The sequence below is a fragment of the Bidens hawaiensis genome, unplaced genomic scaffold, assembly GCF_021521415.1.
Source record: "Bidens hawaiensis isolate Kalapana, Puna unplaced genomic scaffold, B.hawaiensis_p1.1 tig00027301_1, whole genome shotgun sequence".
Classification (NCBI taxonomy): Eukaryota; Viridiplantae; Streptophyta; class Magnoliopsida; order Asterales; family Asteraceae; genus Bidens; species Bidens hawaiensis.
Genome location: NW_027494408.1, coordinates 68,857 through 140,945, shown reverse-complemented (window position 1 = coordinate 140,945; position 72,089 = coordinate 68,857). Strand labels below are relative to the sequence as shown.

The following is a 72,089-nucleotide window of genomic DNA, read 5'->3' as shown; positions in this document are numbered from 1 at the left end:
TATTACTGCCACGTAGACAATGTGATTTAACTAACCTACCATTTAACAAGCGCTTTGTGACTTAACTACATTTAACTAATTTTGTTTAACTAATAATAATTTGTGAGTAGATGTTATTGAACGTGGACCCCAACTTTTAAGCCTCATGGGCATTACCTTAATGGAACCGGAGATGGAGGAACAAGATGGCGCCAGACTTGTTATGGTTTAACAAGCTGGTGAGTGGCGAGGTGGCCATGACACCTCCTATAACACTCAACCTTAGGACGTCTAGATGATGCGCTCAAACCACTATGGTTATTAGTTCTCTCAATTTAAACGTTTTTCTTTCTTTTTCCCTTAAAATAGACTTTACACGTACACCTTTCCCTTATTTCTTTGTTTATGTATCATTAATATATGCTTAACACATTTTGTATTTATGAATAACAAACAAAAATTCTTGTTAATATAACAAAATTTGTAAAAACTTTAAAAACTCAATATGGATCACACATTTGATTAAATGAGTATGGAATATGTGGCTGAGAATAAATCTGATTAAAAAATTAGTCAGGAGAGCCGATTCGGTGTGTAATACACATGTGACATGTGTAATAGCCGATTCGGTGTGTAATAAATACTTAATTTTTTTTACGTTACTTACACTTACGTAATACATATGTGTAAAAACAAATTAAAAAAATTGTTACGTTAAGTTCTTTCGAGTTCTTAAAACTCAAAGTGGTTCTCAAAAGAAATCAAACATATATACACACACACACACACAAAGAAACTAGAGATATTCAACCCCTATTTTGTGGCGAGAATATAGTGAGAACTTGATCGACATCATTCGGAATTTTGGTTCGTACAGTGTAGGTTCCTAGCCGGATTTACACAGGAGTATCTCGTAACACGAGGGTGCGGAATCCCCTACGTATACGATACGAGTGCTAAGACGATGAACACGTAAATCACACGCAACACACAAGTATATAAGAGAATACTAGTTATATTGCCAAGAGTAATAACCAAAAACCAAACACGTGACACAGAGTATCACACAAAAACCAGTCGTCTGAAAGTTATCTTGAATGAGCCGAAGTTAGTTAATATATAGCATGACAACTTCGCCTAACGGACTAGGCGAAGTTGTCCTAACTTCGCTCCTAACATCGCTCACTAACAAGTTCGCTAACAAAACAAGTTCAAACAAAACTAACAACTTAGACGATTACAGACACAAACTAAACAAGAGATAATGAACTACTAGCATCATGCACCAACAGACCCCCCTTAGCAGTAGCTTCATATCTCTAAACTTTCTCGTGTCTGGTAATCCAAAAATCACATACCCATCGTCTTCAAGCATGAATGCCCTGTCTCACACAGACAGAGACCACCCTCTAGTACTTCTTTGCTTCATCTTTCCACGCAGGAATATAGAAGATCTTCTTATCATTAAGTACCTGCAAATCAGCTTGAGACAAGTTAACCAAGTGCATTGGATCATACACTCTCAGGATCTCCTGTTCATCTTCATCTTCCATCACAGCTTCAGCAGTCTGGCAGTCAACAAACCACCACTTGAGATCCTTCAACACATCCTTGGGCAATAGCTTCATCGGAACCTCTTTCAAACATCGAATCGGCTTATATTTCATCACCATCCAGGGCTTACCATCAGTCCGCATACCCCGTTCCTTGTCTTCAACCAACATCCCTTTCTGAGGCTTCAACAACTCAAACTTTTTCTCCTTAATATTTTCCTTCCACACAATCTTCCCTACCCATCTTGCAAAATTATCATCACTCCTGTTTATCACTCTCAACCGAGCTAAATCTTTTACCTCACACTCAGGCAAGGTGTTGAGCGATCTCAATGCCTTCTTAAAGTACTGAATCCCATCATAACGCTTTATCACAAACAATCTCAACTGTTCATCATATAACCAACAAATGATACCTTTCTTTGACTCAGCGTAACCCTTGATATTGTAACTTTTCTTGAACATTGTCGGTACCACTGGCTTCTTAGTCTTGAAGAACCATTGAGCACAGCCTTCTTTCCATCTTGGCTACTCTTCCCACTCAGACTCACCCATCACGTTATCATCTTGACCCAACTTCATTTCATCAACACTTGGAATTTCATGCTCAACATCATCATCAACTATCTCTCCTTCCTCTAACTCACTTTCAATCTCAATCTGTTTCCCGATCTTTTCAATCTCACTAGCAGTCAACACATCATCAACTAACTCATCCTCATCATTACCCAAGTCATCCTCATCATCTACAACCACCACAGTCTCACCACCTGTACTGCCAGACGGACCAGCAGACTCCCCCTGAGATGTGAAAGTCCCAAGATTTTGTTCAGTTCTTGGCAACTCACCACCTGCATCTTTCGATGCATTGGGATCATCGTCTCTGTCTTGTCTCTTCTTTGTCCTCAACTCATCACCCTTGCAACTCGTCTCCCCCTGAGATGCTAAGAACTGTTTAAGAGCATCAAAGAGTTTACCGTGTTCAATGAGAAGTGATGATTGAATCTGATTCTCAGCCACAAGCCGCTGAATAGCTTGTGTCTGGATGAGATTAATCCATGACTGTTCAGCAACAACCCGTTCAAGAGCCGCAATCCGCTCAGAGTCAGACAGGGTAGCATCAAAGTTAAACCGCATATGAGAAATATCTTGAGCATACGACGGTGGAATTCCCAAACTCGTTGGAATATCAGAGGTAGGTTGAAAAGTAACCGTGGGTGGTATAGAAACAGGTAACCCAGCAGTCGCTACCAGCGTAGACTCAACAAATCTAGCAACCACCTCTGATGGAGTAAGGGTAGGAGGTGGTAAAGAAACAATCTCTGGTGCTGTAAACTGGAACGTAGTTGGAGGAATACCAAATGATGACGACGCGGTCACCAAAGGTACACTCGAGGTTACTGGCAATGTGGCAGCGGAAGAAGCAGGTAACATAGTCATACCTGATAATGATGGAGGAGTGAAATGGAAAACACTTGAACTTTCTCCAGCCCTGTCCCTCTTTGATCTACGAGCAACACGATACAGCTCATCTTCATAATCTGACTCACTATCATCAGAGTCCTTTCATTTACCATGAATTCTCTCTTGGGCAACCAGAACACGGTGTGCTTCCACTGCATCATCGGTGGAAGAATCGGATAGAGTTTCTTCTGAGTCTGCCACAGAAGCAATCGACGGTCCCACTGATGGACCAACCACAGAAACCTGTACACCAGAAACTGTCACATGTGAGACTTGAACCTCAGCTTCCGGATGAATTCTCTCCATATCAAAGAAGTCTTGCCCTCCAAAGGCAACTTCAAGATCTTCTTGTTCTTCTGGAGCAGAAACAGGGTCAACAATAGGTGCTTGTTGTACCATAGGTGGTTGAACGACAGGAGGTGGTGGTTGAACCACAGGAGGTGGTTGAGGGATATCAGCATGTTGTGGTGCCGGATCAAGAAATTCATCTTCTGGAGGAGCAACATAAGCAGGATTCACCAAATACCCAAACAATGCCGTGTGCCTAGGACGTAGCTCTTCCTTGCTACGTGTACTCGATGATCGACACTGAGCAAAAATTCTCTTAGAAACACTCTCCACATAAGAAATAGGACGTCGTTGTGGCAGATTGGGAGCTACATGATTTAGAATCATCTGTAAGAATCTCGGGTACATCAAAAATCTTTCCCTTGCCACTGCGCGTCGCTGACGATCGATCTCATAGAATATCATCTGACTGAAACTGTAAGGCTTGTTGTAAGTCAACGCAGTCATCGCCGATTGCATTGTCGCACCCATACCATCTGTACCAGCTTAACGACCAGACATGCACACAATCATCACGTGCATCAGAAATCTCCACTGATCTAACAGAAACCCCTTGACCTGAATACCCCATACGAATAAATGCACCATTTCGGAAAGTAGCCGAAAAGTTAGTAGGGTCGTCAGTAGTCTCAACCCCAAACTGTAAAGCTTCCCTGATCTGATTGGCTGAGAACTGTACCACTTGATTGTTAACAGTAGCACGCATCACAGGTGGGTCAACACGACAGTCATACTCAACGGTTCTCCAAAAGTCTTCAATATTTGGTAGCGAAATCTGAAGAGTTGTAGTAATGGCATGAAAAATACGTGAGCGAATGAGAAAACGTAACGATCTCACGGAAGTCATTAGTTCCACGACCATCCGGGTCCAAGGTGATATACATGTTGTGACCCGGAAAGAATTGTCTCTTATCACCTCCGCCTTCGTCACCACCGGTACCACCAGCACCAGCCACAGCAGCCATATCTGCAAAATAAACGAGCTAAGTCAGATCTGTATGGCAACAGGTTACAACTTCGCCCTGCATGATACAGGCGAAGTTATAGCTTTAGCGATGTTAAGTGACTGGCGAAGTTATATCAACTTCGCCGAAACCCGAACTTCGCCACATAAACGGCGCAAAAGTCACACCCAGTTATGGCTAAGAATGGTCGATCAGACAGTAGTAAGAAGAAAAGAGCAATGCTATTAGAGTGTCGAATAGCATATTATTACCAAAAGAGCCTTCAATCGAACCGACATAGTGTCTATAGGGTTTGATACAAAAATGACTTCAAAACTGATCATTGAGAAATCGATTAACAACATACAATATGAATTATGAGTTACAATGATCAGACGAACCTTGATAGCGATTTAAAACTGATAAGGACTTGATTTGATTCAATGTATAACTTCGCCGAGGGTTTACGAGTGAAAATTTTGACTTAGTTTGACCTCCGACGCTAGTTATATACTTTTGGAAAAACCCGAATGGCGAAGTTATGTTAACTTCCTTGTTTGGTTAACTTCGCCCTCTACCCAACTTCGCCCATGGTCAACCTATGGTCAACTTCGCCGAAAGTCAATTTAAATATAATAAAGAATAAACGATCAAAAACAAGTAACCAGGGAGATTAACGATGACAGTCCATAGGAAAAAATACATAACCGAATTTGAGTAAATAAATATACGGGATCAAATTTCAGTCTTGCAGAAACCCAGCATGTTTTTAGAAAAGATCCTAACAGGAATCATACTGATTAAGAGGCTGTCACACAGATCCATGTTCAGCGGTATTATGACATAGAGAAACAGGTTGTAGGCAGGTATAAAACTTAGTATGGTTTTCATTGCTTATGTGATACAGATTATGTTCAATTAAGCTCAAAATTTAGATGGACATCACATGAGAGATTGTGATGCCTCCTATCTATTCTCAAGGCGTATTTGGCTTTCCCCAGGTCACCCTGAGTTGACTTCGACCCGTAGTGTCTGATAAATCAATATTCACTTGTCGGCTTTCCGATTCGTCTTCCCGAACTTTCTTATACTTTGAAATATGCATTCTTGCCTCTTTCTTGATATCTGTAACCAGATAATCTTCATTAGGCTTAAGGATAATAACGAAATTTGTTTTTTTTATAACAATAATACAACTGCAAGACTAATACAACTGTAAGTCCCGAATCTGGATCACTGCAGATACATAACACTATCTTCGCGGGAATCAGAACACTTACGGGCTCGTGTATGACTGGGTAATCACTTTTCTACCTATCATTCTGAGAGATGTATATGGAGACATGCACAGCTCAAAATGACTCTCCATAGTAAATCGAGAAGATTTAGTTTGTATCACTTCTACTTTTACGCACCATAGAAAGCTACCATAACATACAATGACTGTTCTAGAGTCTTTTAGGCCTAATTACTTCACCGGTTAAGCACACAAAATCAGTTTATCTATCACTTTCCAAGGTTGGATCAATTTTCATTTTTAACACCAATATTAAAACTTCTTTCGAAGTTTTAGATTGAAAAATTATATCATTTCCCTAAAAACAAATTTTAAATTCAGACGTCCCGATCAAGTCAAAGTCTTTAGGTAAACGGCTATCCTGAAGATCCAGTGGATCAGCCGGACCGACCACATACGAATATGTGTCCCTCGGACTAAGTATGAAAGACTAATTTTAAGCGAAAGAATAAAAACCCATCATAAACCGCCCCGGTCACTTTCAGTCATCTGGCTAATGGTTATCCTTAAAATCTACACGTTGATGTAAGGACCAAACATATTCATGGAATATGTCCTTCAAACTTGAGCAACTGACATAATTTTAAGCGATAGTGATGTTTTTTTTAAACAAAAAGAAAACAAGGTTACTCGGGATTGATCATCCCATTTAGCTCAACGAGGTTTTGAAAACGGGATCGGTTAAACGCTTTTGTAAAAAGATCGGCAAAGTTATCCAGTGAATCAACCTTTTCAAGCATAATTAATTTCTTCTCAGCACAATCCCGTATAAAATGATGACGAATGTCAATATGTTTAGTTTTACTGTGTTTAACGGGATTGTTAGTTACTGAGATTGCGGCAGTGTTATCAATGCAAATAAGAGTTTGAGTGAAATTCAGACCATAATCGCGCATTTGCTGTTGTATCCATAAAACCTAGGAGCAGCAGTTGGATGCTGCCATGTATTTTGCTTCGCAGGTGGAAATGGCTACAGAGGTCTGCTTCTTGCACTGCCACGACACCAATCATCCTCCGAGAAATTGACATCCACCGGTTGTCGACTTCCTATTCTGATTGCATCCTCCATAGTCAGAGTCGGTGTATGCTACCAGATCCAGTTCTCCCCCTTTCGAGTACCAAAGTCCCAACTTAGGCTTTCCTTTAAGATACCGCAAGATTCTTTGCACTCTCTTCATGTGTGATTTCTTCGGGTTTGCCTGAAAACAAGCACAAAGACAAACTGCAAACATAATGTTAGGTCTAGACGCAGTTAGATACATTAAAAAACCTATGATTGCCGGATATTGAGTGGGATCCACATCTTCATCACTGTTGGAATCAGCACCCAGTTTGTGGTTGACGCAGATTGGAGTGTCAAACGGGGTACTATCATCCATCTTAAAGCGCTTTAGCACATCATGGACATACTTAGTTTGATGAATGAACATGCCATCTTTCTTCTTATCTGCCTGTATTCCCAAAAAGAAAGTTAATTCGCCTATGGCGCTCATCTCAAACCTTTTCTTCATAACTGCTTCAAACTCCTGACACATAGAAACTCTTGAGGCAGCAAAGATAATATCGTCCACATAAACCTGAACGAGTAGAAAATCACCCCCTTTCCGTTTTACAAACAAGGTACTGTCGATCTTCCCTCTCTTAAACCCATTCTCTAGTAAGTAATCTGACAAAGTTGCATACCAGGCTCGAGGTGCCTGATGTAGCCCATATAATGCTTTGCTCAGTTTATACACATGATCAGGAAAATCTGGGTCAGGGAAACCCGGAGGTTGTTCGACATATACCACCTCATCGACTTTTCCATTAAGAAACGCACTCTTCACATCCAACTGGAACACTTTCATCTCTTTGTGTGCAGCAAATGCCAGAAACAGTCGAATTGCCTCCAATCTTGCCACATGAGCAAACACTTCGTTGTAATCAATTTCTTCATGTTGATTAAACCCTTTGACTACCAATCTTGCCTTGTTGCGAATGATTACCCCCTTCTCATCTCTCTTACACTTGAATACCCACTTTGTACCGATAACGTTCACATCTTGTGGTTTTTCAACTAACTGCCATACTTCCATCTTTTCAAACTGTGCCAGTTCTTCCTGCATGGCTTCAACCCACGAGCTATCCTTCAGTGCCATTTGATAATTCTATGGTTCTATCTGACTGATGAAGCAGGCATACAAGCATTCATTTATAACACCAGTGTCTTTAATGCTTGCATACACACATGTGTTTTCATCCAAACTTCTTCTAGTATGTACACCATCAGAAGGATTACCGATCACATTTTCTAAATGATGATTATTGTGAATTTTGGTGGTTTGAACCGGACCGACTTCCAGATCATTCTCAAGATTTTAAGAGAGTTCATCAGAGTGATACTGAGTGTGAAATGGATTGTAAAATTCATCTTCATTCGAGACAGCTAGAGTTTCAACCGCACTTGACGAGGTTGGTTGATTTTAATTATATTGCGGACGTTGTACAATGGCTTCCTCTTCATCATACATCATATGTGTGGCCATTTTCTCATCTATGTCTGCAAAATCTAAGTAAGGCACATTAAAAGATTTGAATAGCTTATCATAGTCGAAAGCCTCTGCTGGTCCCATGCTAGGCCTTGGTGATTTGTAACTAGTAATGTTAGTGTTACAGACCACCTCAACCTTGCTGTTTGATAGATTAAAGACTCTTCTGTTGGGTGTCACAACAACATAGCCAACTAAGATACCTTCGTCAGCTTTCTCACCAAATTTAGAGTTAGTCTTTAATATCGAACATGGGGACCCGAAAGGTTCAAGACCTTTCAAATTTGGCTTTCTACCATGCATAAGTTCATAACAGGTTTTATTTAATCTTTTAACAGTTAAAACACGATTAAGGATATGACAGGCTGTAGCAACAGCCTCAGCCCAGAACACCACGGGAAGTTTAGCATCTGCCAGCATGGTCCTGGCGCCTTCGATTAGAGTTCTATTCTTCCTTTCAGCTACTCCATTTTGTTGCGGAGTATATGGGGCGTTGTACTGATGTTCTATCCCTTTCTGCAAACAAAACATCTCCATCAGATAGTTCTTGAACTCTGTACCATTATCACTTCTGATGTACTTAACCTTTCTCCCAACAATATTTTCCACCTTGGAAGTCAAGTTAATTACCAACTGAACTGTTTCATCTTTTGCCTTTAGAAAATAGACCCAAGAGTACCGCGAGTAATCATCAGTCACCACCAAACAGTAGGACGTTCCTCCTAGACTTTTTACATTCACGGGACCAACGAGATCCATGTGAAGCAAATCCAAGGTGCTGACAATTGAGTTAACCTTCTTGGAGTGATGTGGCTTCTTGTGTTGTTTTCATTACTTGCATGACACACATTGGTCTTCAAAATTGAAGTTCTTCAATGGAACCCCAAGTACCAGTCCATTCTTGACAATGTAGTTCATCTTACGAAGGTGAATATGACCCATTCGTCGGTGCCACAATTCTGACTCAGATTCTGTTGCTTTTGACAGAAGACATGATTCTTCCGTCCCCATGTCAGTTGACCGCATATCCATTACATATGTGTTCTTTTCTCTTGGAGCCTTCATCACGATCCAGGTCTCTGGTATCTTGAAACCAGGATAAAGTACGAGTGCCTCATCCTTAGTAAAATGAACGGTGTATTCTTTATCACAAATCTGTGAGACACTCAGCAGGTTGTGCTTCAACTCTTCCATAAAATTCACTTTTTCCAACTTTATTCTTCCATTTGTCACAGTCCCAATACCAGTAATTCTTTCTCCACTTTCTCCTGCAAAACTAACCCTTCCTCCTTGAACAGTCTTCCAATCACGTAACAATTTCTTGTTACCAGTCATGTGCCGAGAACAGCCACTGTCAACAACCCATATATTGTTTACAGCCCTGCTCGACTGTTCTTGCACAATTAAAGAAAAAGATTAAAAATCTGGGGACCCAAGACCTTCTGGTCTTGGGTTGATTAAACCTGTTATCCGGCATCCAGTACCTTGGTTGCCCAATGTTATTTTGAGGAGAGTTTCTATAAGTTCTGAAAGGAAAATTTCTAGATGACTGGCTATGAGGCCATCCAAACCTTCGTGAATTTCTAGCATTAATGGAATTATAATTGTTGGTTTGGTGATTCACTGGGAAAAAACGAGACTGGTTTCTTTGAAATCTTGGATTAGTCCAATGATTGAAATTTGATGTGTTAGCATTCTTACCAGCATCATATTTAGTACTCGTTTTATTCTCAGTTTCAGTTGGCCTCATATTTCTAGATTTCCTCTGTTTCAGAGGACAGTCACTGACAAAGTGTCCTATCCTGTTGCATCTAAAACAACTTCTGTTTGAACTATTCTTGTTGTTTTGAACATTCGTCTCAAAAGTTGTTGTAGATGATGAGGTTGTGTTACTAACAGTTTGCCTCACATACGATGGAACAAACGAATTTAGGGAAGATTTCTTTTCATCAAACTTATAGTCCTCCCTCGTTTTAGTAACACGACCTCTTCTTTTATCTCACCCGATTCAGACGATTTGTCCGAATTTGACGAGACAGAACTTGTGACATTAGAACTTGTCTGACTCGCCTCACTCTCATTAACTTTAGATTCTTTAGTAGAAACTTTGATTGGAACTGTCTGACTAATTTCAACATTCACGGATTGCTGATTACTAGGATTATAAGTATAGATATTATTATATGGTGGTGGGACTTCGGTGAATCCAATTCCCCCTTTGTTAACCGGGGAACGTTGAACACTTAGAATATGATCAAGCATCGCAGAAGAATTTCTAAATTGTTCAATTTTCCTGTTCAGTTCCACCACTTTTACCTGGTAATTAGCTATCTGTTTATCCTTTTCAGCTATTAGTTTGGTTTTTTCTTCTAAAACTTCATAGCTAAGATCAATCACTTGTATTTTTCAGCTATGGTGGCTTTAAGACTTCTGATGTCTTTTTCACTAGCTTTTATTTTTACCGAGTAGCTATTTTCTTTAGTTTTAGAATAGTGATGTTCTTCTTTTAAAATTTTAAATTCAGTATCCAAACTAACAAACTGATCAGTTAAAGCTTTCAATTGATCCGACAGTTTTTCACATTGTTCACAATGAGATTCAGAACATACCTCCGAGAGTTGATCGTTCACTTCTGTCATGTATGCTTGATCCTCCCCCGTCTCTTTGTCACATCTTCCAGTTTCGATATTTACCAGATTTGCCTGTTCGAACACCTCCTCAACTTGTATATTCCAGTTGTATCCACCGTTCTGCTGAGATACCATGGCTTTGTTTTCACTTCCACTTCCATTCTATTGAGCAGGCCTGTTCTGACTTCGTTCCACTCTCTCATTTGTACACTCTTTAGCAAAGTGACCATTTTGTTGACAGTTATAACAACGAACCTTTGACTTATCGAACCCCGGTCTTTCTCCAACAAACTTTCTACTAGTTTTCTTTATAAATCTCTTTACCCTTCTTACTATCATAGCCATCTGCCACTGCAGATCCATTTCTTCCAGATCATCAGCGTCGATCTGATCATAGTCCTCATCCAAAGTTGCAGGGTCGACTATTTTTCCTTTGATGTAATTCTCATAAGAGGCAATGAAAGAGACATAGAGAGCAAATTGTTGTTAAGCTGATTTCACACTCATCGGCATCTAGGGATGGCAATGGGTCGGGTTTGGTTCGGGCTTAGGTATTCCCAAACCCATACCCGGTTATTAAAGTCCATCCCAAACCCGTCCCAAACCCGCCGGGTTTTAATCGGGTAATTACCCGTCGGGTTTCGGGTTTCCTATCGGGTTTTGATAAAATACCCGTCAGGTATACACGACTCAAAACCCGCCGGGTTTTGACAAAATATAACTAATCGATTACAAAGATGTTTACCATAAAGATAAAATATCTCAAATAATTAACATAACCAAGTATCGACAAATAATTTATTTGGAATATAGTATATTTATAATATAATAATCTGTATCGGGTACATCGGGTATATAATCGGGTAAATGGGTTTATGTTATCGGGTAATCGGGTCGGGTAATAGGGTATATTAGAAATCCAAACCCGTCCCAAACCCGCGAAAAATTTTAAAACCAATCCTAAACCCGTTCCAAACCCTAATGGGTCGGGTATTACCCGTCCCATTTACGTCGGGTTTCGGGTTTTCCCATCGGGTTTGGGTTTCTTTGCCATCCCTATCGGCATCTGTGTGTAATTTTTACTAGGTGTACTGTTTGAGAAATTACCAGCTGAGGACTGAGATTTTGAGGAACTAGTTCCACCCGCTACAAAACATACGTCACCATCCATATTTAGTACAACATGACCATCTTAAGTGGAGTTTGGGTCCCCCCTTGAGTAGTAGGCAGTCGATTATGTTTGTGAACTTGAGTTTGGAGAAACTTTAGCACCATACATTCCCGGATCCCGAACCTGATCAGTAGGCGTCTCCTTTCGAGCCATGTTAAGTTTAAAATTACGTAACTTATTAACCACCGTCTCTAAGTCAATTTTCTCAAAATTTTTATCTTCCCTCATCAGAACTGTGTAAATCTCCCATTTTGGTGGGAGAGCATCGAGAAGTTTTTCCACTATCTCTTCCTCCTTGTATTCAATGGAGTAGTTATTCAACTCGGTCATTAGGTGATAATATCGTGTGATGATATCATCAAGTGATTCATTTTTCAGATACTTGAATACTGAGAATTGAGTTTTCAGCAGCTTCGTCTTAGAGGTACGAATCCCAACATTTCCTTCATATCGATTCTCTAGTGCTTCCCATAGTTCTCAAGCAGTTTTGTATTTTTTTAAAGTATGAAGAATCTCTTGTGGAAGTGCCATTGTTATGGCTGCATGTGCTTTACTTTCTGCTTCATACATTTTCTTTTCATCATCCTCCATCTTACTATACTTCTTAATCTGCTCTCGACCTTTGAACTCAGTAGTCGGTGGAATGTACCCATCTTGAATGCAGACCCACATCTTTGCATCTTGATACTTCACATATTGTTCAAATCTATCTTTCCATGCAACGAAATCAGTACCTTTAAGCAGTTTTGGAGCTTTAGTTGCTGAACCAGCTTCAACCTCCATCTTTACCAGTTCTGTGATGTTTATCGAAGTCATACTTGAACTAGACAAGACTTAGAACTCAAAAATAGTGGTCTGTGAACTGTGAATAGCGAAGTTATTTTAACTTCGCTATGGAACAACTTCGCAGCTACCAACTTCCCTAGATGCTAACTTCGCTGAGACCTAACTTCGCTGATCTCTAAATTCGCTGATCTATAACTTCGCTGATCTGTAACTTCGCTGAACTGTAACTTCGCCGAAAACCCTATATCTTCGCTGAAACCCTAAGTTTTCAGTCGACAACTTCGCTAGTAGTGCGGCTCAGATTTGTAACTGAGATTCTTTGATTTCGAGGGGTTTTGGGGTTACAATGAGGTGCGATTTGAAGGGTACAGTTGAGAAACAAGCAAAAGAAGGTATACCAACGTGAAATAATTCCGAGAATCGTCTATCGGTATGATTTTAACACTCGTGTGATAATCCCGAACCACACAATCACGAGCAAAATGCTCTGATACCAATTGTAGGTTCCTAGCCGGATCTACACAGGAGTATCTCGTAACACGAGGGTGCGGAATCCCCTACGTATACGATACGAGTGCTAAGACGATGAACACGTAAATCACACGCAACACACAAGTATATAAGAGAATACTAGTTATATTGCCAAGAGTAATAACCAAAAACCAAACACATGACACAGAGTATCACACAAAAACCAGCCGTCTGAAAGTTATCTTGAATGAGCCGAAGTTAGTTAATATATAGACTAGGCGAAGTTGTCCTAACTTCGCTCCTAACATCGCTCACTAACAAGTTCGCTAACAAAACAAGTTCAAACAAAACTAACAACTTAGGCGATTACAGACACAAACTAAACACGAGATAATGAACTACTGGCATCATGCACCAACATACAACCAATGTTGTTAACACCGGACCGGCCGCTCGAACCGGTCCGACCGGGAATCGGTCCATCGACCGGTCCGGTCCTATGTTGCTCGCTCGGTATCCAGAAAACCGGCCTGTCCGAACCGGTTCACCGGTCGGACCGGTAAACCGGACCGGTTGAACCGGTTTTCCTATTAAAAAATATTTTTTTTTTGAAAAGTTTGTTTTTCTAGCATTTTAAATTGAATTCGTTCGACCGGTATGACCGGTGAACCGGTTGTCCGATCGGTTCGCTATAAAATCCGATTATGAAAACATTGCGTACAGCACAATACGGCACTCCCTATAGTAACCCGAAAAGAGAAGCCTTAAATTAATTAATTTTGTAATATACAAGAAAGGATACAAAAACATGATCATTTCATTTTTTTTCCTTATTCTTTAACTAAAAATAATTAATGTTTTTTTCTTTTATTCTACTATTATTTAAATTTTAATTAATTAAACTACTAAAAACAAAAACAAAAAACACAAAAACATAAAAAGAGCAAAATAATAAAAGAAAAACAAAAAAAGAAAAATATTATTATAAAATAACATATGACACGAAAACAAAATATGCAACATTAATATGTATATTTAATACGTTAACATCAAATCTCGAATCTCTCATAATACCATTTGTGCATTGTTCATCCATGGTTGCCAAAAACCACTTTCATATATACCTACAACCCTACAGGACTAAACCACTTTATATATATATATATATATATATATATATATATATATATATATATATATCTACAAATCTAATGTTATAGAACTCGCTAGACGTTAGTCGAATGATGGGATATTGAATTAAGATTTGAGTCATAGAGTCAACGACACAAATAGTTACTTTCACAAGATCTAAAGGTTTGAATTAAGATTTGAGTAATTCGGCCACACGTATTCTTTAAATAGACAATTTGTTATGTGTTTTGTGTTAAAAAAAACTTTATGCACTCATCTTAGCAATTTAAGCGATCGAATTGTTAATCGTTGCTACCTATAGGTCAATCCACATCCAATCGGTGTGCAATTTTAGCACAATCCAATACTAAATTGATTGATCGGTTTCGTGAAAAAAGCAAACCCAATCAGGCTAGTTCAACCATAGACATGATCCATTTGAGCATATCCAAATATCTAAGAGAACATTTGAGTATTCTTAATTCAGCTTTAACCAAACCGAGCCATTAACTTTAAATTCACCAAATCAGCTTTTTTTTTTCATTTCACATATTCATTTTAAAGTTTGTATCACATTCGTGGAAACATAATATTATTTGGCAACACGACTAATTAATTCATCAAATCACCATTTTGGGTGATTAAACTTCGGATTAAGCAGTTCCAATGAATTTTATAATCATTTTTCACAAGTTAGTGATAATGATAACATAACTTTACACAAAATCTCATTCTAAGTTAACTTTCAATATCTTAATTTTGATATATATTCAAAATCATACTTAGCCATAACTTTTAATCTAGCTACGATTATACTATACTACCGGATGCTTTAAACGTATATACTTTCAAAACTAAATGTTCAGTCCAAAACCCTATTTTAAACGCTCTATAAATACTTAGAAAGAAAAGAAGGCTTACTATGAGACTGTTCTTTTACTTCCGTTAAGTTAGAAATGTCGAAACTAAGCCCCAACTACATATTTAAACTTCCTAGAATTCAAGTTATATTTTGCTTCAAATTATTTTTCATATGCACAAACTATATTTCCTATTTCTTTTGCAAATGTCGACTTTTAGGAGGATCAGCCATCAATATATTCCAATTTGCCAACAATTAACAATTCAATTATTAAGTCTATAAATTTGAACTTAATCTAGACATAATAGTTGAAATTTAATAGTTATAATAATCAAGTTGACATTGATAAAACATTTTAATCCAATTTTCATAATAACTGACTTGAATTCATATACATATAATCTGAATGAAAATTTATTAACATTTAATAAAATATAATACTCTGAATGCACTTTGATTATTTAAGAACTCAAGACGAATATATAATTTAAATTTTATCATTTAAAACCAAGATACTACATGAAATACACAAAAACAAATGTTATCTTTGAAATAAGAATTGCTTAAACTTATATTATATAACTTATACTGTTTTATTGTTATATACATGCATGTCACACCCATTATCTATAGAGGAGTGACATTTATCTTATGTAATTAAATTATAAAATAAATTTGTAAAGGTTCATTTAATTTATAACCTTTGCAAACCAAAACCTCGTGTTATATTATACACGCTTTATAAAACAAATTTTAAATCATATGATTCGTATAATTTCTTACACATCACCATCATAACAGTTAGTTTCAATAAAGTTATATATACTCGTATAAACTCGTATCATTTTCATCATATATATATATATATATATCAAACTATATTATGCGGTTACACATCCCGTTTCATACCTATATAATATTTCACATCTTATATGATATCTTAATGGCATGTAATAGAGTAATTGTATTAAGTGTGTGTACGTCTAGATTCCTGAATTAAATGTCTTGATATCAATATTATTGCATTAACAAAAAAAAACAAAAAGAAAATAATTAAATGTCTTTTATATCAATATTATTATATTAATAAAAATAAAACCAAATAAAAAAATTTCAAAAACATGGATTCCATGAGTATCCTGCTGAAAAAGACACCCGTTAAATGAACTCTCAAAGTCCTTTTTACATTTACATTTTCCTCCGGCGAACACTCAATTTTCTCCGAAGTAACTCCGGCGACTCTAAACTCAATTCCTACTTTATTATATCCAATTCCGATCAATACCCATCTCAAAAACACACCTCAATCTCACCAACAATGCCGATTGATAAAACGGTGACCAATCAGCCGCCGATCGGTAGTTCCAGCGAGTTTAGTAACTCAAAGTTGGATTTCAACTCGCTTGATAGCATAGACATGAATAAATTCACTCAGTCTGAGCTCTACTCGCTTTCTCTGTCTACATCCGATGAGCCTTTTAACCCACCGGAAAATGACGTCACACCTAACGTCATCAAGTCCACCCACAAGCCTACGTGTTCAATCTTCACATCCACCAACAGCCCTCGCCATTCGCATTCTCTCACCGGCGCAGACCTTCCGATTCCGACGATGATGATGACGTGGCACAGGTGGCGGAAAACAAATCGATTTTAAATTCGGTTCAGAAATTAATCTCCGGCGGTGACACGGCGGCGGGGCTGCCGGCGCCGCCGGTGGGTAACGTTCCGAGGAGGAAGCGGAAACCGGAAAATGAAAATGAGTTTGAGGGTTTGGGGGTGATTAATGTCCAAGGTGATGTGATTGATTTGAAATATTTGGCGCGTGATGGTGACGGATTGTTTAGCGCGGAATTAAAAAAGATGACGGAAGGAATGATGGCGGAAGAAGAGTTTCTAGGGGTTATAAGGAGATTGAAAGGGCTTTGGGGTGGTAACCGGAGACGAAGGAAGTTTGTTGATGCGAGATTGATAGTGAAGGACATGTTGCCGGTGAATTGGAAGATACAGTTGTCGTTGCGCCCTCGTGCTAAGAAACCGGCGCTGTATTGCCGCGAATTTATCAGGTGGTTAATGACTATTTTACTCTTACTTTTATAGTTCATTTGTTAGTACTTGAATATTTTTTTTAAATATTGCGGGCCACCTATTGAGGTAATGGTTAATATGCTCGTTAGGTTTGATGAGTAAAGCAGTTATTGGTTGGTAAAAGGGTCGGATGCTTAAGTATGATTTGATGGAGAGTTGTAAGATGAATTAAATCGTGGATTTGTGCGCGTTTTTAGTTTGATAAATAATAAATTACTTTAGTAATAACTCTATACTAGTCTCTTCCATGTCAACTTAGTTTTACTATTAAATTTTGTGTGTTATTCATTGTAAGTAGTTGTGAAATATTTTTTCAAAATGTAATGCCTCATATACGTGTTTAGTTAAATCCGTTTGGGTGAGAGTAATCTAGGGCTTGCGGGTAATATACCCTTGAGTTTAGACGTGCAAAGCAGATATTATTGGTTTGTATGAGGGTTGGATGTTACAGTATGATTTGATAGAGAGTTGTCTGATGAAACAAAAATCCAAACATTATGTTAGTACTCAAATCATTTACATGAATGCTAACTCGGAATTTTTACTAAAAATTGTTGTTTAAAGGGTTTGGATGCGTGATAGGAAACTGATTAGTTCACGCTTTTAGTTGGTAAATAATAAGTTGCCTAACAAGTTATGTGTTAACAATGTAAAAACATCTCTTGCTAGGTTACATGATCACATAACTATATGTATCACTATGATGTATCTTCTCATGTATATTTTTGTTGTTGTGTGTCTAATATTGTTGCTTTCTTGATATCATCAGCCCGACGAATGAGTCCTTTAAGTCATGCAAAGACGTTGCATTGTACTTACAATCTCTGTTTGTAGCAAACAATGTGAACTGTCCGGAAGAAGGGGCTATTGTGCTGGTGGAGCCTGACCGCCAAATGGATCCTGAATCTGTAAGTAGTATATTACATATTTAGTTATTTACATGATCAGCAATTCTGCCTGTTGATTTCTGTTAGTTTAAGCATTAATTCTTGCACCGTCCTATAACGTTTTTGCAGGTAGCTAGGGTTCATGGATCATCTAACCCTGCTTCAAAAACTGACATTTTGGGAACTGATCACTTTATGGGTTCGTCTACGTCCATTGTTCGATCAGAATCCCCTCTGCAAAAGTGTAACGGGAATAATAATCAAAGGGTGGTTGTTGATACTTTGAACGGAAAACGCCCAGCACCACGAGGTGTGCTTAGGATTCGAGAGCCCAAGAATCAGCTTCCAAAATTTGTAACGCAGAAAAAGGTTGTTGAAAATAAGGTAATCGATATACTCAAATTATACATGTTTTTATGCTCGTGTTAATTAGGGACATTTTCGTGTATATTTTTACAAGTTTAGGGACTTTAATACACCTAAACTAGGTTAAGTGATTTCTTGCATAAATGAGAAAGTATGTTGGTTTCTTTTTAATGATATTTATTCCATCAAATATTTGTTTAGCTAATATCTATAGTAAAAAGTTTTTGGAAGCTTCATCACTAAAAGGTCACTAGTTCGAGTCACATTGTAGCATATTTATACAAACCGTATTAACAATGTAACAATTTTACCCTCATCAGGACACCACCAGACCGAAGTGTATTGAGCTGAACTATATCCCCATGAATGGAGAAGGAACGTCATCAAGTGGAACAAAAAACAATTCTGAAATGAACGAAAACTTGAAGACAAGATGTTTCTTGTGTCTTGCTGAGTTCATCCGTAAACCAGTTGACCCGGATACGCTTCCAGGTTCATATGGTTTCATTTTTCCAAAATGCAAAGATATTTCTTCGACATGGTTGAGTACTCGTGCCAACAAATGATGCGTTTTTGACCTAATGCCACCACCTCTTTCGAAACTAAGGTAACTATATGTTTACATACTTTCGTTTTCATACCATATTTGGACAAAGTTGATACTGATAAAGATCTTAGTACTAACACGAGTTAAAACAAAATATCACGGTTTCTTTATATTGCAGTTTTATTTCAAGAAATCAATGGGAGATACCCATTTTTGGTGTTGGTTAATTGTATCTGAATGTGCAGTTGTGTTACCCCTATAGCTAGCAAGCAGATCTTACTTTTGATGGACAAAGTTACAAAGGTTTTCTTTTTTAGTTTTTGACTTATTGGTCTATGATTTGCGGTTAGGTCTTATAGAATTATATACTTATATGGTATATGCATGTCTAAACTACATCTGGCATGCATATCTTGTTTAGTTTAGTTTCAATATCTAAACCGCTTTCTTTTGTTTGTTTTTTTGCGCATTTTTCATTGATGCATGTTTAGATGTTGTTCAAGTATATATATGTTTAATGATTAGCGTATGCTTAAAGTTGTTGATGAAGGTAAGAATGCCTTTGTTTGTGGCCTAATGTAGGGCACGGTGACCATAAATGGTGGTTAGATGATGCTCATCACTTTGAATTTGGTGTTTGGTCACAGCTTATTTGGCATTTAGCAGTACATGATTTTTTTTATAAATATTTGTATGACACTAATGTGGAAAATATGGATGGTAAATGTGGTAAAATAGAGAAAATGAAATGGTGGGTGAGAGGAACGTGAGGGTAAGCCTGGAAGTTTAGACAAGTACACGAACCTACACGACCTTAACATGTCTCGTGTATGGTCTTAATAGGTTTCCTGTACTAAACAGGTAGACATGAATCGATCAACCTGTTAATTTTTGTGCATAAACAGTTAAAATAGATGTCTAAACCACTTTAATATATGCCTACAAATATCAGGGTTGTAGAACTCGCTAGGCATTGTTTTTATATATGGATCATGAAGAGACTAATACCCACATATTTAGCTATTACAAATAAATTATGAAAGAGAGTGTGGTTTCGCTGGGGTAGAGGTAAGGCTGTCTACATCTTACCCTCCTCAGACCCTACTATAGCTTTGCTATTGGTGGGATATACTGAGTACGATGATGATGATGATGATGATGATGATGATGATGAGAGTGTGGTTTCGCGTATCATTTTATATAAATCATACACCCTTTTTGAGTAATGCATTTTTTCCTTTTATCTTTTTCTCTATAGTTTATGAAAACTATATGCCTTATGAAATAAGTGTTTCTGAATAATGAATGCACTTATGATGTGACAGGCCTAGCCTAGTTTGCCTAGATACATTTTTTGACCCCAACTTTTGAGCCCTCGTGGGCTTTATCTCGATGAAGATGGAGGTGTGTGTGTTAGGGGGGAGGGGGGAGATGGCATCGGGTTTGTTGTGGTTTAATAAGCCGGTGAGTGGTGAGGTGGCATGGCGCCTCCCACAACATCCAGTGTTAGAACACATAGATAATACATTTACTTCTCCCACTTTAGACATTTTCCTTCCCTTTAACCTTCAAAGTATCTACACACAACGTTTCCTCATTTCTTTTGTAAAGTGTATCATAAATCACGTTTATGTTCAACCTTTATGTAGAGCAAACAAAAAATCTTATATTTTAATATATCGAAGTTTCAAACTTTACCATGGTACATAATATGTCAATATTGGACAAGGATTTATGTCCAACCTGCCACACATTTTAATTCTATATATTATACTTTTTGTTTAAGTTTATGTTATAATACATACTAGAGGTATTCAACTTGCAAGTTGCGACGGAAATATAGCAGAAATTAAATTGGTATTGATTTAGTTCGTTACAACGTTACAGTATATATCAAAACAATACCGGAATTCCCCCTAAATATATAAAGTCGTAATATACACGAAAAGATATTGAAACATGTTCATTTTATTGTTTCTTTATTATTTAACTTAAAATAATGGATGATTGTTTTTCTTTTATTCTGTTATTATTTAAAATTAAATTAAGTAAAATACTAAAAACGAAAAAGAAACAAAGAACATAAAAAGAACAAATAAAAGAGGAAAACAATAAAAAAAAAGAAATAATAAAATAATATATGACACGAAAACAAAAAAATGCAAACATTAATATGTATATTTAATACGATAACACCAAATCTCGAATATCTCACACCACCATTGGTGCATTGTTCATACTTCATATGGTTGCCAAAAACCACTTTAATATATACCCTACAAATAATATCATTTAATATATACCCTACAAATAATATCATGTGTCATGTAGATCTTGATAAACTTTAGTCGGGCGATAATGTATGCAGGATTAGTAGGGATCAATCAGGTATCAGGATTAATAGAGATTAATTGAATTGAAAATTTATATGTAATTTTTCAAGTATACCAAACATTAAGTATAATTCTTTTAATATTGACCAACTTTGGTCAAATAACAATTAAGTATAATTCTTTTAATATTGAAATAACAATTAATTGGGCATTAATCGGTGGGGTACTAACGAGCGACTAATCGGGATTTTTACAACCACGCTTACGATGATGAAAAAACTACGTGACAAAAGCATCGTGGGCAACACTAGATTAAATCTCAATCCGTCAACTTTCATTAATGTGGTACCAAATATGTTATGGCGCCCGCAAAGCTTCTCGACTTTCTTGGGTTGATGGTGGCTAAATTTCGTCTTGAATACCATATTTATGATCTTAGATTTATGACAAATATGTCGTGGTTTTTATATGCGGATTGCAATTATGCAGCCAGTCAACCACAATAAGTATTGCTAGGGTTGGAAAGACTAGCTTTATAGTGATTGTGTTGATTCATATAAATATGAAAGGGAACAAGTGTCCATAACAACTAAAGTGAAGCCCCGACATGTTACCATGGTGACTTCGGAGTGGCTCTAAAGTGAATCATCACAAGTACGTTCACAACTAAGGGGGTGTTTGGGATTGCTTATTTTTACTAACTTATAACTTAGTAACTTTTTGAAAAGTAATAAGGTGTTTGGGATTGCTTATACTGTGAGAGGAAAAGCTCTATAAGTTACACTTTTGTAACTTATTAACTTAATGAAAAGTTATAAGGAGGTAAAATAAGGAATCCCAAACACCTCCTAATTCACATTTTGCAAGCTAATAAATTCTTACGACAACAATTTCTAACACAATATTTATCCCGAACTAGAATGCTACATATTTTCTTCCTACGGGGATTGGAAAACTATTTAGTTTAAATTTTTTCGTAAAAAAGTTAGCATATGTGGTTGGCGGGTTTTTTTAAATAGGTCGCTTCCTAATCAAGCAAATTTAGTGGGAAAGGGTATAGATATTCCGTGGTGTTGTTAATTGGAAGCCTTTTAAAGTTCGAAATCATATAAAGATTTGATTAGGTTGATAATTGTTGTCTCTTGAAGATTCATAAATGACTTGGTATTCAAAAAGAACCGTCATTTCAAACAAACGATATTTGATGATATTTTACATATTTCTTTCCTATGGTATAGTATTAGGAATCGAAAATGCAAAAAATTTTAAAACGAGTGGCTTAAAAATCCATTATTATGCACGTAATTATTATCTTGTTGTGACGTCATTCTAGGTTTCTTTCTTAACATATTTCCTGTTTTTCAAAAACGTATGCTACACTTAAATTAAGCACGAAAGCTTTATTAATTTTCACCATATTATACATTGCATGTCTTTATCAAAACACTAGAATACTCTATCGGGCATAGAAAAACTAGCTCATGCATGATATCTACATCAAGATCGACATATAATTTGACATAAACATAGAGTCAACAACACAAATAGTAACTTTCACAAGATCTAAAACTTTGAGCAATTCTAGTCACATACTTAACACGTATTCTTTAAATAGACAATTTGATGTAAATTTTGTTTTAAAAAAACTTGATATACTCATCTTGGCAATTTAAGTTATCAAATCGCAAATCAATACTTACAAACAGCTAAGAACCTAAAAGTTGATCCAAACCAAGCAAGTGAACCTTTTTAGCCCAATCCAATACTAGGCCAAAAATTGGCCGCGAAATTAAGAATATTCTTACCACCAGTCTCTACTTTTAAACTATATTTTACATTGGACGTGCGTTAAAAAACTAACCCCGTTATATTTGATATGGTGTGGATATGCGACTTGGCACATACGTGGTGGCAAGTTCTTCATCTTCTTCTTGTCTCCGACAATAGATCAGGCACACACGCAAGGCATTGGTCACCATCATATGCACCAAATCGAGCCTACTCTTTCCCAAACCAGTCAACATCCACCGTGAAAATACATTGTAAGAAGTGTGAGATATATCTTATGTAACTCTAAATATTTTTTTATAAGTTTAAAACTGAAAAATTTGTAAAAGATAATTCAATACATACACCATCTTAAATATGTATCAAAGTACGTACATATTATCATACATGTCGTATAAGGTTATACTACAGTCTGTAAACTTTTGCAAACCACAACTATCATATTATATATACACACTATATAAAACTAACTTTTACATCACACGATCCGTATAATTTCTTGTACAACGTGTACAATCATTTTCAATAAAACGATACATACGTATATAAACTTGTATAATTTTCAACATATTAAACAATCCTATGCGGTTGCACATACCGTATCATATCGATATAACATTACACTTCTTATATGATATGTTAATGGTGTGTAATAGAGTAATCATATATTCGTATTAAGTGTATGTGTACGTCTAGATTCCTTAATTTAATGTCATTTATACCAATATTATTACATTAACAAAAATAAAACTAAAAACTATTATTACATTAACAAAAATAAAACTAAAAATAATTCAAAATTAACATGGATACCATGAGACAGTGTAAATCCTGTTGAAAATGACATCCGTTATATAAACCCTTAGTCTCTCATTTTCCTCAGGCGACACTCACTTTTCTCCGGTGAGCTAACTCCGGCGACTCTAAACTAAATTTCTACTTCATTATATCCAATTCCGGTCAATACCCATCTCATAAACACACACCTCAATCTAACTGACAATGCCGATCGGTGGTTCCGGCGAGTGTAGTAACTCAAAGTTGGATTTCAACTCGCTTGATAGCATAGACATGAATAAATTCACTCAGTCTGAGCTCTACTCGCTTTCTCTGTCTACATCCGATGAACCTTTTAACCCACCGGAAAAAGACGTCACACCCAACGTCATCAAGTCCAGCCACAAGCCTACGTGTTCAATCTTCACATCCACCAACAGCCCTCGCCATTCGCATTCTCTCGCCGGCGCAGACCTTCTGATTCCGACGATGATAACGTCGAAACGGTGACGGAAAACAAATCGATTTTAAATTCGGTTCATAAATTAATCGCCGGCGGTGACACGGCGGCACCGGTGCCGGAGCTGCCGGCGCCGGCGGTGGATGACCGTCCGAAGAAGAAGCGGAAGCATAAACCAGAAAATGAAAATGAGTTTGAGGGTTTGGGGGTGATTAATGTCCAAGATGATGTGATTGATTTGAAATATTTGGCGCGTGATGGTGACGAGTTGTTAACGCGGAATTAAACAAGAGGACCGAAGGAATGGTGGCGGAAGAAGAGTTTCTAGGGGTTATAAGGCGTTTGAAAGGGCTTCAGGGTAGTAACCGGAGACGAAGGAAGTTTGTTGATGTGAGATTGATAGTGAAGGACGTGTTGCCGGTGAATTGGAAGATAAAGTTGTCGTTGCGCCCTCGTGCTAAGAAACCGGCATTGTATTGTCGCGAATTTATCAGGTGGTTAATGAATATTTTACTCTTACTTTTATAGTCATTGTCGTTAGTAGTTTAATATTTTTTAAAATGTTGCGTGTCACCTATGGGGGCATGGGGCTATGAGCTATATGCCCATTAGCTTTGATGGTTAAAGCAAATATTATTGGTTGGTAAGTGGGTCGGATGTTTAGGTAGTAATAAAATGTACAAATTGTTTGCGCGTGTTTTAAGTTTGGTAACAATAAATTACTTTGGTAATGACCATTGTCCATGTTACCTTTATCAACTTATTTTTTCTATTGAGTTATTGTTGGTAGCAATGAAATATTTCTGAAAATGTAGTGTCTTGTATACGTGTTTAGTTAAATCCGTTTGGGTGCGAGTAATCTAGGGCTTGTGGGTAATATACCCTTGAGTTGAGACGCCCAAAGCAGATATTATTGGTTGGTATGAGGGTTGGATGTAAAATTATGATTTGACAGAGTTGTCCGATGAAACAGAAAACCAAACATTATGTTATATTCAAATCATTTGCATGAAGCTAACTTGGAATTTTTACTAAAAATGTGGTTTAAAGGGTTTGGATGCGTGATAGGAAACTGATTAGTTTGCGCTTTTCGTTGGTAAATAATAAGTTACCTAACAAGTTATGTGTTAACAATGTAAAAACATGTCTTGCTAGGTTACATGATCACATAACTATATGTATCACTATGATGTATCTTCTCGTGTATATTTTTGTTGTTGTGTGTCTAATATTGTTGCTTTCTTGATATTATCAGCCCGACGAATGAGTCCTTTAAGTCATGCAAAGACGTTGCATTGTACTTACAATCTCTGTTTGTAGCAAACAATGTGAACCGTCCGGAAGAAGGGGCTATTGTGCTGGCGGAGCCTGACCGCCAAATGGATCCTGAATCTGTAAGTATTATATTACATATTTGGTTATTTACATGATCAGCAATTCAGCATGTCGATTTCTGTTAGTTTAAATGTTAATTCTTGCACCGTCTTATATTGTTTTGCAGGTAGCTAGGGTTCATAGATCATCTAACCCTGCTTCAAAAACTGACATTTTTGGAACTGATAACTGTATGGGTTCGTCTACATCCATTGTTCGATCAGAATCTTCTATGCAAAAGTGTAACGAGAATAATAAACAAGGGTTGGCTGTTGATACTTTGAACAGAAAACGCCCAGCACCACGAGGTGTGCTTAGGATTCGAGAGCCCAAGAATCAGCTTCCAAAATTTGTAACGCGGAAAAAAGTTGTTGAAAATAAGGTAATCGATATACTCAAATTATACATGTTTTATACTCGTGTTAAGGAACGTTTTCGTGTATTTTTTTTAACAAGTTTATGAACTTTAATACACCAAAACTAGGTTAAGGGACTTCTTGCATAAATGAGGAAATATGTTGGTTCTTTTTCTTATATGATATTTATTCCATCAAATATTTGTTTAGCTAATATCTATAGTAAAATGTTTTTGGAAGCTTCATCACTAAAAGGTCACTAGTTCGAGTCACATTGTAGCATATTTATACAAACCGTATTAACAAAGTAACAATTTTACCCTCATCAGGACACCACCAGACCGAAGTGTATTGAGCTGAACTATATCCCCATGAACGGAGAAGGATCGTCATCAAGTGGACCAAAAAACAATTCTGAAATGAACGAAAACTTGAAGACAAGATGTTTCTTGTGTCTTGCTGAGTTCATCCGTAAACAAGTTGACCCAGATACGCTTCCAGGTTCATATGGTTTCATTTGTCCAAAATGCAAAGATATTTCTTCGACATGGTTGAGTACTCGTGCCAACAAATGATGCGTTTTTGACCTAATGCCACCACCTCTTTCGAAACTAAGGTAACTATATGTTTACATACCATATTTGGACAAAAGTTGATACTGATCAAGATCTTAGTACTAACACGGTTTAAACAAAATATCATGATTTCTTTATTTTGCAGTTTTATTTCAAGAAATCAATGGGAGATACCCCTTTGGTGGTGGTTATATATCTGAATGTGCAGTTTGTGTTACTCATGTAGCTAGCAAGCAGATCTTACTTTTGCTGGACAAAGATACAAAAGTTCTTTTTTAGTTTTTGACTTATTGGTCTATGGTTTGCGTTTAGGTCTTATAGAATTATATACTTACATGATATATGCATGTGTAAGCTGCATCTAGCATGTATATCTTATTTAGTTTTGTTTCAATATCTAAACCGCTTTCTTTCGTTTGTTTTTTTCTTTTTTGCGCATTTTTCATTGATGCATGTTTAGATGTTGTTCAAGTATATATTTGTTTAATGATTAGCGTATGCTTAAAGTTGTTGACGAAGGTGAGAATGCCTTTGTTTGTGGCCTAAAGTAGGGCATGGTGACCATAAATGGTAGTTAGATGATGCTCATCACTTTGAATTTGGTGTTTGGTCACATCTTATTTGGCATTTAGCAGTACATGATTTTTGTTATAAATATTTGTATGACACTAATGTGGAAAATATGGATGGTAAATGTGGGAAAATAGAGAAAATGAAATGGTTGGTGAGAGGAACGTGAGGGTAAGCCTGGAAGTTTAGACAAGTACACGAACTTACACGACTTTAACATGTCTTGTGTATGGTCTTAATAGGTTTCCTGTACTAAACAGGTAGACATGAATCGATCAACCTGTTTCTTGTGCATAAACAGTTAAAATAGATGTCTAAACCACTTTAATATATACTTACAAATATCAGGGTTGTAGAACTCGCTAGGCATTATTTTTATATACGGATCACGAAGAGATTAATGCCACATATTTAGCTATTACAAATAAATTATGAAAGAGTGTGGTTTCGCTTATCATTTTATATAAATCATACACCCTTTTTGAGTAATGCATTTTTTTTCTTTTATCTATTTCTCTATAGTTTACGAAAACCATATGCCTTATGAAAGAAGTGTTTCTGAATAATGAATGTACTTATGATGTGACAGACCTAGCCTAGTTTTCCTAGATACAATTTTTTGACCCCAACTTTTGAGCTCTCGTGGGCTTTATCTTGATGAAGATGAAGGTGTGTGTGTTAGGGGGATGGGGGGAGGGGGGAGACGGCATCGGGTTTGTGTGGTTTATTAAGCCGGTGAGTGATGAGGTGGCATGGTGCCTCCCACAACACCCAGTGTTAGAACGCATAGATGATACATTTCTTTTATAAAGTGTATCATAAATCACGTTTAACGCATTTCGTAATTATGTAGAGCAAACAAAAAATCTCATATGTTAATATATCGAAGTTTCAAACTTTACCATGGTACATAATATGTCAATATTGGACAAGGATTTATGTCCAACCTGCCACACATTTTAATTCTATATATTATACTTTTTGTTTAAGTTTATGTTTTAATAAATACTAGAGGTATTCAACCCGCAAGTTGCGATGAAAATATAGCATAAATTAAATCGGTGTTGATTTAGTTCGTTACAAGTTACAGTGTCAGACAATACCGGCATTCCCTATAACAACCTTAAAAATACAAAGTCGTAATACACACGAAAAGATATTGAAACATGTTCATTTTATTATTTCTTTATTATTTTACTTAAAATAATTAATGATTTATTTTTCTTTTATTCTATTATTATTTAAAATTGATTAATTAATTAAAATACTAAAAACGAAAAAGAAAAACAAGAACATAAAAAGAACAAAAAAAAAAGAGGAAACTAAAAAGGAAAAAAAATAATAAAATAATATATGACACAAAAACAAAAAAAAATGCAACATTGATATGTATATTTAATACGATAAACACCAAATCTCGAATATCTCACACCACCATTGGTGCATTGTTCATACTTCATGTGGTTGGCAAAAACCACTTTAATATATACCTACAAATAATATCATGATCGTACAACTTGATAGACGTTAGTCGGACGATAAGGTAGGACCAATTATTAATCAGGATTAGTAGAGATAAATCAAGATTAGTATGATTAATCGGATTGGAAATTTATATGTAATTTTTAAAGTATACCAAATTTTAAGTATAATTTTTTAATATTGACCGACTTTGGTCAAATAACAATTAATCGGGTACTAACCGGTGAGGTACTGACGAGCGATGAATCAGGGTTTTGACAATCACGCCTACGATGATGAAAAAACTACGTGACAAAAGCATCGTGGGCAACTCTAGATTAAATCTCAATTCATCAACTTTTCATTAATGTGGTACTGAAGATGTTATAGAACCCACAAAGCTTCTCGACTTTCTTCGGTTGATAATGACTAAATTTCGTCTTAAATGCCATATTTATGATCTTAAACTTATGAAAAATATGTCGTGGGCTTTTATATATGGATTGCAATTATGCAACCACAATAAGTATTGCTAGGTTGGAAAGACTTGCTTTATAGTGATTGGGTTGATTCATAAATATGAAAGGGAACAAGTGTCCATAACAACTAAAGTGAAAGCCGAAGTGTTACCATGGTGACTAAAGAGAGGCTCTAAAGTGAATCATCACAAGTTCACAACTAATTTACATTTTGCAAGCTAATAAATTCTTACGACAACAATTTCTAACACAATAATTATCCGAACAAGAATGCTACAGATTTTCTTCCAACGGGGATTCGAAAACCATTTAGTTTAAATTTCTTCATAAAAAAGTTAGTATGTGTAGTTGGCGGGTTCTGTTAAACAGGTCACTTCCTAATCAAGCAAATTTATGGGAAAGGGTATAGATTTTTCGTGACGTTGTTAATTGGAAGCTTTTAAAGTTCAAAATCATATAAAGATTTGATAATTGTTGTCTCTTAAAGATTCAGAAATGACTTGGTATTTAAAAAGAACCGTCACGGCAAACAAACGATCTTTGATATATTTTACATCTTTTTTCCTACGGTATAGTAGTAGGAATCGGAAATGCAAAATTTTTAAAATCGAGTGGCTTAAAAACTCATTATTGTGCATGTAATTGTTTTCTTGTTCTAGCGTCTTTCTAGGTTTGTTTCTTAACATATTTCTGTCTTTCAGAAAAGTATGCTACACTTAATTAAGCACAAGAGCTTATTTAATCCTCAGCATAAAAATTGCATGTCTTCATCAAAACGCTAGTCTACTCTGTCCAGTCATATACTCGTCTTGGCAATTTAAGTTATCAAATCATAAATCGTTACTTACAAACAGCTAGCATCCTAAAAGAGTAAAAGTCGATCCAAACCAAGCAAGAGTGCCTTTTTAACCCAATCCAATTCTAGGCCAAATTTTTCAATCTCTTGCCCAATTCAAATCCGAATGGTCTTGTAGACGTTCATTCGAACATATCCAAATATCTAGGAGTGCATTTAAGAATCATTAGCTCAATTTCAACCCAAACTAAAATCATTAATTCAAAATTCACTAAATTAACTCTCACCATTTCAAATATTCATTTTAAAGTCTAAACGCATCCATAGAAACATAAATACTTTTTGTTAACATGACTAAATAGTTCATCAAATCACCACTTTGGGCAATTAAACTTTGTGACCTAATCGGTTTCATAGATTTTAGGCAAATTAGATTTTAATAAATTCACATTTTACTAGTTAGTCATTAATAATCTTAAATTGGGAATATTCTTGTCACAAGTGACAAGTCTCTACTTTTAAACTATTTTTTACATTTGGCATATGTTTAAGAAAAACTAATCCCATTATATTTGATCCGGCGTGGATGTGCGACTTGCCACATATAGGGCATATCTTATGACGTGGCAAGTTCTTCATCTTCTTCTCGCCTCCGACAATAGCTCGGGCACACACACAAGCCACTGGTCACCATCATATGTGTTTAATATTATATTATTATAATATTTACTTATTCTTAAGTAACGATTTAAGATCGATTACAGTACGCACCAAATCAATCATACTTTTCCCCAAACCAATCAACATCCACTGGGAAAATACATTATAAGAAGTGTGAGATTTATCTTATGTAACTATAAATCTTTATTATATGTTTAAAACTGATAATTTGTAAAGGATCATTCGATACATACACCGTCTTAAATCTGTACCAAAGTACGTACATAATATCATACATGTTGTATAAGGTTAATTATACTGTAGTCAGTAAACTTTTACAAATCACAACTATCATATTATAAACGATATATAAAACTAACTTTTACATTACACGATCCGTATAATTTCTTACACAACACACCACCGTCATAACAATCAGTTTCAATCAAACTATACATACTCGTATAAACTCGTATCATTTTCACCATATTAAACGGTTATACATCCCGTATCATACCGATATAATATGACACATCTTATTGATATTTTAATGGTGTGTGATAGAGTAATTATTGTATTAAGTGTGTGTGTGTACGTCTTGATTCCTGAATTAAATGTCTTTATATCAATATTATTAAACAAAAAGAAAATAATTAAATGTCTTTGATATCAATATTATTATATTAACAAAAATAAAACCAAATAAAAATTTCAAAAACATGGATTCCTTGAGTATGAACATAAAAAGAGCAAAATAATAAAAGAAAAACAAAAAAGGAAAAATATTATTATAAAATAACATATGACACGAAAACAAAATATGCAACATTAATGTGTTTAACACCAAATTTCGAATATCTCATAATGTCATTTGTGCATGGTTCATCCATGGTTGCCAAAAACCACTTTCATATATACCTACAAATCTAAACCACTTTCATATATACCTACAAATCTAACGTTATAAAACTTGCTACACGTTAGTCGGGTGGTAGGATATATGTTTGAATTAAGATTTGAGTCACAGAATCAACGACACAAATAGTTACTTTCACAAGATTTAAAGGTTTGAATTAAGATTTGAGTAATTCGGCAACACGTATTCTTTAAATAGACAATTTGTTATGTGTTTTATGTTAAAAAAAAAATTGTGCACTCATCTTAGCAATTTAAGTGATCGAATTGTTAATCGTTGCTACCTAAAGGTCAATCCAAACCTAACCGGTGTGCATTTTTAGCACACTCCGATAGTAAATTGATTGATTGGTTTCGTGAAAAAAACAAATCCAGTTAGGCTTGTTCAACCATAGACACGATCCATTTGAACATATCCAAATATCTAAGAGAACATTTGAGTATTCTTAATTCAGCTTTAACCCAAACCGAACCATTAACTTTAAATTCATCAAATCAGCTTTTTTTCATTTCACATATTCATTTTAAATTGTATATCACATTCGTGGAAACATAATATTATTTGGCAACATGACTAATTGATTCATCAAATCACCATTTTGGGTGATTAAATTTCGGATTATGACTTAAGCAGTTCCAATAAAATTGATAATCATTTTTCACAAGTTAGTGATAATGATAACATAACTTTACACAAAATCTCATTCTAAGTTAACTTTCAATATCTTAATTTTCATATATATTCAAAATCATACTTAGCTTTTAATGCAGATACGATTTTACTATACTACGTACCGAATGCTTTAAACGTATATACTTTCAAAACTAAATGTTCGGTCCAAAACCCTATTTTAAACGCTCTATAAATACTTAGAAAGGAATGATAGAAGGCTTCCCATGAAAATGTTCTTTTACTTCCGCTAAGTTAGAAATGACGAATTCAAGTTCCTAGAAATCAAGTTAAGTTGTGCTTCAAATTATTTTTCATATGCATAAAGTATATAATTTCCTATTTCTTTTGCAAATGTCGACTTTTAGGAGGATCAGCCATCAAGATATTCCAATTTGCCAACAGTTAAAAATTCAATTACTAAGTCTATAAATTTGAGCTTAATCTTGACAAAATAGTTGAAATTTAATAGTTATAATAATCGAGTTGACATCGATAAAACATTTTATTCAATTTTCATAATAACTAACTTGAATTCATATACATATAATCTGAATGAAAATTTATTAACACTTAATAAAATATAATACCCTGAATGTACTTTGATTATTTAAGAACTCAAGACAAATATATAATTCAGATTTTATCATTTAAAACCAAGATAGTACATGAAATACACAAAAACAAATGTTCTCTTTTAAAATAAGAATTCCTTAAACTTACGTTATAGTTATAATTTCGTGTGTTTTAAACTTTAACTATCACTTACACTATCATGTAGTTATATACATGTCACGCCCATCTTCTATAGAGGGCTGAGATTTATCTTATGTAACTATAATTCTTTTTAAAACTAATAAATTTGTAAAGGTTCATTCATTGTATACGCCGCCTCAAATCCATACCAAAGTACGTACATAATATCACACATGTTGTATGATCACATAAGGTTATAGAACAGTCAGTATAACTTCTGCAAACCAAAACCTCGTGTCATATCATACACGCTATATAAAACAAACTTTTACATCACACGTTCCGTATGATTTCTTACACAACACATCACCGTCATAACAATTAGTTTCAATAAAACTATACATACTCGTGTAACTCGTATCATTTTCACCATATCAAACGGTCCTATGTGTTACACATCCCGTATCATATCGACATATCGATATGATATTACACATCATATATGATATGTTATATTTGTATTAAGTGTATGTGTATGTCTAGATTCCTGAATTTAATGTCTTTTATACCAATATTATTACATTAACAAAAATAAAACTAAAAGCATTATTACATTAACAAAAATAAAACTAAAAAGCATTATTACATTAACAAAAATAAAACTAAAAAAATAATAATTCAAAAAACATGGATTCCATGAGACACGTGTAAATCCTGCTGAAAAAAACATCCGTTATATAAACTCTTTTTAAGTCTTTTTTACATTTTCCTCCGGCGAACACTTAATTTTCCCCGGTGAGCTAACTCCGGCGACTCCAAACTAAATTTATACTCCATTATATCCAATTCCGATCAATACCCATCTCACAAACACACACCTCAATCTCACCAACAATGCCGATCGATAAAACGATGACCAATCAACCACCGATCGGTGGTTCCGGCGAGTGTAGTAACTCAAAGTTGGATTTCAACTCGCTTGATAGCATAGACATGAATAAATTCACTCAGTCTGAGCTATACTCGCTTTCTCTATCTACATCCGACGAACCTCTTGAACCACCGGAAAATGACGTCACACCTAACGTCATCAAGTCCAGCCACAAGCCTACGTGTTCAATCTTCACATCCACCAACGAACCTCGCCGAATATTCGCATTCTCTGTAACATCCTAAAATATTATAACGTTAAATAAAGAAAGTTACGTTTAGTGATTTCGCGTTATTAATTAATTAATATCGAGTAAAGAACGGATCATTGACTTAGAATAATTAAGGTGGATTAAGTAGTAATGGGCTTTAGGTCCATGGGCTTCAAGAGGTATAAATACCCTCTTAAACCAACCTAAAACCCTAAACCCTCATTTCTTTCCATCCTAATCTCTACACACTCAAAAACACACACATCCTTCACCATATTACAGCCGAGAGAGAGACGAGAGAGATTTGAGACCAAACGGACGCTAGCTTGTAGTAGATCTTTACCACAAGAGCTATATACAAGATCTAGAGTTCATAATCAAGCTTAACGAAATCCAAACGGGCACTAAATGTACGTCTTTTACCTTAAAGATTACGTTCTTATTAACATTTAACCTTGAAACTTGGAACGAGAATGGATCGGGTGTAAATGAAACGTAAAGTTGTAAACTTGAGGCTAAAACGAACTTACAGGACCTGCGATAGGTGCTGCTCGTTTAAAGATAAACCTTAGACCTAATATTAAACGTTTTAATCATAAAGGTCCGAACTTTATATGTTTTCGAGTCAAGTTTTATCCGAGAATGAACACAAGAACGTTTACGGGTTTGATCCGTGTCATATTCAAGGATTTCACGACAAAACGATTATGATTAAGGGGTTTTAGAGCGAACAGTAACTATTGCTGAGCAACTTCGCCTGCAAAGCTAAGTTCGCTTAAGGATTAAGTTCGCTAAAGACTAAGTTCGCCGAATATTAATTTCGCTCAAGTTAACTTCGCATCTATACAAGTTCGCCTACTATGAACTTCGCCTAATACAAGTTCGCTGATGATAAGTTCGCATGACGTTAAGTTCGCTTACAGTAAGTTTGCTTAATGTTAAGTTCGCTTATTGTTAAGTTCGCTTAATGATAAGTTCGCTGGAGTTAGCAAATTAGAAAATAAATTAAAAACCTAATGAAAAATGTGTTAAGACAGTTAATGGAAATAAAATTTTTCCAAGCTGACCTGACAGCTCGACCCCAGCCAGGGACTCTGCCCCTTGGACCCTGCTAGGGGCTGCCGCCCTTAGAACCCCGCTGCCAGGGGCGCTGCCCCCGGACCCCTGTTCGTTGTGGGTTATAATTGAACTAGAAACACAATATAGATAGCGATAGATGATTGATACGTGTATTGTTATATAGTTAGCCGTGCACAGCTCAAGAAGGGAATAACAATTAACGGTGAACGTAACCGTGTTCAGGTGAGTTTCTAGCCCCATCTATGTGTTATGTTTTCGGGGTTGTGTGCATACTCAATATGTTTGTTAATACGCTTTATCCTAAGAGATAAGTGTATGCCTTATGTGAATAATGTGAAATGTATGAATGATTGCTTGATGGTACGTGAACGATTTTCGGATGTTGCACGTACTGTCAAGTTGTAACGCTATGTATAAGGTAAGTATGATATGTATGCTTATGTGTATGAACGTGATAAAGTTAATAAAAGAAGGAAAGGATGGTTGTATGGTTACGAAAAGGGTACCGAGCCCTAATAATACTCGAGGTATGATGTATGGTAACGAAGAGGGAATCGAACCCTACTAATATTCGAGAACTAGGGAACCGAACCCTACTAATATTCGAGGAAAGAGGGTACCGACCTCTAATAATACTCGAGGAAGGAGGGTACCGAGCCCTAATAATACTCGAGGAATATAGGGCGTAATGCTCTTTATAACGTAAGATATGAAAGTAAGTTAGTATAAAAGAAAGTATGAAAGTATGAATGAAAGAATATAAGTTTGTGTGTATTGTATATGTATGATTAACTAGAACTCACTCAGCGTAGCTGACTTTTAGTATGCACGCAGGTGAGTAGGATGAGACAGCTCGCTTGAGGAGACACGTGGCATTGAATAAGAGGCTGGCATCAGAAGGCTCAAGACGTGATATGTTTTAATTACTTTGTTTTTGAAAGACAAGTTGTTTGTTTAAGACAAGTTTGGATTGTTACGAAATGTTTTATGAAAGTTTTTTTTATATTCCGCGAATGTTTTAATTAACTCTGATATTTAGAAATGCGTTTATGAGTAAATCCAACACGAAAGTAGGGCTACCGGTAACGGGGCCTTACATTCTCTCACCAGTGCAGATCTTCCGATTCCGATTCCGACGATGATGATGTCGAAAAGGTGGCGGAAAACAAATCGATTTTAAATTCGGTTCAGAAATTAATCTCCGGCAGTGACACGGTGGCGCCGGCGCCAGAGTTGCCGGCGCCGGTGGGTAACCTTCCGAGGAGGCAGAAGCGAAAACCGGAAAATGAGAATGAGTTTGAGGGTTTGGGGGTGATTAATGTGCAAGATGATGTGATTGATTTGAAATATTTGGCGCGTGATGGTGACGGGTTGTTTGACGCGGAGTTAAACAAGAGGAGCAAAGGAATGGTGGCGGAAGAAGAGTTTCTAGGGGTTATAAGGAGATTGAAAGGGCTTTGGGGTAGTAACCGGAGACGAAGGAAGTTTGTTAATACGGAATTGATAGTGAAGGACGTGTTGCCGGTGAATTGGAAGATACAGTTGTCGTTGCGCCCTCGTGCTAAGAAAACGGCGTTGTATTGCCGCGAATTTATCAGGTGGTTAATTACTATTTTACTCTTACTTTTATAGTTCATTTGTTAGTACTTGAATATTTTTTTAAATATTGCGGGCCACCTATTGGGGTAATGGGTAATATGCTCGTTAGGTTTGATGAGTAAAGCAGTTATTGGTTGGTAAAAAGGTCGGATGCTTAGGTATGATTTGATGAAGAGTTGTAAGATGAATTAAATCGTGAATTTGTGCGCGTTTTTAGTTTGATAAATAATAAATTACTTTAGTAATGACTTTTTACTTACTAGTTTCTTCCTTGCCAACTTAGTTTTTCTATTGAATTTTGTGTTTTATTCATTTTAAGTAGTTGTGAAATATTTTTCAAAATGTAATGCCTCATATATGTGTTTAGTTAAATCTGTTTGGGTGAGAGTAATCTAGGGCTTTCGAGTAATATACCCTTGAGTTTAGATGTGTAAAGCAGATATTAATGGTTGGTATGAGGATTGGATGTTAAGTATGAGTTGATAGTGTTGTCCGATGAAATAGAAAACCAAACATTATGTTAGTAATCAAATCATTTACATGAAGCTAACTTGGATATCTATAGACAGCAAAAACTAAAAAAAGTTAACTGTTAAAAAAATCATTTAATTGACCATAAAAAATTCCAAATTAACAATTTATATAAACAATAAACAATTACAATTTTAACTAGAAGTAGAAGAATACCTAAATTGAACAAATAAAATTCAAATTGTGGACGATGAGTGAATGACTGAAGGGGATCGGGGAAATGTGGGGTGTAAGCCACGACTGAATGAAACTTTGTTTTGTTGAATGATGATGTCCGGCCTAGACCAAACGTTTAAGCATAAGGGTAAAACAAACAAATGGTTTTATTTAGTTTGTGCTTAATTTGGTTGGAGTTTAATTGGTTTCGGTTTTTAATTTGGTTGGGCTTTAAACAAACATGGGTAGCGTTATATTTTTCAAGGGTAACGAAATACGAAATCCGACCAAAACATATAAAAATTTGTACTGCCGTCGAAAAATTGAGGGGTAGCGGAGGCTACCCCTAGCTATATGCTAGGTCCGCCCCTGTCTAATATGTTGCTTTCTAGATATTATCAGCCCGACGAATGAGTCCTTTAAGTCATGCAAAGAAGTTGCATTGTACTTACAATCTCTGTATGTAGCAAACAATGTGAACCGTCCGGAAGAAGGAGCAATTGTGCTGGTGGAGCCCAACAGCAAAGTGGATCTTGAATCTGTAAGTATATTACATGATCAACATGTTGATTTCTGTTAGTTTAAACATTAATTCTTGCACCGTCGTATAACGTTTTGCAGGTAGCTAGGGTTCATGGATCATCTAACCCTGCTCCAAAAACTGACATTTTGGGAACCGATAACTGTATGGGTTCGTCTACATCCATTGTTGGATCAGAATCCTCTATGCAAAAGTGTAACGGGAATAATAATCCAAGGTTATATGTTGATACTTTCAACAGAAAACTCCCAACACCACGAGGTGTGCTACGCATTCGAGAGCCCAAGAATCAGCTTCCAAATTTTGTAAGGCAGAGAAAAGTTGTTGAGAATAAGGTAATCGATATACTCTAAATTATACATGTTTTTATACTCGTGTTAATGGACGTTTTCGTGTATTCTTTTACAAGTTTAGGAACTTTAATACACCAAAACTAGGTTAAGGGACTTCTTGCATATATGAGCAAGTATGTTGGTTTCTTTTTTATGATATTTATCCATCAAATATTTGTTTAGCTAATAGCTTTAGTAAAAAGTTTTTGGAAGCTTCATCATTAAAAGGTCACTAGTTCAAGTCACATTGTAGCATATTTATACAAACTGTATTAAAAATAAAAAATTTAACCCTCATCAGGACACCGGCAAGAAGTGTATTAACGGAGAAGGATCATCATCAAGTACCGACGATGACTGATGTGTTTTTGACCTAATGCCACCACCTCTTTTCGAACCTAAGGTAACTATATGTTTCCATACGCTCGTTTTTCTTACCATATTTGGAAAATAATCAATACGGATCAAGATCTTAGTACTAACACTAGTGTAAACAATTATCGCTGTTTCTTTATTTTGCAGTTTTATTTCAAAAAATCAATTGAAGATACCCTTCTGGTGGTTGGTTATATATTGCAGTTTGAGTTACTCCTATAGCTAGCAAGCACATCATACTTTTGTTGGACAAAGTTACAAAAATTTTCTTTTTAGTTTGATGTTTTGGTCAACCGTTTGCGGTTAGGTCTTTTAGAATTATATACTTATATAGTATAAGCATGTGTGGGCTACATGTAGTCTAGCATTAGCATGTATATCTTTTTTAGTTTCGTTTCAATATCTAAACCGCTTTGTTTTGCTTGTTTTATTTATATGCACCTTTTCATTAATGTTTAGATGTTGTTCTGCTATATATGTGTTAAATGCATGCTTAAAGTTGATGATGAAGGTGTGAATGCCTTTGTTTGTGGCCTACTGTAGGGCATGGTGACCTTAAGTGGTGATTAGATGATGCTCATCACTTGGAATTTGGTGTTTGGTCACAACTTATTTTGAAGTCTTTTGTTGAACCTTTTCTTATACGGTAATTCATAGGCTTCATACACTTGATTTTGTTGTCAATGTTCCCTCTGAAAGCTACATTTTTATCCTTTGGAATAGAGATGCGGTTTATCTACATCCTACCATCCTAGACCATGCTAATAGCATTGTTATTTGCATGATTTTTACGAAGTATGATTGATTGATTTTGGTAGATATTTTTTGTTATTGGTTTTTGTATAACACTAATGTGGAAAATATGGATAGTATATGTTGGGTTTTTTTTTGGTTGGTCAAAAAAATGTTGGGTTTTTAAATATTTTTTATTTAGTTTATATTAATTATTTTTTTATTCAAAATAATGAATTATATTTTTCTAAAAGTTAATAAAGTTTTAATCTTTTACAAAAGTTTAATAATTTTTGAGTTATATTAAATAATCCAAAATTAAAAGATAACTAGTTCGTTTAACGAACAATTTAGTTATTAAAGATAGATGTTAAAAGTGTTAACGACTACGCATGTTTAGGACGCTTTTAGCTTTTACAAATAGATTATGAAAGGGATTGCGGTTTCACATTCTATTTTTAGGAATTATTGACCTTTTTTTAGTATAACTTAATTAGTTTTTCTTTTTATGATGATCATCTCTCTTATGAAATGATATGAGTGTTTTCTGAATAATGAATGTATTTACGATATGATAGGACTAGACAAGTTTTATGACATTTTCAAGAGCATCTACAAAAATAATGCCAAAAATGCGCTTTGTACGTAGATGCTATTATTCAAACGCTCATCCGCCAAAACTTATTCGAACCCATCCTTCCAGAAATCCAACCTCCAAAGCGCCCAACTGGCTAAAAATTATCATTGGACACAACCTCACTCTAAGAACCGACTATTGTTGATGTTCTTAACAGTAAACTGTTGCTCTTGAGAATCCTTTTGTAATGGTATGAACATGAAAGTAAATCATACTAAATTTAAAGAGAAACAAATTGTGTAAAACAGGTTTATAAGGGTTTGGATCAAATACAAATAAAATTAGCGTGCTAAACGTGAGAATCAAGTAGAGTAATTATATATACAAGTCGAGTAATTATCATAGAGTAATTATATAATTACTCTATGATAATTACTCGACTTGTATATATAATTACTCTACTTGATTCTCACGTGTAGCACATTAATTTCATTTGTACGTTAATCTTCCTCATAATAAGTAAACCTAGTTAAATGAATCAATTTTATAACTTTTAATAAATTATTTGTGATATATTCAATTAAGAACTCAGTTATAGGTTAGCTTATTATTATTTGGATATAGCTTACTATTACAGAATTTCATATTAAAATGTGTGTAAAGATAAACTAAACAAACATTTTATTCATGTATTCATGTAAAACAATACACATTTTAAGCTATGTAAAAGAAATCCTAAATTATACATGGGGAAAGTGAATATGTGGTTGTTAGGCATCTAAGCTTAGATGCGAAATTCCCAAAACTACGTAGTTTTGATTCAAATCAATTAAAAATTGATGTTATTCATTATATTCTTTATTTTTTTCCATAAATTTCTCAACTCCAATTTATCACATATGCACCATTATTATAGATTAATACCTCATGTAAATACATGGCTGCCATTAATCAGAAATCCTAAATAACCTTTCTCACGATCTATTGCAAGTCTCGTGTACTTGAAGACATGAGGAAGGGGGATAAGAAAATTATGGAAAGAAATCAAGGAAATAATAAAACAAAATCAATTTTTATTTTTTTTTTTAACCAAAACTACGTAGTTTTTGAGGTTTCGCATCTAAGGTTAGATGTCTAAAATATTACCAAAACTTCCCAAAAGTATAACTGAGCAATACAACCACAACTTGTCACTCAGAACATAGGAAACCCTTTCGAGATCATGGATCCAGAAACACTGTCACTGATGATCCCCTTTATGAATATGAATATGAATATGAATATGAATATGAATATGAATATGAAAGTTTTGAAAATAAACATAAAGAAAAAGAAAGCTACAAAAGCGTTTAGATGTATTTTTTTATTAGCAAAACCGACTTTCCTTAAACACTACAACAAATGTAAATACAAGTACAAAATGACTCAATAAGATGCTGAATACATACAAAGTTACAAACACCCAAACATTACATTGATACATAACCAAAGACTATATCTTAATAATTTTTTACATATAAATGCATGCGAATCACTGAATCTTGATGTTCATAAATATCCATGCCTCATACTTAGGTCAATCATTTGTGTTAAAAGTTTTTTTAAGAGCCGATTTTATTAAAACAAAAAGAAAGACTACTTATAAGAGACAAGTAGTCCAAACAAAGAATTTATAATGGAAAATTAACGATGTTGAATCGACGTCATTTCTTCCGTTCTAGTTTTGTATTCTTGCTCCTTTGCTTCACCAAAATAAACGAGGACGTCTTTATATCATTTGTGTTAAGCGTATAGAATTATGGAATTACAAATCCTAATAGTAATAAATAATAATGTTTGTTTTTTTCAAAACAACAAAGTTTAACGACGGAAGTCGTACGACCACAACGAAGAGGTATACACTGGCATGTCCCTTATAGGGAAACTCGTACGTCGCTGACCACTATCACGTCACTTAGTTCCGAAGAATACACACACGATTATGGTAAACCATCGGAGTTAGATCAAACATATGTCTTTAGAGGCACCAATATTTAAAAAAAATGAGAAAAGAAAACATTATTCTCATTGTTTTTTTTATTAAAAGTAGGAATAATATAAATCTGAAACCCCTCTGTTTTCTTCAACTTTATTTACCTTGCCACACACACATACCTCTCTCTGCAGGTGCTCCGACGCCATCGCCGGCGTCATCCGTACACCGTCGCACGCCACCACCTCACGCCGTCGCCGCCGCCGTCACCTCCGTCATTGTGACCTTAGTTTCTAGGGTTTAAGGCAATTGGGGACTTTTAACAAGCTGAATATTAATAATATAATAGTAATAATAATAATAATCCACATTTTCCTCAAATTTGATCTTAATCCAATCTCAGGTATTAGTTTTTATTACTAATTTAATGTTTTGTTGAATCTGATTGTTGTGAGTTAAGTTATTAGTGAAGTTTAGGTTATTATGGGTTCAAAGGCTAGGGCTTTTTTGTAATTTTACCTTTTTAGATTGATTTAGATGGTAATGTTTTAAGTTGGATCAGATGATTCAGATCAAGGCATCAATAAAAGTTTAAATTTTTGTTTGTTTGATGAATTTAAGTTAGCTTTTGTGTTTTATGGTTTGTTTATGATGATCTTTGAAGGTGATTGTTTGTTGATAATATACTCGATTACATGCGTTAAGATGTATTTTACGGAAACAAACGGTTGAATATGATTTAGGTTCCAAACTTCAGAACCATCTAAAACAAACAGTAACTTAATACTAATAGCTGAATTAAGAAATTATAGACAGGCATTATTTGTTTTTATAAAAAAAATGGTCTTGCGATTAATGAAAATTGATTGGTTGTATGGTGTAAGATCTCATGATTTGTTGAGTGACGGATGTTTCACGTGATAAATTCATTTGAAGGGAAAACAGGTCGAGGTTTTTTCTATATATATGTTCATTCGGGATACTATCATACCAATATTTATGGGAATGATGAAAAACACAGTAGTATGTTTCCTAATATATGCCAGTTAAGTAAAATATGTTAGAACATTATTTATATGAATATATTGCTACAACAAGCATTATTTTGTATGGTTTCATATAACTGATATTCTGATTTCTGAAGAACACTTCTCTGCAAGACCTTATAATGGATAACATGTTGTACTTGAGTTGATTATGAAACTAAACTTCTGTGTGTTCATGTATGCACTTGAAATGTTCTACGTCTGTCTTTTTTAAAGAATATCTGGTATCTGAAAATAGTATTATTTATGCAGGTTAGATTGCTGTAAGCTTTGACAGATTTCAACAATCTTGATTTGTGGCTGAGAACTAGAGATGACACCAAAATCAAGACCTCGAACAATAAGTGTGTATCTTTACATCCCCAACATCATTGGTGAGTTACTATATAGACAGTGAATTATATTACATGCATAAAACTTTACGTACTTTGATGTTTGATCAACAAATTAAACAATTACTTAACTTGTAACGTCATGTCATAACCGTCCTGCTTTTTTTGTTTTTTTAATTTTGGTTCGTGTTTTGAAACTATAGTCATCTTAACCTTTTCTTTGTGTATGCTTTGTTACCTCTAAATACGCCTACAGTCAATGCTAATAGTAAATCACAATTTATTTTAAAAACGTGTAATCATTTACCCTATGTTCTATTTATTACTTTTGTCGTTTTGACGATTTGTTTGTCGTTTTCCTTATCCAATTTATTGCAGATATTGTTGAGTTTAGTTAAAATTGGTATATTAACTTGTTATTTCTTATCAAGTTATTAATAACAAACGTTGTACTCTTCACTTCTTTACTCTTTCCTTCTTGCATCTCTTTCTGTTATTATGTAAATTGATTCCACAATTAGTATGCAAAACATGTTAGATCTTTATGAGTTTGACTGCTTACGCGTACGTACAGGATACATAAGAGTTCTGCTTAACTGCTATGCCTTTGCGATATGCTTTACCAATAAGGAGCTTTTTTCCATCCTCTATTTCATTAGGTAAGATGCATATATGAAAAGAGCTATTAAAGCCAACATTTATTTTAAAGATTCGAATTAGGAGTAAAATGTTTGATCTTGCTGTTTCAGCTTTGTTTGTGACGCCTTGGATGGTTGGTTTGCTCGCAAATTTAATCAAGGTAAGGAGTTATCAGTAATTGAAATATCAAGATGTCTTTACATGCATTTTTCTGCTTATTTTTAACCATTTTCAATTTTTCTTGGATTTTTATGTGCTATTTCTGTAACTTATATATTTTTTTAAAAATTTCTTTTGTAGTTTCAACCTTTGGGGCTGTTCTGGACATGGTCACAGATAGGTGATTATAATAAGTTCTTGACAATTTTATTATATATTTCATATCCTGTATATGCTTGTAATTTTTCTCAATGTTTTTCATTTTTATTTCATATTATAACTGGAATTTCGCGTATCTCAGGATAAGTACTGCCTGTCTTCTTTTCATTCTCTCTCAAGTCTACAGGTTTTTTATTTCTTAACTTCTATTTTACTATTTTATGTTTTCACTTTCATATTTGTATCTGAATATATTCATCAACTTTACAGGCCTAGCTTTGTTTTCCTGTCAATTGCAAGCCACTGGTTGCAAATGTACAGGTATGCACACACCGTTTTTTGTGAATTATGATACAAAGTTAATGCAATAAACGATTTAAGATGTTTTAGGCTTTAAAAGAACTCTTTGGACACCGTTTGAACTATTTGATCTGTTTTTAAACTAAGTTTGTTGATTTTACATGTTAGATTCGTGTGAGATAAAATATAACTTAAGTCGACCAACTCATAAGTGCATGAGTCGATTTATTGCATTCTATAGTTGTATGGAATAATATATCTCGGACTTTCTGGACCACTTTTTTAATGCAGTACTTTCTTGGCTGGCAAATCTAATCATAAAGACGTGAAAGATAGCACCAGTTGGTTATTTAGGTTATATTATGGAAACAGAATGTTTATGGGATACTGTTGCGTAGCTTGCGAGGTAAATGCTTATTCTACCCCCCCCCCCCCCTCTATCCTCATCTTTTTCTATACATAGATAGATATATATTAACAGAGAGAGAAGATAATCTTAGAACACCATTTTTTTGTGAGAACACACAGAACAAATCTAACCATTTATTTATTTGTTATTATTATTTTTTAATTTTTTTATCAATGGTGCATACTTTTAAGAAGTTGTACTTTTTTTGCATACACATGGGTATGTTATGCGCATAAAAAACTATCCAACATATTCGTTCATATGCCTTTAAATTTTGCATTGTTTACTTACACATGAGCTACATATATGTAGGTTATATATACATAAACGGACAATAAAAACTAATTTGTTCATATTCCTTTTGAATTTTAGGTGAGATGAGTGAGGAACAATAAATTTTAAATCTATACCTTTTTCTTGAATTTTTAAGTTTTTTATGATTGAAAGAATGAATGGTTTGTGTTGTTTTGAGCGTTCTTTCATTATATAGTGTTCTGCAAAGATCTCCCTAAATATACATACGTACATATATAGGGAAGGGATCATGAGAAAACTAAAAAGATCGAGAAAACCAAGAAAGCTACTACTAACCAATTAATTTTTTATATCGGTAGAAATATGAAAAAGCTAAGAAAAAAAAAAGTATGTAGATCACGAAGTTATATATAATTTATACGCTATCTGTACCTCATATGAGATGCATATATGTAACTTCGTTAGCTACATATACTTTTTTAACCTTTTTAATCTTTTATACAATTTATATCTTTTTTTACATTTTTTTAATTTTTTTTATTAGTCTTTGATAGTAGTTTTCTCATGAACCCCCCCCCTATATATATACATTCATATGTATATATATATATATATATATTTATGATCTTCTTACCATTTAGAATTTTCTCAATGGAGTCCTCACCCTTACGTCTTATGAAGTGAATTTCCGTTTTTTCAGGTTCTTTACATAACTTTGTTTCTTCTCGCAAAGGAGTCAGAAAAGATGACCGATGTAAGCACAAAGGATTTTTTTTTTAAATAATTTTTTTAGTGATGTACACTTGTTTAATATGTTGGAGTCATCGATGTAATTTTCGTGTATGAAAACTTAGGTTCTGTTGGGTGCGGCAAAACAAAGCATGATATATTCTGCATTACTTGCTTTACTTCTCTTTGGATGGGCAACCAAGCAATTAGTCAATGTTATTCAGGTATCATGATTATTTTATTTACTATTATACCACTCAACATCTTCATAGCAGAATTTGTGCTTTATACTTTTTTTTGCTTTTTTTTACAATTATTTTAAATAGCTTTCTGATATATGTCAAATTTATGAATGGTTTCAGATGAAGACAACAGCCGACTTATGTGTGCTTTACGACCTCAACAAGAAACACAACGCCTAATTATTGATTCCATCTTAGAAGCTGTGAAGTTGTCATGCATCAAAATGGCACACTTGTTTTATTTACAGATGCTAATAGCCGAAAAGTTCTATCTTCAAATGCATTGTGTATTCTGTACCGCATAACTTTTGGTATTTGATGGTTGATCTGAATTTCTATGGAAGAAAACGTCTTGAATCTGCTACCTTCAATGATCACTAAACCGCAATATTGGAATCTTGAAAGAGCGTTAGCTCTTCAATGGCGTCTAGAATCTCGAAAAGTGACATACAATGGGCTGTATGTAGTTGGTTATACGACATTAAGAGATGCTACCTCCTAAAATGAATAATATTGAAATTGCATCTAATTCCTTGAGCAACTCATAAAGTCATCTTTGTCTTCTTTTGAACAGTAACATAATTATTCTGTGGACAAAACCTGAAATGCTGAAGTAGGCAATTGCCCAGAAACGGAAACAAATGTACGACGCGACTTTGCATCGACCATAAAATCTAATCGTGTAGTCTGGACCACACGGCGAGACATTTGATATGACTTTGGGGAAAGAATATTAACAAAAATAGTGAGTATCAACGCAACGTATCCATTTGGTTATGGCCAAAGATAGTGACGGGTCCAGAATTTCTCTGGCATGAAGTTAAAAAAAAGGGTAGTTTAGAATGGGTTAGGTTATATAAAGTGGCCCTTATAAGTTATTTAATTACTTTTTAATACCTTTTTGGAGGTCTATTCATTTAAGACCGTCCCTCAGACGCGTATGTTCTGACAATATTTTTTAAAAATATAGACAACGATTTGTTTGTGAAAACACAATTCGTCGCATTCTGACATGTAACAAAATACACCCAAAACTGCTTGATACGTTACCTAAGTTGTTTGTCTTCACACTATGGAAGTAAACTTTTTAAGTTTCTCGTACGAAACGGCGATGCGTCGTTTTCCGCATATTTGTCCTAAAGTTTGAAGTGCCATAAAGGTCTTATGCCTTTCCATTTCTCAAGACTACTACAAATGGTTTGCAGTGTTATGTAATTGAGTTTAAACATTAAATATACATATTGTTTTTCATAAAAATACATATAAATTTTTTTTATAAATAATTCGGGCCTAACGAGATGTCGAGCCGGGGCCGTCGACCCCCCCCCCCCCCTCTCCCTAGGGCCGGCCCTGGGAAGAAATGTTGCACCTACATTTTTTTTAAGTTTTATATTATCTTAGATAAGCATATTTTGTATTTAACTTTTATTCCAATTATAAATCATTTTCTGGTATACAAAACAATTTTATTATTCTCTGTAAAACCCATAAGTGAAACTGCAACTAACGCCGAAAATCTGTATATGTTAATTCCGTTAGCGACCTGTTGCTAAATGAATTATCCACACCTTGTATACTGTCTTACTGACACACCACCTTCATCGATGGATTTGTTCGTCTCATCTGGTTTGTATCGTAAGAAGGTAGAAAGTCAAAGTATGTAGGTTTTGTAGATTCCGTATAACTTGGAATATTTTATGAATCGTACGGATTTCACTTTCAGTTGCTGAGCCCCAGCCAAGGGCGTTGCCCCTTAGACCTACAATAACATTGAATGCGCATTTTACCGACACACCTTCTAACTCGTATTATTGTTTATTATAATTTCTCATTTGGTCAAAAAGTAAATTGTAATAACCCAAAAGTATTAGATGACACCAAAGTCACCAAACAAATTTGATTGATGAAGATGATATCATTGCCAATACGTATTATGCAAGGCGAATAATATATAGATAAATGAATTAACAAACAAACTAGCATATGATCACCTAAATACTCAATAAACAAATCAAAGATACGTACACATACTATTAACTAAAAAACGAATCTCATCTCCACCGAAAGCTTAAGACTATTAAACGATGGAAGAATAATAAAAGTCTTATTTTATTATCAACTAAGATAAGTTTGTTGCCAAAAGAATAATGCAAGATTATTATTATTATGTGGTTGTCACTTAAAGTTTCACCCTATAAAATGGCCACAAAACTATTCAAACTCTATAACAAAAAAAAATATGGAAACTCAAGGACGCTGTAAAGGGTGCAAGAACTACCTGACAGTGCCATCCGGGCAACCTTGTTCGGTCTGTTTTACGGTTAACAACCCGAAAAAGAAGGGTAAGCGCCATATCGGTTCACGAATGCTCGAGCATTTAGGTGGTTATGCAGACCAACTTTTGAATAATTATCAGTATAATGACCCTTATGGACAGCCTACAACATATGCAGGCTATAATGCTCCACAAGCGTACGGTTCTGGCTATTATGGCCTACCGCCACAAGGGTATGGTTTGGGTTATTATAACCGGTATAATCAGCAGGTGCATGAGAAGAAGCAGGCAGTGTTGTGTGGGGTGACCTACAAAGGACACCCCAAGACACTGCCTGCCGGTATAACTAATGTTAGGAGTATGCACCAGTTATTGCTCAACCTCGGCTTCCAAAGTGCTTCAATTCGTGTTCTTACAGGTTTCGACACTCTTTTTCGTCATCCCAAAACACAACCCTGTACAAGAATTTGTCGCCCACCCCCCACCCCCACACATTTCGCCCCGTTTGTAGCCCCCGGGGGGGTTGTTCGCGCCCCTTATCGCCCAGATTTGTAGCCCACTACACGTAGTCTACAAAGGGTGAAGAGAAAACAAAATTAAATTAAAATTTTAGTTTTGTGGTCCAGATAAAGTTGCATATTTATTCCTGAATATCTATCTCAGTACATGATTAAACTAGGTTATAAACCCGTGTATTACACGGGTTTTAAAAGTTAAAATCTCATTCATTATCTCATTATACCATTCAGGTTCTTCAAATTGCAATAATCATGTAGAAAAATCACATCAAAACCGTTGAAAAGTCTCAAGAGCTGAAAAATGTAAAAAAAATTGCTCCTAAGTATATTGTTGTATTAGTTTCAACATATCTTGAAACTGAACAGTTGCAAGAGTTTCCATCGGTAAAAAAAAGTACAAAAGGATTCAAATTGAGGGTTTAATGATATTAAATTATTAACCATCTATAACCAACAAAAAATAAACTTGTGTTGCTTACTTCATGTCTTTTTTTTTGTAATTCATGTCTTAGGTAATAAAATTAGAAGCAAGAACAATTGCATAATATCGGCAAAGAAAGTGTCATACTAATAAAGTTATATGCATTTTATCACACTTTGTTTCGGTTTCAAACATGACCCTAATTTGTACTGACCAAACCGGTTCTTATGTGTTGCGCCTACTGACACGACTCGTCCCTTTTGCTAGCTATAAGAGAACACAAATAGCAATTTGAGCCATTTACTTAAAAGTGTCGAATACAAGTTAATCTTTCCCGAAATGTTCCAAGTCATACTAATGGTGGGTCTGTTTCAAGTGAAACTTGTCAAGTCCTATTACGTAAATCAAAGTAAAAAAACAATTGCAAAGATTTTATTCGCAACAAATAAGTATCTCACTGAAAACCAAACCATCATTCCTCCCATATATCAATCAATTTTGAGATTTTTGTATAGAAGATAAAACACAAACAAATTATAATATGGTTTTAACTTGTAAAATTAAAAAAAAATAGTGTTGTACCTATAACAGACAACACAATGTCATCACCACCAGGATACTCTTCCAAAAAGATATGAATTTTGCTTCATGAATATAAATGGATATCATCAGGAAACAAAACTCACCATGAGACCACTATATTTTAAGGAACAAAACAACTCATTTTTTTATATTAGTTTGGCCAAAAAACTCTAGATGATGCAAGTTTTTGCCAATAAATAAGCACAATGAATTTTACCATCAGTTAGCATGTGACAAAATAAATGCACATAATTATTAGATCTGAAAGAAAAAGTACTGTAAGCATCATCATCAATCAGCTATTCTCCTTGAGTGCTGAACTATGTCATTTTAGCAAAAATTATCAATACATATTAAAAGGTTTATTATATAAAATTAATAGTAAAAATAATCAAATGAGATTAACCATTTTCGTATTGCTCAGATTACAGACAAATCGTGACATCTTCTAAATTGGTCACTAATAAACTAAAAACATACAACACAAATTTACACACACTAAAATGAGTTTCAAAAGTTCTACATATGTTCTTTTAATTCTATTTTTTTTTACTTTATTTACTACTATGAAATTATAGATAAATCATTAATATGGAATATTTTAAATATTTATTAATTGTATTAATTAGATGGTTATGACTTTCAAAGTTAAACAATAATGATGCCACTTAGCAAAAAAATTGGACAATTAGGTATCATGTGGCACAACTATATACATGTAACGAACATCATTCCCGTGTATTTATTCCCTTCCAACCCATGGTGACAAATGGATTTTTATTTTTATTTTTCTTGAAATTTATTTATGGAATAATGGGTTAATGGCCATGCAAGATACCTACTTTAAATGGAAATAGTCAAAGTTATTATACGAGATAGTGACTTAAATTATGTGAATTTTAACTTATTTTTTATTTTTAATTATTTCTAAAATAATATGCAATCCGATATTTAAAAAAAATCTGAATATGCAGGTTTTTTTAATTTAATTTCTGTAAGTTTTCTTAAAAGCCAAGTTGTATGTAAAATAAAGTAATTTTTGTTATTAAGAATTTAAGAGACTAAAGAATTACCTTATATGTCACACAATCCAGATTTAAATAAATTTTATATTGATACGTAGAAAAAGAAAAGTAAAAGAAAGGTGTCTATTTAGATTCTTTTTAAATATTAGATATTTAGAAAAACTATATTATATATGAAATGAAAAGAAAAAATATAAAGAATTAATTATAATTCGTATCACTGAAATCATTATTGTTAAGAGCATGAGCCAGTTAAAGCAACGCAGCAATAGTGGCGACGATGACATGTCGTCACTATACTTTTTGTCGGCGACTTAACAACAATGACATGTCGCCACTATACTTTTGACAGCAAATGTTGGCGCCTTTAGCGACTACACTTATTCAAAAATTAAATCTAAAAAAAACTCATTTGGGTCTTCATTGGTTTTTTTTTACTATAAAACTAAAATTTTATTTCAGACAAAATGATTCAATTACAATAAAGAGGAAGGTAACCGGGCAACAAGCTGCGTCGCTACCCCTTTTGAAAAATATCTTTTTATAACTTATGACAATATTTCAAATATCCACATTTATGCACAAACACACTAATTAACTATATGGCTTTTCTTCAGAAGAGGAATCAGATTCCACCAGGACCCCAACAAGACATAACATAATAACAGCTATGGAATGGCTAACCAAAGGTAGCCGATCCGGCGATTCGTTGGTGTTCTACTACGCAGGACACGGGTCCCGCGTGCCGGATGCTAGTGGAGATGAAAAAGACAAGTTTGATGAGGCAATATGTCCTGTTGACTATAGCAAATCTGGCAAGATACTAGATGATGAGGTCAATGAGATCCTTGTAGAACCACTACCTCATGGTGTAACACTTCATAGTATCATGGACACTTGCTTTAGTGGAACTGTTCTTGACCTGCCTTTTCTTTGCAGGATTGATCGGTGAGTATATATTAGCAAACGCTATTAGACCATATGTAGTGGACCATATGTAGGGAGTGACAAAAGGGTAAGAGCGCCAACAAATGATGGGCGTGAGGGCTTTGTTGTGGGGCCAGGGTCTTTTATTAACCAATCAAATCATTTTTCACACTTTCAGATAAAAAAATCAAGTAATAACTGTGTTCTTAGTTAAACCATTATACAAATTTGATGGTTTAGTTAGTGAATGTCACTCCATTTACGTGGCAGTTACATGGCAAATACTTTATTATAGTTAAAGTTCCTCCACTACACATAGTCTTACAACACATATGCATAAGTTTTAGTTAGAGGTGGTAAAAATGGGCATCACGAGTTTGGGTTAAAACGGGACAATTTAAAAAAATGGGTTCTTTTGAAAATGCAGGATGACATATGGGTGGTTATTTTGGTTAGACTGTAAGTCTGGGTTAAGTCGCTATCTAAGATAGTGACTTTGCAGTTGAAGTCCCTATCTAAGATGACGACTTTACTTTTTGCATACTAGTATGATTTAGTCATATTTGTGTACTCTAAAAATGTGCACGCACTATCTTAGACAGCGACTAACCCATAAACAAGATCTAGTAATAAATAACCACCCATTAGTCATCTGGCCTTTTCAAAAGAACCTATTTTTATTTTTTAGAAACAAATCCTTTGAATCGAGTTGGGCCAACGTGACACGTTTTGTCCATTTAAGACACTGAATATAAAATACAACCCAAATCGACTCATTTTTCAGACAACTTAAGTCGGAAGATTGAAAATTAGATTTTATGCAGGAGAGGATACTATAATTGGGAAGATCAGCATCCTTCACATGTTTCACCATATGGGGGTACTAGTGGTGGAACAGCAATCTGTATTAGTGCTTGTGATGATCATCAAAATTCAGCTGATACATCGGTTAGTATGCTAATCTGTGTTAGTGCTTGTAACAATGCGATTAAGTACAAATAGATATAAATAGCTTACTCAACATGTGGTTTACATACGCGCAGGTTTTCACAGGCAACGCAATTGGTGCATTGACTCATAGCTTCGTTCAAGCTGTGGGAAGTGCATATAGATGGACATATGGAGATTTACTTGACAGCATGCGCAGAATAGTTCGTGAAGCTCAGCAACAACAAGGCATAGATGCTCCATTTGCATCGCCTATGGCACAGGTTAGTTTGATATCGACAACTAGTCTGATTACTGTAAGTATATAACATGTATAATTAACTGCAACGACATAATAGTAGACGAATGATTAACAATATTGATCACTGGAGTTCGATATTGAAGTAAGACACATTTTTAGAAAATGGGCCGAAAATGATACCTTTAGTAATTGTCCATGCAATAATATTTGGTTTATTAATGTAAAAACTGTTTTTATGATGTACATAAACATACTTTTTGACATCCATTCGCAAAAGAAGGCGAACGTGAGAATTTACCAAACAACTGCATTTGCTGTTTCTATTTATGCATCTCAGATAATATATAATGAGGTTCTTCGCGATCCTTTATTTGATAGATTATTTGTATGTGCTAACATTGATGAATGGCAATTGCAGGAGCCTCAACTATCTTCTTCTACAAGCTTTGAGATTTACTCGGAGCCTTTTCACTTGTAGACTCCATCTTAGTGATTTTACCATCTATCTATACATGAACAGAAAATAAGACATGCCCACTTGATCTTAAGCTATGCATTCGTTTACTATCATGTCGATTCTTGATTTACAAGTCATGTTATTGACTAAAAAGCCTTCATCTTGGGATGAAATCATTCAAGATTCCATAGAGGTTGAAATGATGAAATAACTCTTATTTCATATTGTAATCTTTGCATTTAGTAATGTACTTTATATGCATATTAATGAAAAGGTTTGATCATACATGGACGGATCAATATACGGGTGTCATAATAACCAACGACTAAGTACCGAAGTACGACCTACCCAAGAAGCTGTAAGCAAGAAAAGAAAGAAACATGTTTTCAACATGGATTGTGACATTACACATTTTCTATATGGCTTCATGAATGAACATTAATTACACAATTAATAACCACATTTTGTGACACATCTAATGTCACAATCTAGTAACATACATAACATTTTATGCAATATCTAGACTTTGACATCTATCCATCACTCGGTTTCTTGAAAACCATGGTTTTTTGATTGAACAACTCGCACCCCTTCTTATTTATCGTCGAGAATCAAGAGCTTGCGGGAAGTGGTGCACCAACTAGCGTAGTATTGATGAAGGTTCAGCCAGTCAGAGGACAGGCAATGAGTGAAGTGATGAAGCCATAAAGACAACACACTTTCTTGCTCTTCATGTTTTAAACACATTATGAGCTCACCTAACACATTTTCAAGCTCGGTTTTCTCATTAATACTTAGTACAGGCGCGTCTGTACCAATGCTTGATCGACACAAAAATGGTAACCATGACATTAACATTTTCATTTTCACTTTCCTTAGCTCCTCCATGGCGCCCTCTTCATCGTCTTCACTTCCCATACTCGCCACTTGCTTGAATAAATACACTGCGTCGAGTTTGGGGTTATGTTACCACTTTCTAAGTTTGTCACTTAAAAGGAATCTAATATTCTAATATGCAAGACTATATGGAAAACGTATAACCGATCGGTTCAGTTGATTTTCAGTTTCGGTTATCAATTAATTGTAAGAACAGTTAAATTACAAATTTAGGCCTTTAACAAAAATAAAAGAACTCAAAGTTTGAATGCATATTTAGGTCTAGATTTTTATACATTACACTCAATTAAATTAAAGATTTTCTAACATAAACCGAAATAATAATGTTGTAACATATCAAGCGTAGTTTGGTTACTTGTTACAGCTTGAAAACATCAATGCTCAGGGCCCGTTCAACGAGTTTAGAGACCTAAATCAAAATGAGATTTTGTGACCCTTACATGATCATTATGAAAAAAAACAGAAAAAAAACATTTGTTACAAATTTTAAACTCATGACATACCTCCTAGCAATTACTAAGTTTGCCACCATACCAATAATAACTTTGAGTTTACTTTGCCAAACATATCTATCTATCTATCTATCTATCTATTGTGAATTTAGAGACCTTAATAAAAGTGTTGTCTGGCTTTGCTGACCCACGAGGTGGCCCTGTCTATGCTCCAACTTGGTGAAAAAATATTAAATATAGTTATTAATATCATATTTACAGTGCTTATTTATATTTAGCTCACAGCTCAAGATAATATATTTTTTTTAATTCTTTTCCTTTTTTAATTATAAGGTTTCCATGCATTGTAATTAATAGTATTTAATTATAATTCAATATTAAATTATTATTACATCAGACAAAAGTCAAAGATGGAAAGAACCAATACCAGAAAGTTTGACCAACGAGCCTTGCAGCCGCGGCTGAGCCGAGAGAGCAACAAAACCCAACTTAGAAGCCGAAGCCCATTGACAAACAGCTTCATCAACACTCCCACAATCCTTCAGCTTCTTCGCAAGCCAAAGCAATTCAGCCGCCAGCTTCTCACCCGAACCCCCAAACCGGGTTTTGCCTTTCACAAACCGGGTCCACGCCACGTCACCAAAATACCCGACCGTCTTAACCACCCGGTCCAACACAACAAAATAACCACCACCACTATTCTTCTTAACCGCATCTTCACCGGAATATTCCTCACCGTCACACTCACCACCGTCCGCCGCCGCCGCCATTTCCAGCTGTTCAAGCGTCCGTGAAAACGCGCCGGCGAGTGCGACGGCGTTGACTCTCCGTAACGGCTCGTACTCCACCTCGAGATTCTCGTCCATCAATTTCTCGGCGTACGATCGGACAATCTCGTACTTTCTCGAACTCACCGGAATCTCGTTAACTATCGCGAGAATGTGATTAAGTGCACGTGCGATGCACGTGTCATCTTGTAATCTACCATCGCCGGCGTCCGTACACTTACCGTAACCGTAACTGTAACCACCGGAATTGGAATATGTATCGGAATTGAGAGCAGAAGATATTATATTGAGGAAGAACGTGAAGGCGGTGATGATGATGTAACGTACGGTCTCGATTAGTTTGAATTTGTTGATGAGATTTAATATGGATTCGTCGGTGTAGATGAGTAAGGGTAGGATGAAGCTACGGAGTATGAATGGTGTGGCTGCCGGAGTAGATTCCGTCATGTTTTCCGGTGATCTGAGACATGGAGTTACGTGAAAAACGTTGCTAGGGTTTTGCTGTGGTGACGACGAATAGTGACCATATAAAATATTGTTCAAAGTATTCACGTACGTTTCCACTTAAAGAATATAATAATAATAATAATAAAAATAATAATAATAATAAAATAGTCTTTTTGGTTTAAAGAAAACTATTTTGGCGTCACTTATATATAGAAAATATTTGTTTTTTTTTTCTTTTTTCGAACTCTGAACGTTTATAAACAAACTAACGTCAACAACAAACCAAACACCAACAAGCCACCTCCACAGCCCGGAGCGAAGCCCTCAAAAGAGAAACAAAATTACACTAATTTGACAAATCTATCGATCTAAACTTAGACCTATTCTTGAACCAAAGGAAACCGAGCGACTTTATATCTCCAATAATCTCTTCCACTTTAATTTCGTTACCTTCAAACACCTTTTCATTTCTCGCTTTCCATAATATCCAACATGCTATTATGATTATCCCGTGAAATGCCTATTTTCCTATCACTCCGAGCTTAACGGTCTTATGAAGCTTGATTAAATCTCTAATCAAGAAACAATAAATAGGAGGGATACTACACCATCTACATATATGTTCCAACACCACCGCCGCCACCAAACAGCTTGTGGTAATATGATCCGCCGTCTCCCTCCCCATCTCACATAAAGCACGCACACTATCCGAGACCCTTATGTTTCTTCGTTCCAGAGCCCCTCGATTTGGGATCCTATTCATCTCAGCCCTCGAGTTTGTTTATATGAATTATTACTTTTAAAAGATTCATCTACTGGGAAAGAAAATAAAATTTTAATGCGCCTCCCACCTTATACTAAATACGTCTAAATGTTTTGGGTTTCGGGTTACATTGTCATTGTTGCACTGTTATGTCATTTTTGAGTTTTGATTGAACAATGATGACGCTACGTACGACTTTTGCTACGTTCTAAATCAAATAGCCTTGGAAAGTGAAGAGATGTGACGAGGGTCTAGAGGGTAAAACCGGACTTGGCATTGAATTAAATGCACAATATTATGGTCCTCAAAAGGACAAAAGGAATATTTCCTATTGACTGGTAGAAATGCAAGAAGTGGTTGTCACGTTCCGTCAGGCCGTGCAAGCGTGTAGAGACTAGTGATGTGGTTAATGTCGCCGGCCATATTCTCTACTGTATAAATAGCACATAAGTTAGAGAATTGAGGCATGCTTTATTTTCACATGTACATTTGATCTTGTACTTATTGGTTGAAATGAAGAATCCAGTGACTGATGCTCATGGTGTTCTATCTTACTGAGATTGATGGGAGAGAATGAACTATCGAAGAGTTCAAAGTACTTGGTTCAATGCACATGTAATTCCTTTTTAAGAAAGTGGTCTTTAAAGGAAGAATGTTTCATATCCTTCAAACGGATGTAGAATCCTCGTTCAAGAGCAAAATAACAAATTATAATTATTTATCTTACTCGACCCAACCCAAAAACTCAAAACTTCCAAGTTAAGAGAAATCTGATTATCATAAAACCAACCCTAATAGATATTTTTGTCCACCGTCGACTCCATGTACCCATAAAGACTGCAAATTAATATCGTAACTCTCTTATAACAGTTTGAGATATATTTTTTTATAAGATCACTTAGATAACTAGATTAAAATTATGTACAAGTATCACACAAACCTATCGTACGACCTTGATTAAATGATTGGGCACTAGAAGTCTTCCATTAAGTAAGTGCATAAAGGAACACATGTACTACCAAGAAGCCATAAGCAAGAAAATAAATAAACATGTTTTTAACAAGTATTGTAACATTACACTACATTAGTGTCATGAGTGTATTCATTTTTGTCGTACCAAGTTTTCTATTAACTTAGCTTTTCATCATCATCATCATTATCACCATCATCTATTATTTAAACAGAACTCAAATTATAGCCATCGGAATATACACAGTTATGTTTACGAACTATATCGTTTCACTATTCAACCGGTGTAATGCACTGGTGTAACCAACATACGTAATTTCAATTATAAGTATAAGTATATTAAATATTTATTAAATTAATCAATTGTATTATATAATGAATTACTCCGTGCAATACACGGTTCTAAAATTAGTTCTTATAATATAGTAGCTTCTATTTGTAAAGTCCCAAAATCGGTGAATACGTTTTGTTATAATAATAAATATTTCAATAAACATAAATATTTTAAAAAGGTGACTAAAATATCAAAAAAATTATATTTTAAGAGTTCAGGGATATGTATGTGTCGGATTTTTAAAATCGAAAGTAAATACAAAACTTGAAATTAAAAAAAATAAAATAACAAATCAAAAGTCGAAAGAAAATACAAGACGGGAAGTTAAAAAAATATAAAAAATAAAATAATAAACCAAAAATCGAAAGTAAATACAAGACCGGAAGTTAAAAAAACAAAACAATAAACTAACAAACCAAAAACCGAAAGTACATACAAGACGGAAAGTTAGAAAAAATTAAAAAATAAAATAACCAACCAACAAAACGAGCACGAACAATTCAATATCCTTAACAGAAAACAAACTGTAATCCATAATGGCAACGAACTTTGTAAACCCTCCATAATATACAGCCTATAATACTGCACATACCCGTCCTAAAACACAAACTTCTTCATGTATTCTCATCACTTAAATCTCACAACAATGCACGATATATCATCTTTACTCTCTCGCTTCAAAGCTTCAGATGCTAGCTGCTTCGCTGCCTTTTCTGGGTCCCGGATCTTCAACGCAATGTCCACTGCCTCTTGGTTCGTCATAACCTAAATTAACACCCATAATAAAAGTCAATCTCAAAGTCAAAGACACTTGTTGACTTTATAAAGTCAAAGTTTTCCTTTTTTTACCTTCCACAACCCGTCACTTGCGAGAATGAGCATTTCGGTATTTGCATCGACTTTTGCTTGTTTTATATCCGGGTCTGACCGTATATGAATCTTGAGATTCCTGTCTCCAAAAGCACGTGAAACCGCTAGTTGTCCGTTCACTCTCGCAACATCTCCTGAAACATAAATCAATATTAGCTAAAAAGGAAACAATCTAATAAATCATGAATTTATTATTTTAATAACTACATTTTGTAATCATAATGTGTTCTAAGAAGATGACCTGGCATGTTTGAGACGAAACCGCCTTTGTTTTCAATACTGGTCCTCTCTTTATTAGGCTCATGATCTACACTCATCTGAATTGCCTGCCCCTTTCTTGAAAGAACTGCCCGAGAATCACCGACATTTGCTACCCATAACTTTTGACCATTGATGAGGATAGCAGTAACAGCAGTGGACCCACCTCGTCCGATGTCGGGATTGTGAGAAAGAATTGTTTGGTCGGTTCTTTCGTAGGCTTTTGTGATCGACCTCTTTGGATCTTTCCAAAACTCACCCTGCCATAACACAAAACATCATATGGTAAAGAAAGAAAGCAAATAATAATTATAATAAGTCACTTGATTGATTGAAAGACAATCACGTAACATGATCTTTGTTGGATATGTCAAAATCAAGAATGAGTTGTAATAAACGGGTCGTAGAAAATAGCATATACGTATGTTTTTAATGCTATTTCAAGTAGTTTTTTTGATAGAAACGTTATGCTTTATGTCACGATTTCCAGAAAAACAAACACGGTACTAAACTTTTAAACAAAACTCAATGCACATTGCCAGCAAAATATGACGCACAGTCGCATAAAATATAACCAAAGTGAGTACGTATGCACATTGCAAGCGAAAAATATGACGCGCGCATAAACAAAAAGATCCAAAATAAGAAACTTTAAAACAATCATATCTAGACACTATCACTTTTCCATGCATCTAAATCTTATGAACTTTAAGTAAATATTTCAACGTCAACATAATATTATAAGAAGGCGACTGAGGAAGCGCTAGCTCCGTTTCCATAAAAGACTTTATAGTCCTCAAATGTTTTATACCTTATTGGTTGTTTTATGTATAAACTTTTTTGTTAAAAAATTTAAGAGCGCTTAAATTACAAATATTCATTTACTTATTAGATTTAGAAGTCTAACCTCCTTTAGGATATTGTTGAATAAATTCTGTTGAAGATACGAAGCGACGCTATGCCCTAGATGGCCGTCATAAATAGCAAAGAGTCCGAGCTCACGTCCTTGATGAGGGATGAATTTGGAAACATGGTAGTCCTCCATTGGATGACTAGCCTTCCCCTTAACTAGGGTGAAACCGTACTTGACCGACCCCTTTTGACCTTGTCCCTTGCCCGAGCTATTCGCTGACTTCTCTCCTTCATGCTAAAGTCAACAACAACAACAAAAAATACTTTGTTTATACATCCATAATTGTCAAATTACATATAAGCCAATTTACATCGAATTCTTCAATAAAGTATGGTTCTTGAAATTATTGTAGAATAATGCAAAATGTCTGTAAACATGCAAAGTCAACCACTGACTTTTTAGTAGCAATGTGATACAGAAACCAATATCAAGCACAATCAATTCACTCATGAAATTTATATGTTCTAAATGCATCAGAAAACCAGCTTAAATCACAAAATGAGTCAATGAGAATATCAGATAGCATGATTCAATACGAAAAGCAGTCAACTTTGACCATACCCGTAAAACGACAATACCCGAATTACAGCTCAAATCACAAAATGAGTCAATGAGATAGCATGATTTAATATGAAAAGCAGACCATACCCGTAAAACGACAATATCAGAATTACGGATCAAATCACAAAATGAGTCAATGAGATAGCATGTTTCAATACGAAAAGCAGTCAACTTTGACCATGCCCGTAAAACGACAATACCCGATTATAGCTCAAATCACAAAATGAGTCAATGAAATAGTCAAATAGCACGGTTCAATATGAAAAGCCGTCAACTTTAACCATACCCGTAAAACGACAATACACGAAATACAGCTCAAATCACAAAATGAGTCAATGAGAAAGCATGATTCAATACGAAAATCAGTCAACTTTGACCATACACGTAAAACAACAATCCGAATTACGCTCAATTAATCAGGTAAAGAAACTCAAACCACCCAAATAAACCAAATAACCTTAAAAAATCACAAAATCCCCAAATCAAAATCCAACAGCTTGACTTCAAATTTCAACAATTCGGTCAAAATCGAAGTCTAATTAGATTAAAAAAAAAAAAAAAAACCTAATTAGAGCAAAACCCTTATCCATAAACATCAAAAACTTCAATTTCATCAACCAATTTACTCCAATTCAACCAAATACCAAATTCAAAACACAAAATTAACAATTGATTAACTATTGATTAACAATTCTCACCTTAGAAACAGAATTGGAGCATAAATTACCCATTTTCACCAATCAACCTTCAAATTCACAGCCTGAAACAAAAACCCAACAAAAAAGAAACAAACTTTACGATCAACAACTAACCAAATCATCAAATTCACAATCTTTACACAAATTCTTGAAAAATTAACAAATGGGTATGTTGAATTTGGACTCACCGATCGCCGATCGTCACAAACATCACAAGAAAAGTGGAAAAAGATTGAATTTGAGGCTGATTTTAGGGTTTGTAAAGGACTTTATAGTTTCGGTTTTGAAAATGAAAATGGCTGCTAAGGGGTTTTAGGCTGAGGCTGTCCCCCCTATATTGACTTTATTATTATTATTATTATTATTTTTTATATAATGGTTTGACTTTTTTTCTTATTATGTTCGTAGAAAGAGAGCTGTGTTTTCAATGGTCTTGGTTGTGTGATTTTGTAGGACTTAGCAAAAGTAAATGCATGTTAAATGTTAATGTTATTGTTATATCCTGATTTTTGTCACATGTGTACTTGGAAACTAATTTATTTTTGGGTCAATTAAATCAACCTTGAGGTTTAAATGGAGATGGGCTTTGACCCACAAATTTTCTATAAATGGTTAACGTGGATTCCTAAAAAGGTTAATATTTTGATTTTGTTGGGAAGCTTGTTTAGGTAGGATCGGATCGTGACCTGAATGACTTTGATAACGAGGAACATGCCGATGGGATGGCTACTGATATGTGTCCGCTTTGTTTGGATTTTCCTGAAACGATAGAGCGTCTTTTACTCTCTTGTTACTGGGTGGATTTTGATTGGTAAAGCGTTGTAGCTTGGTGTAAGATGCCATCGTGTTTTGTTGTTTAAATGGATGGTGCCATGAACCTTCACAAGCACTTGAATCGAAATGGTGTATGAAAGAGGTTAGTTCAAGTTATTTCCCGGATGACCATTTGGTGTGTATGGAAAGCGTGAAATAACGAGATTTTTAACAATTTAGAAGTGAGCCCGAGCGAGACCATGAAGGAAATAATTAATTTTAGTTTTCTTTGGTTAGTATCATGCGCTCGAAGGAAGTGAGATTTACTTGTGTTTAATGGGGAAAATTCGACGTATTAAACATGCAAAGAGGGTTATTCCATTTTCTTTATTGGCTAGTTACTTGATATTCTTTTTAATAACATATCGTATTTAAAAAAAAATCTTTTTATATCAAGATTTTCTTAAATGCACTTTCTACCAATTAATTGAAGGGAGCAAATTGTAAGTTCGTTTCTTTGATTTCAATTGAAACATATAAAAAACTATAAAGGTAAATAAAAGGTATAGGTACTAACTATAACATTAAAGATTCTGCATTCGAATTTGTGTCGGGTTTCGATATTGGGTCGAGTCACACCTAGCATCACCGAGTGGTTTCCAAACTGCAATTCATAAAGAACTCGTTAGAAGGCAAACCCTCTAACTCACAAGTGAGGTACTTACAAGCATTACAAAAGCTTGTTAAAAATACAAAGGATACGGGAAGGAGAGCCAGTATAGAGGGGGCTTAGGTTAAGCTACTTCATTAGAGGGAGATTAGGTAAGGTTAGATTCGCTAACATTAACTTAGTTGATGTAAACATGAATAAGCTTAAATAACACTACCATTCTCCAGGTAAAGTCTAGTCTAGTGTAATGTAGTTCTAACTATATTGTACTATATTCATATATTTATTTGCTAGGTTATGTACCGGTGTATAACAAGGGTTTTAACAAATTTAATTTTAAAAGTCAACTATGCAAAATATCAATAATAAAAAGTCAAGATTAATACATTTGGTTATCAAATATAAAAGGTACTAACATACATTATAGTTAAATTAAATATTTTTTGTACTAGTACATTTATCATAAATCGACAAATATTATATGATAGACATCATATGTTGTACAATAGTAAGGTTTTGAATTAACTACAATTTAGAGATAAAAACTACGCTTAATCAAGCATATATGTCTAAAAATAGAACTAATCATATAGCGGTAACGAAAAATCTTTTTATAATAATTTACTCATTTACCAGAGATCATAATTGTATCATAAATGATCATACTATAATCAAAAGAATAACTGAACATATAACAAAATTATAAATGATACAAATTATTCATGTCATGAGTTAAAAAAAAAAAGATCGCCGTTTGCTGATGATAATGATGATGACACGCGGTGATAAGGATCGTTGTTTGTTGTTCGGAATGGAAGATTTAGGTAGTTTTTTTCTAACGACAAGATGTGGATGATGATAAACTGCGGTGACAACGGATCAAGGATGAAGGATGATGTGATGGTTGAGGGATCTGAAACATTAGGAAATGGGCCATAATGGTTTACGATTTCTGAAACTGAAACATGACGAGGATGGATAATGAGATGGTTCGGGCTATAGGATCCCAATTCTTGGGTGAAAAAGGAGACAGATGGGAGGCTAGATTTTGAGAGTAAGGATGGGTAAGAAGAGGACACGTGGCAGAGGAAAACATTTATGTATTAAACAATATAGATATAGATTGTTTTAATATATCTTATTCATTTGTTGTCGTTTCCTTTATGAGCTTCGTTTTGCTAAGCTTCGGCTTGTTAACCTTATTCTTATGGAGCTTCCGTATGGTTGGGAAGTGAATTGTCGCCCATCATAGATTTGATTGTAATGTGTTGGTTTTTCATAAACTAGCATACTTGATTTTGATTATTTTGTAACTTCCTGAAAATATTGTGCCCAAAATGTCACGTTTGGAATTGTACAGGTCAATTAGTAATATTAGAAAAGTACAATGCATGGTTTAAAAGCCCGGTGATAGCGGACTACTACCGAGCCCTAAACAGGCTGCTGCATTGTGGCTAGGGAAACAATTTGAGCTTGACACGTGTTCGGTAACAAATATATACGTTGTGTAATGTGACAGTATGCTTAATGTAACAAATACATGTAAAGGTTAGTTACATAATCTATACGTTGATCCTTGGTAATTAATTATGGTAAAAATGACGGTTATGTAATATTATATACGCTTTACGTATATTAGTTCATGATGTCTAGCATAGATGTGTTAATTGGGAATGAAAATCGATATTTAAAATCAGTTAAGGAGGTTTATGTTAAAACCTTATGTTATTATGTACTAGCTTTTGAACTCGTGTATTACACGAGATTTGTCAAATAAAAAATAAAAAGATCATTAGCTGAAAGAAATTGACAAAATTATAGGTAAAAATAAGATAAAATGTATAGTACAAATAATAAGAAATCTGGAATCTCAAATTTACAAATTCGATTTTTTTTATATACAGCATTTGCAAAAATTGTTTTGATCAATTACCCATGGATAACTATGATAAATGAGATTATAGATTAGATAATTAGAAGATAAATTATAATCCATTTCTTAAAATTGTTTTGTCCCATGACCCATGGATAGGTAGGATAAATAAGATGAGATATTAGAAAATTAGAAATGAAATTATAACCCATTTGTCAAAATTAATTTGACCCATGACAAATGGATAGTTAGAATGAATGAAGATGATAGATTAGAAAATTAGAAAGGAAATTATAACCCACTTATCAATATGGTTTTGCTCCATAACCCATGGATAGGTAGGATGAATGAGAAGAGAGATTAGGCCAATAATGAATGTGGGATTGCCACATCATTCTTATTATTTTCTTTTATTAGTATAGTTAGATTATATTAGATTAGATGGGATAGTTTATGGTGTGTTGACCATCGTGTCATATGCCATCCGTACATAATCCCCTATTGTTACACACTAGACAAGGAGAAGAGAGGGGTTGGCCTACCATAAACACTAAATAGACTAACATGTGTCCATGCTGTGCCGTTGAAACATGAATTTGAGTATTTAGTATACAAAAGTACTAATAATGATAGTTGTAAGTTACCGCTAACAATATAAGGATAAGAAGACTATAGTACTTGTAAAAGGCGAATGAAAAAAATAAAAATAAAACAATGTATAAGATCTATACGTCAGGACAATTTCAACAGAAATCAAATTTTTATTGCCTACACACCCGTAATTTTTAGTTAAACTATTATACAAAAACGAATAAATTATTCAAATCATAAATTAATAAATATATGGGGTGAAACTTCCTGCGACAGCCAAATTTTAGTAGGTAAAAAAAATCACGAGTGTCCTAAGACTAAACGGTATGGCCATCAAAATGCTGCTCTCCTGATGACATGGCAAGCGTCGCCGGTAGTGAACACCGCCCTGGTGTTGTTGGGGCCGCCCAACGGCAATTTCATTGTAGAAAATTCACCTCCCAAATCATATTTCCCTTTAAAGCCTTCTCCTTTTATAAATATTTTACAACACAAAGAGAGATAGGGATACTTGTTGAATAGATGGGGATTGAGTGCATAAAGAAGGCGATGGAGAAGAAGATGAGGATTGAATGTTAGTTTTTTTTTCTCCCCTCTATTTTTTATATATTTAGTTAAATTAGTTTGTATCCTTTAAAGTGTAGGCTTGAACTCTTCGAGACAAACGGGCTTGACCCTTTTAGTGATATTATAATTGTATGTATCAATTATAAATCAATATTTTTTTATATATTTGATATAAATCAATAGTTTTAATTAATTAGTTCATATGTTAACTTTTAATTTCATTTGAATTATAAATATTATTATTTTATTTGAAACATAATAGAAGTGGTGAATTGTAGAATTGGTGACCAAGATATTATGGAAGAAAGTAGAGTGAAGTGGGGTATAATTTGATGTTGACTTGACACTGTGAAGTAGAAAGTAAAGAAACATCCATACTATAGTCTAACAAGCATAAGGAGAATAAAGAGGAGTGTGACAATTCAAGCAATCTAGATGGTCACATGTTAGATGGTATGAAAATCAAGAAATAATAAGATCTTCATCAATAAACATTTTTCTATGGATAAGTGGGTTAACAACATCAAAGCAAACTTATTTTTATGGATGAAGTATATGAACAAGAGATCGTGCTTGGAGTGGAAGAAGTTGTGCATTTTAACTTCAAGAATTTTCCATTATAGCTTATTTAAATTTTCCATTATAGCTTATTTGTGTGTGTGATGTAATTGGTTGTTACTTATACTCTTGGGTTTCTTTGTTCTTTTTTTTAGAATTGCAAATTTTATAAACACAAGCCAAATACACTTCTTAACAAGTAGCTAGCAATGGCCGATAATAATACATAATGAAAACAAATTACACACACATCATTTTCCATCTACTCCAATTCAAATCCAAACTTTTAATATTATTTTTAATCAACGAGAAACTTAAAACCTCAATATTATCTAAAATTCTCTCCACATTTACTGAAGTATTCAAAAAAATAAAGTTATTTCGAGCTTTCCAAATGCACCAACAAGCCACCATAATAATCAATTGCATCATCTTCTTTTTTTGCTTAGCTCCGGTGATGTGTTTATGGGTGTCAAACACATCCTGAACCAAAAATAAAACATAAATAGCCGGAATATCACACCAAACATTATGAAGAAACACTAAATGACCCCGGCAGATTAAGGATAATCTTAGGGTTAAGTAGATGTTTCCCACGAGGGTTAGGTCCAGCAAAGATGGTTATTCTTCTCGACCTGCAAAACAGACACCGTGAGCTCGTCACTGAGAAGGGGGGGTTCCTCCTTGTGACCACCCTCCGGCGTAAGAATCAGACTAGATTGCTCTGAATATAAGTGTATATCGAGAGAAATAGCTAGAGAGAAGATAAGATGACGATACCGTTCCAAGGTGTTGGAGTATTTATAGCCGAAGGTAGGTTTCCAAGCAGGTACGGCCAGCTGTATAATATTCATTTTCCACCAACTACGGGCTATGTTCGTGCCACGATGGGAGTTGGTGGGTAGGCAGCGGCTGATAGTGACATTTTGTACTGGAGCGTGCTGCTCCTCGTACTATTGTCGGTGAGCTGTCACCCTGTGATTGGTTCATGGGTTGCTTTTGCCAGATCTTGTCTATTTGTCCATACCTTGGTAGGTATAGTACAAAAGATCTTCTAGAAGCGTACAGACTGGCTCTTTTGGGCGGGAATATTCCCGCCTTGCTCATTCCTTCTTCAGGTGACATTACTGAATTATAAGAGTTAGTGCCTTATGCGTGTAGCCTTACTGTTAGTGCGGGTAGCCCTCCTTCTTGGCTTGTATCTGCAGCTGCGGGAACAGGCAGGGTACTTTACCAATGGAGGCTTTCCTGCGGGAACAGCTGGCTTACTGCGTGTAAGGTCTTCATCTCTCTGAGCATGGTGGGTCCTGCGGATCCAGTTGGTCTTTGCGCAGACGTCCCTCTTCAAGGTGAGTCTTGCGGGTCCAACATGGCTTTGCTGGGACCTACCTCTTCAAGTCCCCCCAGTCCATTGTTCTTCTCATGAATTGTTAATGAGGGGAACTTTTGGACTTTAAGCAAGGGGTTTTGAAAAGGGTTTTTCGTTTTTTAAGGTTTTTCGTGGGGATTCTTCCCGCAGTTTTCCTAATGTCACTTGCAGAAATTCCCGACTTTTCTGCCTGATCTTTGGGTATGATGCGGGTAGGTGTGTAACCTCCTCGCAAGTCGGGAGCGTTGAGTTTCACTTGTGTAGATTCACCACGAGGTTTTGGTAGTTTGACATAGTGATCAGTTATGTTAAACAACCAATTCCACCATGAAGCTTCAAACAATCTAGTTCTCAACGTTCCCGCCATGCGGGGGTGCTATTTCTCTTTCCGCAAGCATGGCCCATAAGATCCTTCTTGGTTTCAATTCCCTGCAGGTGCTAAGTATGTGAAGGGTTTCGCCTTGACACTGTACCCGCACTTGTCTTACGGTTTCTTGTTTTCCAAGGTAAGGCGGGTATGTTCCCTCTTATTTTTGAATCTTTTTGATACTTTTTGGAATTCGGAGAGTTGGTGAAAGGATAAGGACAGTCCAAACGGTTGAAGGGACGTTGGCGTCTTCTGACGGTTTCAGGACGTGCAGGAAGTTATGACGACGTGACAGCATGTGGTCAATCAGGACGCTTTTTCAGGCACGTGGGCGCGAGTTTCATGTCACGCGCCATTCCGACACCTGTTGCCAGCTTGCTTTATCCACACGTGTCGCCGTTTCATTGCACCTGCGCTCTCTCTCTCCTCCGCATTAAATTCATCGCATTCATTGCGATGAGTATATAAGGGGGAAGAGGGTGTATCTCATCCCATACCTTCGCTTCACTCTTCTTTTCCTTTTAAGCGATTTCCGGCGAATACTCATCTTTTCCAGCGAGCATTCTCCTGAAACCGCTTTATTTAACATTTAAAAAATGTCTTCTTCTACTCATGATCCTGAGGTTAACATCGAGGAGTCTGACGTTTACCTCGAGAACCCGACGTCTACGTCCGATAAGGACGATAAGAGTACTGCTGGCGAGTGCCAGTGTACTCTTTCTGTCGATGTATACCATTACATCGTCAAGAAGTTCATGTTGGAGCCGTATGAGCCAGAGTTTCCGGAGCCCAACCAGACGGTGTACGATGCCCCTAAGGGCAAGATAGGGGTTTACGTTTCGTTCTTCCTATATGGGAATCTAAGATTCCCATTACCGAAGTTCGTGTACCGTGTTCTGGAGAAACACGGTGTTCATTTGACGGAGGTGCACCCAATGGCGATTGCTAAAGTTCGCCATTTCGAATGGGTGTGCCGTATTTTGGACATCGAGCCCCGCGTCGACCGTCTGATGACCTTCTACACCTGGAGGTGCATCCAGGGCTGGTATACCCTTGTTACTCGGATCAAGGGGTTGAAGATCTGCGCTACTGAGCGTAGTCTTCGTTATTGGAAGCGGGAGTTTTTCTACCTCTCCGCTCGCGTCGTCCCCATCTCGATGACGTTCAAGAATGGGAGGGCACTCCCTAACCTTCACGCCTCCAATTATCAGGAGACGGAATGGTTCGCCAAGATCTCCCAGATCCAGACTCCGGTTTATCGCTTCGCGGAGTCTGGGATGGTGATGCTTGGGATGAGCCGCGTGTGGAAGGATGCCGAGTCTGGGACGCCGCAAATACCCATCGTCCTTGATTACGGTTTGAACTATATTCCTTACGGTATGCTCCGTCTTTTGTGTTGGTTTAGGATTTTCTTCTAACATTATCTTTTTTATTTCAGAGGGGAACGACTTACAGTCGCTCTTGCATCCGCGGGAGACTGGTGGTCCCGCACGGTTGGGTACTCGTGATCTCGATGAGAACAAGTTGCCCATTTTGGAGCAGACGGCGGATAGATTCGTAGAGGTCTACCCGCCGGGCCACGAAATTTTAAGCGCCACTCGGCCAGGTAAGGAGTTCTTTAATCCTCGTCCTCTCCATGCTCAAACTTCTGCTGGAATTCCTCTGATTTTGTCATCTTCTGATGAGGGATCCGCAGATGGGCCTTTCTTTGTGAGGAAGAAGAAGGCTGTTGGCGTGAAGGGCAAGGCGAAGGTTGCTTCCGTCGTCGACCTGGGGAATCAGTCTGATTCCTAGACTGAAAGTGAGGAGGCGGCGTGGAACCTTGGTGGTGGTGACGAGACCATTGTCTCAGAGGTTGAGACAACGGCTGTCACTTCCGAGCCACCAAGCGCTGCGAAGGTGACTGGCGCGAAGAGGCCAGTTTCATCGGGTCTATCTCCGCCTGTCAGGTCTTTCAGGATCAAGAAAGCCAGTAAGTATATTTTTTGTGTACCTTTTCCGCATTTCCTTCCGCCTTTGTTTTTAATATCTTTTGTTTTTCTTCATGCAGGAGTGGACTTATCCGCTTTCGAGAGCGGTGCGGGAGGAAGCGGTTCAGGACCCACGACGATAGGTTTGGTCAACCTATCCGAGGCGATGACCCAGGCGGCTGCGCCTGTTTCTGGTGCTGGTTCAGTTGCTCATACTGTTGAAGCAACTGTTCCAGTTATGACGTCATCTCCGCCGGCCGTCAGTGCCATCTTTACTACATCCTTCACCGGACCGGCAATGACTTTTTCCGCGAGCTCATCTGCGGCGGCTACCACTGTTATGAGTTCATCTCAAATGAGTTCATCTCCGATGGTCTCTACCTCAATGGCTTCTGCATTGTCACATTCGGCGTCAGCGACTACCTCTGTTGGGGCCAGTTCTTCAGGTATGTTTAGAGTTGGGACCTCTAGACTTACCTCTGTTGATGAGGGAGTCCAACCTTTGCCTCCTTCCCATCTCCTTGACCTCTTGGATGTATATCCTTTAGGTTCAGGTGATGGGTTTAGCGGCTATCGGCCTGTTATCGACCCTACAGGTGCGTGGGGTTACTTTGGCCTGTTATTCCTCCTGATTCATTTTTTCTTAACTGTTTTTTGTTGCAGTTTCAGATTCCAATGAGGTCTATGCGCCAAGGTGGAATATCCGTCGAGGCACGACTCTCAGGACGGCTGCAGACTGCGTCGACTGGGCGCGCCATGCCGCTCCAAGCGGTGCACTGGGGGAGGCTATGGCTAGCTACCAGGAGGGCAGGTTGTCCAACGAGCTTCGAATTCTTCTCGCCCGGATGCAGCCGCGTGTCGAGTTACTTTGTCGTGAAAACGACAAGTTAAAGACTGCGCGTAGCCTGGAGGTGGCTCAGGTGCGATCGCTGCGGGAGGAGAACAAGAAGCTTGCCGCCACCGCTGCTGAAAAAGAAAAGGCCTTCAAGGACCTTGAGGCCGAGATCCAAGCCAGGCATGAGGCCCGTTCCAAGGCTACTCAAGCTGTTAACGAACAGCTTAGGTTAGCCAAGGAAACTGCGCGTAATGCGACCGAAAGGGCCACCAAAGCTGAAGTCGTTGCTGAACCTCTGCGCGCTGAGAATGAAGAGCTTAAAGCCAAACTGGAGAAGCTTCAGCAGGCTCATGAGGCTTTGGCTTTAGAGGATGCCAAGAAGCTACAGGAGCTCTTGGATCAGTGGGCTGCGCTTGATCGCACTGAGCGCAAGCTTAAAGGCGTTGAAGAGGCTGCTGCCAAGGACGTGTTGCTTGCCAACCTCAACAAGAATGAAGCCAAACGCGCCCGCGATCAAGCTCAAGCTACCCTTCAAGAAGCTCTATCCAATTAGGATTGGCTTCTACGAGAAGCGTTGCCGCAGGTACGCATAGCTCCATAATTCTTTGCTTTGCGCTTTTCTTTATACTTAGAAAAGTTTTTTATATATATTTTTTATTGTAGATTGTGCATCGGATATTCGCGAACACATCCTATGATGATGCCATGAGCGCAGCCCTCAACGCTTCTCATGAGGATGGGGAGAAGGCTGGTTTCTTGCTTGGTCTAGGATTTGCAGAGAAAGGCATCCCGCCTTCCGATTTTCCTTTACACGATGTTGATACTAAAGCTGCCTATGACCAAGCTGTGAACCAGTATGCTGCCTTCCCGCATCCGGTTGTGGAGAAGGTGAATGAAGTTGTTGCTGCTGATGACGGGCTAGC

General features: G+C 35.7%; 4 protein-coding genes across 4 annotated transcripts; 2 read left to right on the top strand and 2 right to left on the bottom strand.

The window, feature by feature from the left end:
- Positions 1 to 42,151: 42,151 nt before the first annotated feature.
- On the top strand, positions 42,152 to 46,633 carry LOC143575172 (putative CDP-diacylglycerol--inositol 3-phosphatidyltransferase 2). Its single transcript, XM_077059614.1, has 11 exons — positions 42,152 to 42,402; positions 43,298 to 43,419; positions 43,952 to 44,036; positions 44,127 to 44,176; positions 44,317 to 44,356; positions 44,477 to 44,521; positions 44,605 to 44,655; positions 44,926 to 45,040; positions 45,999 to 46,052; positions 46,153 to 46,251; positions 46,390 to 46,633. The coding sequence occupies exons 2-11, from the start codon at positions 43,359 to 43,361 to the stop codon at positions 46,447 to 46,449; spliced, it is 660 nt and encodes a 219-aa protein (XP_076915729.1). The 5' UTR covers positions 42,152 to 42,402; positions 43,298 to 43,358; the 3' UTR covers positions 46,450 to 46,633.
- Positions 46,634 to 48,450: 1,817 nt separating this feature from the next.
- On the top strand, positions 48,451 to 53,695 carry LOC143575171 (metacaspase-3-like). The gene is made up of 5 exons (XM_077059613.1): positions 48,451 to 48,962; positions 51,708 to 52,038; positions 52,842 to 52,965; positions 53,061 to 53,228; positions 53,625 to 53,695. The coding sequence occupies exons 1-5, from the start codon at positions 48,509 to 48,511 to the stop codon at positions 53,682 to 53,684; spliced, it is 1,137 nt and encodes a 378-aa protein (XP_076915728.1). The 5' UTR covers positions 48,451 to 48,508; the 3' UTR covers positions 53,685 to 53,695.
- Positions 53,696 to 54,012: 317 nt separating this feature from the next.
- Positions 54,013 to 56,338, bottom strand: LOC143575170 (uncharacterized). The gene is made up of 2 exons (XM_077059612.1): positions 55,440 to 56,338; positions 54,013 to 54,607 (listed from the first exon to the last, which is right to left on the bottom strand). Exons 1-2 carry the CDS (start codon positions 56,245 to 56,247, stop codon positions 54,258 to 54,260), a joined length of 1,158 nt encoding a protein of 385 aa, XP_076915727.1. The 5' UTR covers positions 56,248 to 56,338; the 3' UTR covers positions 54,013 to 54,257.
- A 2,463-nt stretch (positions 56,339 to 58,801) lies between these two features.
- On the bottom strand, positions 58,802 to 61,929 carry LOC143575160 (putative protein phosphatase 2C 9). The gene is made up of 6 exons (XM_077059603.1): positions 61,802 to 61,929; positions 61,614 to 61,675; positions 60,349 to 60,588; positions 59,425 to 59,701; positions 59,163 to 59,317; positions 58,802 to 59,078 (listed from the first exon to the last, which is right to left on the bottom strand). Exons 2-6 carry the CDS (start codon positions 61,644 to 61,646, stop codon positions 58,941 to 58,943), a joined length of 843 nt encoding a protein of 280 aa, XP_076915718.1. The 5' UTR covers positions 61,647 to 61,675; positions 61,802 to 61,929; the 3' UTR covers positions 58,802 to 58,940.
- Positions 61,930 to 72,089: the final 10,160 nt, after the last annotated feature.

Coding starts and splice junctions, on each gene's coding strand:
- LOC143575170 (XM_077059612.1), bottom strand. CDS start 56,247: ATGACGGAATCTACTCCGGCAGCCACACCATTCATACTCCGTAGCTTC. Junction 54,608..55,439: donor CTCGTTGGTCAAACTTTCTG/GTATTGGTTCTT, acceptor AACTCGACGCAG/TGTATTTATTCAAGCAAGTG.
- LOC143575160 (XM_077059603.1), bottom strand. CDS start 61,646: ATGGGTAATTTATGCTCCAATTCTGTTTCTAAG. Junction 59,702..60,348: donor TCAACAATATCCTAAAGGAG/GTTAGACTTCTA, acceptor GTGTTATGGCAG/GGTGAGTTTTGGAAAGATCC. Junction 59,318..59,424: donor TTTCGTCTCAAACATGCCAG/GTCATCTTCTTA, acceptor TTTATGTTTCAG/GAGATGTTGCGAGAGTGAAC.
- LOC143575171 (XM_077059613.1), top strand. CDS start 48,509: ATGGAAACTCAAGGACGCTGTAAAGGGTGCAAGAACTACCTGACAGTG. Junction 48,963..51,707: donor TTCAATTCGTGTTCTTACAG/GTTTCGACACTC, acceptor GCTTTTCTTCAG/AAGAGGAATCAGATTCCACC. Junction 52,966..53,060: donor AAAATTCAGCTGATACATCG/GTTAGTATGCTA, acceptor ACATACGCGCAG/GTTTTCACAGGCAACGCAAT.
- LOC143575172 (XM_077059614.1), top strand. CDS start 43,359: ATGACACCAAAATCAAGACCTCGAACAATAAGTGTGTATCTTTACATC. Junction 44,357..44,476: donor CTGGACATGGTCACAGATAG/GTGATTATAATA, acceptor CGCGTATCTCAG/GATAAGTACTGCCTGTCTTC. Junction 44,522..44,604: donor ATTCTCTCTCAAGTCTACAG/GTTTTTTATTTC, acceptor TCAACTTTACAG/GCCTAGCTTTGTTTTCCTGT.